The sequence below is a fragment of the Cynocephalus volans genome, chromosome 5 (genome assembly GCF_027409185.1).
Source record: "Cynocephalus volans isolate mCynVol1 chromosome 5, mCynVol1.pri, whole genome shotgun sequence".
In the NCBI taxonomy this organism is placed as follows: Eukaryota; Metazoa; Chordata; class Mammalia; order Dermoptera; family Cynocephalidae; genus Cynocephalus; species Cynocephalus volans.
The window spans coordinates 44,866,141-44,927,234 of NC_084464.1; the positions used below are offsets into that span (position 1 = coordinate 44,866,141).

General features: G+C 55.2%; 5 protein-coding genes across 11 annotated transcripts; 3 read left to right on the forward strand and 2 right to left on the reverse strand.

Annotated features, from left to right (window-relative positions):
* Nucleotides 1-937: 937 nt before the first annotated feature.
* Nucleotides 938-29,288, reverse strand: COL11A2 (collagen type XI alpha 2 chain). Of its 5 annotated transcripts, XM_063096328.1 has the most exons (66): nt 29,001-29,288; nt 26,172-26,321; nt 25,828-26,038; nt 25,223-25,385; nt 23,550-23,741; nt 22,611-22,688; nt 21,909-21,971; nt 21,057-21,236; nt 18,872-18,931; nt 18,734-18,775; nt 18,465-18,527; nt 18,106-18,180; nt 17,563-17,649; nt 17,257-17,313; nt 17,038-17,091; nt 16,887-16,940; nt 16,734-16,787; nt 16,507-16,560; nt 16,269-16,322; nt 16,145-16,189; nt 15,949-16,002; nt 15,454-15,498; nt 15,209-15,262; nt 15,007-15,051; nt 14,810-14,863; nt 14,520-14,564; nt 14,239-14,292; nt 14,065-14,109; nt 13,849-13,902; nt 13,330-13,437; nt 12,240-12,293; nt 11,926-11,979; nt 11,770-11,814; nt 11,628-11,681; nt 11,452-11,496; nt 11,275-11,328; nt 11,115-11,168; nt 10,872-10,925; nt 10,347-10,454; nt 10,127-10,216; nt 9,904-9,957; nt 9,571-9,678; nt 9,323-9,430; nt 9,130-9,183; nt 8,973-9,026; nt 8,670-8,777; nt 8,396-8,449; nt 8,111-8,164; nt 7,903-7,956; nt 7,505-7,558; nt 7,065-7,172; nt 6,619-6,672; nt 6,381-6,434; nt 6,206-6,259; nt 5,597-5,650; nt 5,232-5,339; nt 5,070-5,123; nt 4,870-4,923; nt 4,508-4,615; nt 4,308-4,361; nt 3,962-3,997; nt 3,720-3,773; nt 3,346-3,613; nt 2,654-2,766; nt 2,107-2,313; nt 938-1,697 (listed from the first exon to the last, which is right to left on the reverse strand). In XM_063096328.1, exons 1-66 carry the CDS (start codon nt 29,080-29,082, stop codon nt 1,557-1,559), a joined length of 5,211 nt encoding a protein of 1,736 aa, XP_062952398.1. In that variant the 5' UTR covers nt 29,083-29,288; the 3' UTR covers nt 938-1,556. The 5 variants fall into 5 exon arrangements, with proteins under 5 accessions (XP_062952398.1, XP_062952393.1, XP_062952395.1 ...); XM_063096323.1 differs by lacking the exon at nt 21,057-21,236; XM_063096325.1 differs by lacking the exons at nt 21,057-21,236; nt 21,909-21,971.
* A 1,185-nt stretch (nt 29,289-30,473) lies between these two features.
* On the reverse strand, nt 30,474-37,561 carry RXRB (retinoid X receptor beta). 2 transcript variants are annotated; one of them, XM_063096486.1, is made up of 10 exons: nt 37,138-37,561; nt 36,187-36,434; nt 35,523-35,679; nt 34,968-35,147; nt 33,460-33,632; nt 32,803-32,932; nt 32,467-32,599; nt 32,260-32,351; nt 31,826-31,931; nt 30,474-31,706 (listed from the first exon to the last, which is right to left on the reverse strand). In XM_063096486.1, exons 1-10 carry the CDS (start codon nt 37,364-37,366, stop codon nt 31,559-31,561), a joined length of 1,596 nt encoding a protein of 531 aa, XP_062952556.1. In that variant the 5' UTR covers nt 37,367-37,561; the 3' UTR covers nt 30,474-31,558. The 2 variants fall into 2 exon arrangements, with proteins under 2 accessions (XP_062952556.1, XP_062952555.1); XM_063096485.1 differs by having other exon boundaries at nt 32,260-32,363.
* Nucleotides 37,562-37,781: 220 nt separating this feature from the next.
* On the forward strand, nt 37,782-41,424 carry SLC39A7 (solute carrier family 39 member 7). Its single transcript, XM_063097290.1, has 8 exons — nt 37,782-37,827; nt 38,139-38,556; nt 38,647-38,815; nt 39,157-39,210; nt 39,352-39,504; nt 39,652-39,792; nt 39,997-40,193; nt 40,659-41,424. The coding sequence occupies exons 2-8, from the start codon at nt 38,143-38,145 to the stop codon at nt 40,929-40,931; spliced, it is 1,401 nt and encodes a 466-aa protein (XP_062953360.1). The 5' UTR covers nt 37,782-37,827; nt 38,139-38,142; the 3' UTR covers nt 40,932-41,424.
* Nucleotides 41,425-41,777: 353 nt separating this feature from the next.
* HSD17B8 (hydroxysteroid 17-beta dehydrogenase 8) lies at nt 41,778-43,953 on the forward strand. Of its 2 annotated transcripts, XM_063097271.1 has the most exons (9): nt 41,778-41,845; nt 42,033-42,250; nt 42,348-42,464; nt 42,573-42,665; nt 42,767-42,852; nt 42,965-43,049; nt 43,260-43,302; nt 43,505-43,579; nt 43,766-43,953. In XM_063097271.1, exons 1-9 carry the CDS (start codon nt 41,800-41,802, stop codon nt 43,780-43,782), a joined length of 780 nt encoding a protein of 259 aa, XP_062953341.1. In that variant the 5' UTR covers nt 41,778-41,799; the 3' UTR covers nt 43,783-43,953. The 2 variants fall into 2 exon arrangements, with proteins under 2 accessions (XP_062953341.1, XP_062953339.1); XM_063097269.1 differs by having other exon boundaries at nt 43,505-43,953.
* A 1,709-nt stretch (nt 43,954-45,662) lies between these two features.
* Nucleotides 45,663-49,533, forward strand: RING1 (ring finger protein 1). The gene is made up of 7 exons (XM_063097224.1): nt 45,663-45,798; nt 45,910-46,042; nt 46,769-46,929; nt 47,059-47,274; nt 47,970-48,359; nt 48,541-48,814; nt 49,111-49,533. The coding sequence occupies exons 2-7, from the start codon at nt 45,965-45,967 to the stop codon at nt 49,210-49,212; spliced, it is 1,221 nt and encodes a 406-aa protein (XP_062953294.1). The 5' UTR covers nt 45,663-45,798; nt 45,910-45,964; the 3' UTR covers nt 49,213-49,533.
* Nucleotides 49,534-61,094: the final 11,561 nt, after the last annotated feature.

The following is a 61,094-nucleotide window of genomic DNA, read 5'->3' on the forward strand; positions in this document are numbered from 1 at the left end:
GCCTGGAAGGCTGTGGAGGCAAATCCACGCGAGCATGGAGCCTGGCCGCAGCCCTAGCTTTTTACGACCAGCCATGGCAAGCCTGAGGTGGAGGGATAAGGTGACCAGCGGTACAGGTGCAGCAAACATTGCCTTGGAAGCGGGCCTCAGTCTCCCCATTTGCAAAGTGCGTGTTTGGACTGGGCCATCTAAGGCTCCTTCCAGCCCTGAAATCCCTAAAGATGGGGAGAGGGCTGTGTTTGAGGTGGAATCAGGGAGGGCAGACACACCCACGCCCAGAAACCATCTGGCAGGGTGTCAGACCCTGGGCCAGAGGGACTCTGAGCCCCCACGTGATGTCACTGGGCATCCATTTGTGATTCTGTACATGTCACCCAGGCTTTATAAAGTGAGGGACCTGACATCCCAGCTGGAAAGGCCCTCCAAGGAGTAGGATTAAGCCAACCATTTCTGGTAACAGCTTAGCTAGGAAGAAGGAGCACTGGAGGGAGACTGGGGAAGCCTGAAATAACAACACAAGCACCAACACATACACCCCAGAGGAGACAATCACATTATTTAACCATCGGTCAGAATGGACGCTGGGCATAGGGCTAGACAGGATCCTGGGAGTTCCTTCCATCCATATGCTAGACATTAACCTTTTAATTAACTCTTTCCTGAAGGATCAGGGAAGGCGAGGGGCGCCCAGGGGAAAGACTGGGGCAGCCAGGATGGCAGTGAGACACTCGGGGGCTCAGGGCCTGGCAATTTACCAGCCGCTATGGAAGAATTCAGCATTTCAACAGTCTGCTGAATACAGGTTCTGCGCACACCCCTCACTACTCCATTTCTTCCCTGGGGGAGTGGCCTGGTCCTCAAGCACAGGCAGTTCCTGCCAGACCCAGTCCAAGTGAAAGACAACAGCAGGTATGTGGGTCAGGGAGCCACCACCCAGTAGGCGGAGATGAGAGAGCCCCACCCTGGGGAGAGAGTCAGAGCCCTGAGAAAAAAGAGACCATATATTCCGAAGTTCACAGTGGGTGCTACAGGTGGGGTGTGAGGGAGGTGGGCTTCAGCCTGGAAACCCCCCCACACACAGTCACTGAGAAAAACCCTGAGGCAAGGACGGGGGTGCTGGGCCCACCCCTGCAGAGCCCCGGCTCCAACATCTGCTCATTTTTGTTGGCATTTCTCTCTTTATCTTTTATGTTACTTTGTTTTCCACTCTTTAAATAATTAATATAATTACTTTTAAATACAAAATACACAGTGTCCTTTCTCTTCTCTTCCACGTGTTTGGGGTGATTGGGAGGTGATTTTTAAATAAGGGTCTCAGCTCTCTAATGGATGACAGACTCCAGATGGGAGGGCCAAGAGCCCCAGATGCCACCCCTCCCCTGGGGTGTGCTGGCACCCACTTCACCCCTCTCCTGGACTGCCTGACTTGGTGTTCTCAGTGCCTGGTCAAGACCCCCTAGATGGTGTGGAGCCCTTTTGAGAGGTGGCACGGAGCTGACTGACGCTGAGGGATTCCAGGTTGGAATTCCAACAGAAAGGGTCAGACAGAGAAGGTCCTAACCCATGAAGCACACAGGCCCCAGCAGCACCCCACCCCGCCTCGGTGGGGTCCCCAGGTCTGAGAAGGAGGCGTCCAGCACTGGCAGCTGCTCCAGCACAGGCGTTCGCACCTCCAGCACCGTCCGGCCTTGCTGTGCCTTGAAGGGGAGACAGGTGAGAGGGAGAAGTGAGCGTGGTGGAAGCACCCCCACCATAGGTCCCCCAATCTCAGGCCAGGACCCATCCTCTGAGCACCTTGATCCCATCTGGTGACTCAGGATGCATAGACATGGGATGTCTGTGTGACTCCATGAGTGTGTGTGCCTCTGCTGGGCACCTGTGTGTCCATGAGTGTACCCAGGTGAGCCCCACCCAGACGGCTTGCATAAGTCTGGCTTCTATCTTTCCCACCCTCCTCAACCCTCTTGAGCTCCCTCAGGCACATCTGACACCAGGAAGCTGTACTCCTCCCTGCTGTCCTGGGTGCCCTGCCCACAGCTCTTCCCACCTCCTTCCTGCCGTCTGTGTCTGGGATCCGCCTCCCACCCAGTTCTTCCTGGCTCCCACCTGACAACCGTCTCTGAATTCTTTAACATAGGGGCTGGTCTCTGGGCTCAGCTCATCCTCATTGGCCCCCCGGAGTCTGAGGGGACCATCGCGGGCTGCTCCGGAGCATGGGTAGGAGACGTCCTGGTGGGCTGAGACGCTCAGCAGCCGCAGGAAAGTGAGCTGCACCACCCCGACCGGGGAGCCCTCCGAGTCCACGTAAGAGAACTGGAAGGAGAGAGAGGGTTGGGGGCAGGGGAGGCAGATGCCTGATGAGCATCTACAGGACTAGGGCAGGGTCCTGAGCAAGGAATGGGGGGGAGGAGCCAGAGTGGGAGCCAGGGGACTGGGCGTGAAGGAAGACAAGCTTTTGTCTTGGATGGTCAAGGGAAGGAGGCAAAGTGAGCAGCAGAGGATGGGTAAGAAGGAAAGGAGGAGGGAGTCAAGGAGTGGAGAAGGCTCAGTAGGCTTTGTGGTGGCAGTGGCCAGGGAACTTGTCACACAAACCCAGAAACCACAAGGCTCGGAGGGGCGACACACTATGGGGCAGTCAGAGGCCAGCTCTCACCTGTGTGACATCATCCCTGGGCGTCACACACGTTTCCCCTCCTGCTGTAAAGTTACAGAAAACCCGGAAGGCATCCCGAGCACAGCCCTGGTTGGGGTCGACCCAGTACTCTCCTGTTGGTGAGGGAGAGGGGAGGTCAGAGCCACCAAGGTACCAGGCTCCAAGGCGCTCTCTGCCCCTCTTCTCTCCCCCTGCTCCAGCCCTCCCCTCAATGCTGTCAGTCTCCCAGTCCTTCTTTCTCCAACCCAGGGCTCCATAATACATCCCACCCTACTTCGGTTTCCCTCATCACCTTATGTCCTGCCCTGCATGGGATCTCTGACACCCCTGCCCCAACAGTAACCCAGGCTCCTCCAATTGAAGGAGGTATGAGTATGCACGTCCTCACACTGGGTAGCATGTGTGGTCCAGGTGCTCATACATATTCATCTGTGTAAATGCAAGAGCGTGTGTGTTTATCTATTCCTGTAGGCACTGGGCTGATATGAATGAGCTGGTATGCACTGGTAGGACCATAACAGTTGCTGAACTATTGAAATACTTTTGACCTAGTGGGTAAATAGCCACCGTTCCAAGCCCCTCAACCCTCAACCCCAACCCAACACCTTCTCAAGACTCCCTCAACATCCACTCTGCTTGCTCAGTGCCCATGCTGTTGTTAATACTTTTCTGTCCCTGAGGCTGGCACTAACCATCGGGCAGCTCCGGGTGGCATAGCTTCAGGTCCTGGCAGGTGCGAGCAGGGCTGTCCTGCGTCCCCGTTGGCCGCCTCATCTGCTCAATCTCCTCCCGCAGGGAGTCAAGTGAGCCAAAGATCTCCTCCAGCCCCCCAGGACTCCCCGGGGCCCCCCCAGTCATCATGGCCTCATCTTCCTGCACCAGGCGACTTCCATCCACTGAGCGCCGAGTCTTCTTGGGCATCTGGATGGGCAGTGGCTGGATCACCTCGCCCGGGGGGCCCTAGGTGGAGAGACAGATGGAGAAGGCGAGAGACCAGGTCGGTATGAGGGTGAAGCAAAGACACAGAACAGAGAGGGACAGTCAGAGAAGCAGATTTGCAACTCACTGGGTGTCCTGGAGGGCCCTGAATGCCCTTCTCTCCCTTGGGTCCGGCGGGGCCCTGCCAAAGGAGTAAATGAGGTCATGGAGGAGTCAAGGAGCTGAGCATGGGATCAAGGTCACAGAAGGGTCAAATCAGTCTCCCCCTGCGAATGAGGGGCTCTGCTGGGCAGAGTATGTTTGCCCTGGGGAGTCAGTGTCAAGTCCAGCTGGTGGGGAACAAAGGTCAGAGCTGACGGAGACACTCACTGTGGCTCCTTTGGCTCCTTTGGGGCCAGCAGGTCCCTGTGAAATGAGGGAGAAGAAAGAGATGGTCACTGCAGGGGAAGAACGGGACTCGGAGGAATGGAGAGGCAAGGCCAGGGGTCCACAGGACCCTCGGGTTACTACAAGAGGGCAGGCATGAGGGAAAATGGGGACATTTGGAAGGCCTTGGAAGTATCAGGGAGCAAACACTGGGAGTGTGAGGGTACACGGTGGGCACTGAGGACTATGTTTGCTAGGCTGGGGTTGCCATGGAAGTCACTGGGAGGTCACCAGGGGATGGAACAGGGGGGTTTAGGGGATTTAGTGGAAAAACAGATGGGGTACTCACAGGGAGGCCGGGGGGCCCTCCAGGACCAATGGGGCCAGATGCTCCTGGGATACCCTAGAAAAGGGAGGGGCTGGTTCAACTGGGTCCTCCTGCCTACCCCTCCAAAGCTCTGTTCCCTCACCCCACAGATGAGACTCCAACCCCAACATGAATCACCCCCTCGGCTCCCTACACCTTGCAGGACCATGTCCTCTACTCACCATCTCTCCCTTCTGTCCAGGGGAGCCCTGAGGGCCAGGAAGTCCCCGATCACCCTTCTCTCCCTGCTCCCCAGGGGGCCCGATCAGTCCAATGAGACCTGGGTGACCCTAGAGAAGAAGACGGGTGGTCAGGAGGATGTAGGGGGGAGTCACATGGATGGGGAGAGGGCCAAGAAGAGCCAGAGAGGGACATGGGCACAGGGTCTGGAGAAGGAGCAGCAGCTGTGAACGGTCTCCCTGGGTAAAGGCCCCGGGACTGGGTGCTGGGGGCCTGGGGCAGGGTGGTGGGCACCCAGGTCCCTTCAGGCTTCAGGGTGAGGGTGAAGGGAGAAACACCTGGTGCATGTCTGCTTGTCACTTACCTTCTCTCCCTTGGCTCCAGCATCACCCCGGAGGCCAGGAAGCCCTGGGGGTCCCTATGGGGAGACAGGAAGTTACTCTCTTCTGGAAGAGGTGAGTCCAAGTTCCCCCTCCACACCTCCCACTTCCCTCAGGGCTTCAGTGAAGCCCACTGCTCCATGGCACCCCATCCTCTCCCCCCAGCCCAGTCCCAGTCACTCACCACAGGACCTGGAGGCCCAGCCTGGCCCGTAGCTCCAGGACGGCCTTGCTGACCCTGCAGATTCAAGGTACCCGCAGAGGTCAGGAGGAGGTCTCCACACCGCACCCTCTCATGACGCTTCATCCTTGTACCCCAGCCACACCCTTCCACGCCACAACTCACCACTGAGCCCGGGAGCCCCCTCAGACCATCAGGGCCAGGCTTTCCTGCTGGGCCTGCAGGACCCACGGGGCCTGTCTTCCCTGGGGCACCCACAGCACCAGGATCCCCCTGAAACACACACAAGGAATGTGTCCTAAAGGCAGAGGCGGGGGATATGGGGGTGTGGCCCACGTGGAAGGGGTGAGGCAGGGAGGAGGGGCCAAACCCTAACAGCCCCTGGAACAGAAACAAGAATAGGGAACTCCTGTCCCCAAACGGAGCTTAATATGGGAGAGGTGGACATGGGGTAGGCATCTGGAGGCAGAAATCTGTGGGGTGGAAAGATGGAGGGAATGTTCCAGCACCCAGGGTGGCCTCTCCCTCACCTTGGCTCCCTTCTCTCCCTGTCGCCCCTCCGGACCAGGCGTGCCAGCAGGACCCTGCAGATGTGGCAAGAAGGAAGAGAAGAGGCAGTGGGCAGCCAGGCTCAACTCTTCCCTCTTCCTGTCCTCGTAGACACACATACACGCACACACACGCGTGCACAGGCAAACACGCAGAGGGCCAACGCACAGACGGTAAGAATAGGCACAGCTGTACCAGTTGATAAAATACTGAGCACTTCTGCACATTTGTTGAAGAGCCACCTGCCCACACCCCACCTAGTGGCCCATCTCCTGCCCCAGCAACTAAAAGGTTAACCCCTGGCCCAGCAGGGCCCCTCCAGAAAAGCCTGCCAGCCCTCTTCTCCAGCGTCCATTCCGATTGGTCAGTAAACACCACCCCTGGCAAGAACTTACATTCCAAAACCCAGGAACAAACATACCCAAGATCCACAGCACACTTATAAACCCACGTGCTCATGCACACTCATACTCCATCCAGGGACATCCAGACACACGCATCTCCCTGCCCATCCCACCTGCCACTGCCCCAACCCCATCCACCCTGCCAAAGGACTGACACCCAAGGTCCCAGCTATCCACCTCACTTACCCGCTTTCCAAGTGGTCCAGGGGGTCCATTCTCCCCCGTGGGACCAGGGGATCCCTAGAGAGAAAGGAATTTGGGTGGGTGGGTGTTTAGTCTTCAGCCAAGGGACCCCTTAGGAGTGGGGTATAGGTCTGAAAACTTAGGCTCAGTGGGGGTGGTGGGGTCACTGGTCACTCACAGGCTGTCCTGGCTCACCATCCTCTCCACGGTCACCCTTAGCACCATCCTGGCCCTGCAGGGATGAGGCAAGGTCAGAGATGAGCCCCCAACCATCACACCCAAAACTGCCAATCCTGCCATCCCTCTTCCTGCCCTGCCATACCCCCAGCTTCCCAAGACCCAAGCCCGTCAGGCATGCAGAGGCCCTCCATAGGACCCCCACCTCCTTGCCCCTCCCCTCCCTGGGTAACACTCACCCGAGGGCCACCTTCTCCAGGGGGGCCAGGATCACCAGGAAAACCGACAGGACCCTGATCCAAAGGGAGAGCAAGGGTCAGGGTCACAGCCCCCTAAGCCACCCAGAGTCAACACAGACCCCCATGAGCTCCTGCCAAACTCTTCCTCTCTGCAGGAGCACCTACTGGCACCACCCTAGGAAAAGGGTCTCCTGCACCCCCTGTCCCGCCTCATGCACTGCATGCTGTCTAACGCCTTCAGGGTATCAACTAGAGGCATCTCTCATTTTCTCTCTGCATCCTGGGCCTCATGCAGGGAGGGCCTAGGAGACCCCATTCCCCTCCCAGGCATCCCCGGCTCAGGCTCCCCACACTCCAAGACCCTTCCACTCATACGCACCCACATTCCCAGGTCTCTCACTCACAGGACCTTCATCTTAGTCACCCCATCCCCACTGCAAACTCACAGGGTTCCCTTTGGGGCCATCGTCGCCTGTGGGGCCTTTAGGCCCTGGTGGTCCCGCCTCTCCCGGCTGCCCCGACTCTCCTTTCTCCCCACGCTCCCCACGTGGACCCTAGAGAATGAGTGGAGGGTACCATGGTCCCAAGGGGGTCTCGAAGATCAGGTATGCAGCCCCTGCTTCCAAGAAACCTTCAGCCTCCCCCAACCCTCTCTGTGATAATGGGACACAGAAAGTCAAGCTTATAGGGGGAGTCCCCTGACCCCTCTTCCCTTCAAGGAAAAGGCAGCAGGGCTCACTCAGACCTCAAAGAGGAGCAGGGGGTGGCTGGGAGCAGAGACTCCAGGGCTTCAGAGGAGTTCCAGCTCAAGGAGGTCACAGGAAAGGTGGGGTGGGGTTGAGGGAGTGAAGGGTGATGGGGATGGGGCCTCAGAGCCGTCACTCACCTTGACACCGGGCTCGCCCTGGACCCCTGGAGATCCTGACTCTCCTGGCTCCCCCTGCGAAGAGACTGGGGTCAAAAACCTTCTCCCTGGACCGGCCCGTGGCTCACTTGGGAGAGTGCGGTGCTGATAACACCAAGGCCCCGGGTTCGGATCCCATATAGGGATGGCCGGTTAGCTCACTTGGGAGAGCGTGGTGCTGACAACACCAAGTCAAGGGTTAAGATCCCCTTAACGGTCATCTTTAAAAAAAAAAAAAAAAAAAAAAACCTTCTCCCTCCCCCCAAAAATCCTGATATTCCACACATCTCATTCTCTTCTGTCCCCCCAACCAAAATTGGAAGAAGTCCAACCCTCATCTGCCACCCCCAAGACCAGTCTATTCACCCCCTTCCAGTTACCTTCTCTCCAGGGGGACCCAGATTCCCAACACCTCCTGGTGGACCTTGTGGACCCTGGAGGAGGAACAGAAATAGGGGCCATTGCTTAGTGGAGGAGGTGCCATTCCAGGGGCTTCTCTTGGCACCTGAGATGAGACTCGAGTTTATGGTCTGGGGAAAGGGAGGCAGAGGACTAGCCACATTGATCTCAAAGGCCAAGAGGACTCACATCAGCTCCATTGGGTCCAGCTGGGCCTCGAGGTCCCGGGGGGCCAGGTGGTCCCTGGGGGAAACAGATACACCCAAGATGGGGAAGGCGAGTGAGAGAGAGCACAGTGGGCAGGCGTGGACAGTGGAGGTGTGCGTGCAGAGGTCCTGGGTGGAGACGAGGAGGGGCAGCCAGGCCAGGGCACCGCGTGCAGGCAGCATGATCAGCAGTAGGGTGTCGGGGTGAGAGTTGGCTGGGCAAGGGGTGACTAGTAGGTGGGCTGGGGCCATTAGGGGTCACACTCACCATAGGACCCACGTCTCCTGTTTCTCCTTTCTCCCCAGAGGGGCCTGGCAATCCCTGTGCAAGTACACAAAGCACAGACCCAGGTGACCAGCCCTCCCAAAGCACAGCCTAGGTAGCTGGGACCCCACAGTTCCCTCCCCTCAGATTGCACGTGTCCCTAGTCCTCTACCTCACCTCTCCAGTCCTCATCAGCAGGCTGCCAGCAGAGTCTGAGGCAGACAGTATCCCCATCCTGACCCCACCTCTCAGCCCTTGTTCCCCCTGCCCAACTCACCTGTAGGCCAATGGGTCCTGGGGGGCCATTGAATCCTCTTGTTCCTTCATCACCTTTGGCTCCAAAGTGTCCCTGGGGACCCCGAGCTCCAGGCTCCCCATCTGCTCCCTGGGGGGGGGGAGGGGCAGGGACAAGGACACAGAGATGAATCATGGGTCAGGTGTTCTCCATCCACAAACCCCACACAGAGCTAAGCACCAGGCCCAGATCTCCCATTCCCACCCCGAGCCCCAAGGGCAGAAAGGAACTGAGGGCAGACTAGAGGCTGCCAGGACCTCAGGTGGGGACAGAGGGGTCACTCACCGCTGCTCCAGGCTGCCCTACAGGACCAATGGGTCCGGGGGGTCCAGGAGGGCCCTGGGGGAGAAAGAAGAATCAGAGACACCAAAACACAGAGAGAGACCAGTTGAGAATATGGTTAAAGCCCAGGAGGTCAGAAGTCAAAGTCATGGACACTTACATGTTCGCCCTTGTTCCCTTTGGTGCCCTTCTGTCCAGGGTCTCCCACCTCGCCCTGGGAGAAGGCAGACGAGATATTAAAGGAAGGATTTGGGTGGAGTGAGGAGAAAAACAAGAAAGAGGCTTAGGAGCCATGCCCAGATCAGCAATCTCATGTGGAGAGAAGACTGTTCAGCGCCTGCGGGTCCTCTCACCTTGTCTCCGTCCTCTCCAGCCACGCCTGGGGGTCCAGCAGGACCAGGAAGCCCCACAGGACCCTGCACCCCATCACGGCCAGTTGGACCAATGGGGCCCTTCTCACCCTGTGGGAAATGAAGAGAGGAGCCGTGGCCTGGAGGTGACCCTCACCCTCAAATATCCCCGTAGGAACCCTCCGTAGCCCACCACCCCTCAGCTCACAAACCCCTCGCCAGCATTCCTCCCCAGGGCCCCCCACACTCACCGGGAGGCCTTTCTCTCCTGCAGCTCCAGGGGGACCCTGTGGGCCTGGGCGCCCTGGGGGGCCAATGGGTCCCCCCGATCCTGCTGTGCCTCGCTCCCCAGGGGAGCCCTGAGAGAAGAGATGGAGTCAGATACCCAGGAAGGAGACCCGAGCCCACCTATACCAGAGGACCCTTGACCATGACTCCCAGGAGAAGAGCCCAAAATTGGATGTGTTATGGCTGACTCTCCACTCCCGCTGTCCAGCCCCACAGCCCCTGCCTACCCAGATGCGACTCCTCACCCGCCCCTTTCCCAGTTCCTTCCCACTCCACCCCAGGGACCCCAGACTCACTGCAGGGCCAGGGGGACCAGCGGGACCTTCATTCCCTTTCAATCCAGCTCCACCCTATGAACCAGAGATTTGGGGCAACAGGTGAAACGGGAAGGTGGAACTTCACAGGAATGGGGCTCAGGGAGGGGAGACAGGCTCAGAGAGATGGATGGGGAGTGACACGGAGGGGTGTCAGGATGCTTGGTGACCTGTTACAGGCAGTCGGGTTTGGGGTCACACTCACAGCAGTGCCTGGGAGGCCCCTCTCTCCTGGGAAGCCCCTCAGACCAGCTGGACCATCTTTCCCTGGGGCCCCAGTGGGACCAGGGTCACCCTAAAAGGAAAGGAGAGGTGATGAGCCACAGCCATGCTGCCATGTCCCCCTCAAGTCCCCAATTATCCATTCCCTTCAGCACCCCAACCCCTGGTCCCCCAAGTTCCCCTCTGCCCGGCCCCTCGCTGACCTTTGTTCCTTCTTTTCCAGGTGTCCCAGGCAGTCCCTGCTCTCCAGGAGGCCCTGGGGGGCCTGGGTGACCTCTCTCCCCCATGGGCCCAGTTTCTCCTGCTGCTCCCTAGGAAAAAACAGAGTCCCCACTCTCAGACCCTTCCTCCCACTGTCTGCCCAAAGAGCCCACCCTGGTGCCCCAAAATCCCTCCTAGAACCCTTTATCCCTGCCCCAAAGCTTCTGGGAAATTCCTGGGGGCTCTCCTGGGCCACCGCTGGGCTTTTTCCTCTCCAGCGTGGAGTAACTGCGCCACCTTGTGTCCATATTGGGGAACTGCCTCTTCTCCAAGACAAGAAAATGAGAACAGGCCCAGGAAACAGACTGAAGTTCAGGACCCCTGCCTCAAATCCCAGACTCCATTACTGATCCTAGTGCCAGGGGCCTGGGTCAGGCAAGCCAGGGACAGGGGTGTGTGACTTGGAGAAGAGGAGCAGATACTAACTCCAGGGTCTGGAGTCCATTCTCTCCTGGAGACAGACCTACCTGAGGTCCCACCACTCCTGGAGGGCCAGGGGGGCCGGTCTTCCCTTGGAAACCCTGAAAGAGGAAGAGAGGAGAATGCAGTCAGAGCAGGCACAGACACCATGGGGCAAATCCCCAGGCTCCCAGAGGAAGGGGAGGGTCACACAGAGCCCCGGGCCGTGGGTCTGAGCAGCACCAGGGTGCGCTCCACTCTGCCTTCCAGACAGCTCTGGGGTCTGAGGGTCTGCGTGAAGCATCACTTACCACTTCTCCTCTCTGGCCTGGGTGTCCTGGCAGCCCGTCCTTCCCAGGGGGGCCCTGGAAGGGGTTCAGATGTCAGGGGAACTCCAGGCTGGGAAGGGGGATCGGGAAGAAGGACACTGAGAACGAAGGTAGGTCAGAGGTCAGGAGTCAACTTACTTACCGGGGGTCCCTTGGGGCCAGGAAATCCATTGGGGCCCTGAGGTCCAGGGAGACCCTAGAGACAGAGCTGGGTTGAGTCAGGAGAATGGGGACAGGTGCCGGGCAGGGGTGAGGAGGGGACTGGCTCCACTCAGGCTCCCTGGGGAGCACAGGAACAGGAGACTCAAGCCACACTCACCCTCTCTCCGGGGGGCCCGTGGGGGCCATCACCACCTGATGTTCCCTGCAGGGGAGGGAGAAACAGAGTCAGAGAGTGGGAGGAGCAGCTTTCCAGCTATCCCCGAGGTAGAGGGGTGCAGAGGAGCTGGGGCTTGACGAACAGAGGACAGAGGGAGCTCTGCAGAGACCACTAACCTTTGCTCCAGACTTCCCAGTGGCACCTCGGGGTCCCCGCTGACCCCGTGGACCCTAGACAGAGAGGAGGGGAGTTGTCAGAAAAAAACAAACACACCTCTTTAGATCTTGAGCTGCCCCTTTCTCTCCCCACTGCACTCACCGTGGGGCCCCGTTCTCCCCGAGGCCCTGATTTCCCCGACAGGCCCTGGTGGGAATAAAGTAGAGAGAACATCACCCAGGGCACAAGCCCCCACAGAGCCCACTCCAAACCACCCCCCAATATCTTCCCCTACACCCTCTCCCTTCCCTAGCTTACCCGGGCTCCCTTCTCTCCACTGGCTCCAGGAAAACCAGGAAAACCCAGAGACCCCTGGAGAAGATGGAGAAGGGGGGATATTGAGAAGTCATAAAAGGGGAGAGCTTGGGAAGGGCCAGAGAGCTCAGGAGAGGCCACGGAGGCAGCAGTGTGGGAGACCTGCGCACTGCTCTCCGGGCCTCTGTTGCCTCATCTGTAGAATGGGAGTTGGCTAAACTCTCTCTAGGGCCCCCCACTGCTCTGTTAGTCTGTGCTTCCTGGAATCAAGGGTCAGGGAAGGGGAAAAGAGGGGCACAAATAGGACATCACATCACCTTGGGACCCTGGCGTCCCGGGTAGCCAGGCAGACCAGGAACACCCAGCTTGCCCTGCGGAGGGACAGAGAGCAATTAGCAGTGAGAGGAGCCACAGATACCATTCCATCCCTGGAGATCCCAACCCTCAGAGATGAGAACCAGCCCTCATCCAGCAACACTCCCCACCAACCTCCCCGCCCCTGCCCCTCATCTCCTGCCCACAGGTTGCCTGGCTTTTGTAGCCTCTCCTTCCTGAAAGTAGATTTTCCCAACTATGCTGGGTTCTTGCTTCCTCTGTGTCTGGAGACTGAAACCTGCGGCCACATCAAGTCCTTCAGGGTCACTATGACCTAGCCACTGCCTGTCTGTCCACTGCAGTTCCAGTCTCCTAGCACCTACTCCTGATCCACCAGACCAGTCCTCTCGAAGGCCTCCGCCCCTTTGCTCACGCGGTGCACCACCCGACTCCCCCGCATGCACCCCCTTCCTCCTGATACTCCAGAGCTCGTCCTGCCAGGTGGCTGTGGAGCAGCGGCTGGGAGCAGGGCTTCTGCAGCCACTCTGCCTTGGCTCAAACCCTGGCTCTGCCCCTCACTGTCCATGCTATTGACAAGCATCTAAACATCCCTGTGCCTCTGCAAAACCTCATCTGCAAAACAGGACTGCCATATGCCCACCTCACAGGACTGACAGGACGACTTAGCACAGTGCCTGGCAGTTAGCATGGGGCAGCGCTGGGAAGAGTTAGCTCTGGAGGTCGCAGGTCTCACCTCCCCTTTGACTCTCTCCCTTCTCAGAAAGCTGACTGCTCTGAGTCTGGACACAAGTTCACTCTGCCTCACACCTACAGTCAGTCTCTCTGCCTTATCTCCACCAAACTCTTCATGACAAGGACTTTTCCTTGACTTCTTATATGTCCCCTCTCAACCCATCAGTGACCAGGAGGTACGGTACACACAGACAGGAGCAGAACTAATTCATGGCCATCTTTAACTGACTAGGTGACTTCAACTGTTGTCATCCCCATGCCCACCCTGACCCCAGTACCCAAGCTGACATCCCTCCACATCCCCAGAGGACCCAGGCACAGATCCCTCATCTCTGTCACCTTCTCGCCCACGAGCCCAGGGGGTCCAGGGTCTCCAGTGGGTCCAGTGCGTCCCTTCGGTCCCTCAGGACCATCCTCTCCCCTAGAACCAGGGACTCCAATCTCGCCCTGAGTGAGAAGGTTGAAGAAGTGAGTATCTGGGACTGGAGGGGTCTGGGCCCCAGAGGAAAGGTGGACACCAGTGAGGCTAAATGGGATTGGCGAGAGTCCCAGAAGCTATTGCATGACAGGGACAGGACATGTTGTGATCGGAGGGCCCATGTGACACAGACAGTGGATCTGTCATCCTACTGGGATAAGGCTGTAAAGGGAGCACAGCACAGGAGTTGGGAAGTCTGGGAACTCAAGGTAATAGGCTGGTGATTGGGGTCTCTAAAGTGGAGGATCATGGATAGAGCGTGGTGCTGGTAACACCAAAGTCCAGGGTTCAATTCACGTATGGACCAGCTATAAAAAAAAAAAAAAGTGGAGGATCATTAGGACACGGAGTCGGGGGACCAGTGAGGGGTTTCTACTCACCCTGTCACCTTTCACGCCTATGTCACCTTTGAACCCAGGAAAGCCATCCTCGCCCTGAAAAAGAGTGAGAGGACAGCACAGATGATGGAGAACGTGGGTGCAAGTGTGGATTTCAGGAGCTGAAGGGCAGCATGGGGCAGGCTGGAGGGAAGGAGATGGACAGAAAGGCTGAAGGTGCAGGACTGAGATGCTGGGACGTTGGGACACAGTGCTCACCTTTTCACCTTTATGACCCTTCAGACCCCGAATTCCATCCACTCCCTGGAATTAGAGGAGGGATAGAGATAGGTGATCAGGGGACAGAGGCTGGGTTGGAAGGACCGAGCCCCTCAGACCGCACCTCGCTCGCCTGATGGCAATCCTTTATCTCCCAGCCTGGTGGTCGGTTACCTTGACACCTCGAGGTCCTGGGTATCCTAGAGGACCCTGAGGTCCAGATGGACCCTGGAAGAAAAGAGGCATTGAGAAAGGGGCCCCAGGCCTCACGGTGTGGGCCTCAGGAGGTAGGAGAAAAGGAAGCAAGTAACAACATTAGAGTCTGGACAGGGTTTCAGGGCATGGGAGCTGGCAATACTGTGAATGATGAGACAAGGGAATCCCAAGGACTTTGAGGCCCCAGAGTCTGGGTGGAGACTCGTTCAGGGACTGAAATGAGGCACGGAAGATCTCACCTGGTTTCCTTTGGTTCCAGAGGGACCTTCCTTCCCAGGATGACCCTGGGGGTAGAGGAGAGAGAATGTGACCACTAGCCCCTGTCACCTTCCCTGCACCCCTCCCTATTGCTTCTTCCATCCCCAATTGTCCCTGTGACCTAATGAAGCCGACTAACCATGGGCAGGCACCACCAGTGACCTTCCAGGGCAAGGGACACACTATGGATGGTCACTGAAGAAGCTTGGAGGCCATGCACTGGGGTGGACGGCCTAGGGGAATTTGGGTTAAGAGGTGGGGACCCACTCACCGGGGGTCCGTCTGAGCCAGGCATGCCAGGGAGCCCTGGTTTCCCTCGAGGACCCTGCAAGAAGAGGAGACTCAGCATCACTAGAGGTCACTAGAGGGGTTAGGTCTGAACATAGCTAAAATCCCAGGAGACACTTAGGTGCCTCCCTCTACCACCCCCTGAGAAGCCCCTGTCCCCCAAATCACTTAGTTATTTACCTTCTCTCCATGAGGGCCGATGGCACCCTGGGGCCCAGGGAGACCCTACGCACAGGGAGAGGAAGTCACAGGGGGCTCGCAGAGAGGGCCGTTCTCTCCCCCAGCCAGCCTCCCCATTCAGAACACAGGCAATAAAGGTCTGGCCCATGTGGAAGCCCAGGGGAAGTTGCTAGAATTGGGGGGGATGGACAGGACCACTCACCTGGGTCCCAGGAGTGCCCTGTTGTCCAGGAGGTCCTGGCTCTCCCTGGGGTCCCTAGAAATAGGCAATCAGGCCGGGGTCAGGAGTGGTGACAGAACAAACTTAGGGCAGAAAGCCAAGTCCCTGCAGGGACAGCCAGGAGGGCAGGAGCAGGAAGCAGGCAGGGGTCAAAACAGTGGTGAAGAGGACCCAGACAGGGACCTCATGGGCAAGGATCGGGGTGGGTCCACTTGCTCAGCACTCACCAAGCTCCCTTTGGGGCCGTGGGGACCATCCATGCCTCGGACTCCCTGAAACATGAGAGGTACATAAGCCGGCTGGGAGGAGGGGCCAGGGCCCTGCAGGGACCTGTGGTTTCTGAGAGGCCTGGCCATTCCAGCGGTGGGATGGGTGGGACGGCAGACACACATCAGTCAGACCTCCAGTTCATCCCAAACCTAAGCAAACAGCCGGCCCAGATGCACAGGGCGTGGGTCTGTGGATCAGTGGGTTTGTGGGCTTTTGTTTGTGTTTTTCTTGGAGATTTTTTCAGCTGTGTGCAGAACCCTTGATGCTCTGCACCATACGACACCCCAAGTGCAGCTGGAGGTGAGGGCTGGGTGGGGGCCAGGGAGGGTGTCACTCACGCAGAGCATGGAGACAGTGAGGAAGGGGAGAGGGAGAGGAAGGCAGCTGGGAAGGGTGGAGAGTTGGAGAGGTTAAGGGGTAAGGTCAGGGTCGGAAGTCAGGGAGCCACTTACCGGGGGTCCAGGAATGCCAGGTGGGCCTTTGGGACCAAGGAGACCTCGAGGTCCCTGCATTTGGGGTGAAAGGAAGAGATAGCATGAACGGGTGAGAGAAAAATATGTCCCTTTCGTGCCCATGTCCCTCCCCTGGCTTCCCCAGACCGCCTCCCCACCACCACCACCACCCCACCCTAACCCACTGGACACTCACCGACTCTCCAGGCAGCCCCCGAGGCCCAATCTCGCCATCATCTCCCTGGAGGAGAACATGGTGAGGCAACTTTGCCTTCTAGACCTCTCCCATACCCAGCCCCTGCCCCTGCCACAAAACTTACCCGCTCTCCATCCTCACCAGGGGGCCCAGGAAGGCCCTGGGCACCACTATCACCCTAGAAAATAGGAAAACAGGGAAGAGGGGCCTTGGAACCTCCAGCACAGGCAAACACGGGCCCTCTTCAGTTACTCAACCAGTGAGCTCCTGCTCAGCCCCCAGCTTCCTTTCCTAGCCTTGAGATCCTCACCTCCCCTCCCCTCAGCAGATCTACCCCCCATCCTACTCCCCAATATACTCACCCTATGTCCCTTCTCCCCAGGTAACCCTGGGAGTCCATCAAAACCTCGGTCACCCTAGGAGGAAGAGGGGCAGCCAGAGTGAAGGCCTCCAGCCCTCCCAGTAGCCCTCCTAAGTGGGAAGGGGCTGCATCCTGGGGGAACCTGGGGAACTACGTCATCCCAGGAAATGAATGAGCCCAGATGGGGCTGGGAGCTACAGGTGTCAGAGAGGGGCCCAAGCCTGTTACCTTCACTCCAGGTTCTCCAGGCATCCCTCGGGCTCCATCAGCACCAGCTCTGCCCTGGAGGTGCAAGGGAAGTGTCAGAGCAAGCAGGGGCGCCGTCCTCCCCACTCCACGCCCGCCTCCCACCGACACCCATCCCCTCCCTGGGGCACTCACCCTCCGTCCAGCCTTGCCAGGAGGGCCTGTGAGGCCCTGAGGTCCTCTGGGGCCCTGGTGAGGGGAGAGACAGGGGCAGGGTTAATGGACACAGACAGAGGGGGTCACTGGATTGGGATCAGGTGTGGGGGGTTGTGGGGAGGGCAGCCACCTGAGGTCCTAGGTCTCCAGATTCTCCCTTCAGGCCAGGGCTCCCAGGTTGTCCCTGGCAGAGAGATGCAAGGATGACCATGTTGAAGGACACATGCAACAGTGACCTCAAAGTCCTCCCCAAAGAAGTGAAACAACTTCAATCTGGTTCTTTTCGAGAACTCTCCATACTCTCACACACAAATAAAGGATCCTCTACTCCAATACCCCACTCACTCACCAGGGGTCCAGGGCGGCCTGTGTATCCCATGGGGCCAGGGGGTCCACGGAGTGCCAGCTGGGGAAGCGGGGAGACAGCAGAGCTGGGGGAGAGGCAGCTGGAGAACCCCCAGCCCCAGCACACCCTCCCGATTCGCCCTTCCACTCCTGACCTTCCTTCCGCCGTCCTATATTCCCCCAACCTCCCGCTCAGCTCCAAACCAACCCAGACCCTCCACTGCCTCACATTCACTCCAACCTACCCTTCCAGCCCCTCCTTTCCCACCATACCCCTCCCTCCACCACAACACTCTCCAGCCCAGCTCACCCGTGCCTGCTGCAGAATCGCCTGGGCCTGAGCCTCCTGGGCTGCCACCACAGGGCCCTTGTCACCCCCACCACTGCCAAACCGGAACTAAAGGGCAAGGAGAGAAGGCCCAAGTTCTCTTCCAGGAAACCCATGTGACTGTCCCACCCAGAGGCTTCGTCCAGCATTTCTGCCCCTTCTCAAGCAGCTCCCCTGAGTTCTGTCTGGAAAACCACTTAGAGATTTTCAGAAACTCAACTCCTGCCCTCCTCTCCCTCTCTCTAGCCTCCCAAAAGACTCTCCTTTGGTTCTAGACCCCCTGAAATATAGGAGTTTCTGCCCCATCCTAGATGGTCCAAATTTGGTTCTAGAAGACCCACGTTTGGTTCTAGGTCACCCAATGAGGCCCCGATCCCCTGTACCCCCATCCCAAAGACTAATCCTTGTTGGGCTGATGATCTTTAGAGACTCCTATAGCGTTCCTGCCCTTCTGGTTCTTGGTGACACAACACGATTCCTCTACCCTCCCCATCGGCTCGTTCCAAAGCCCAGAAAACAACTCACTGGGAGCATGAGGGATGTTCCAGGAGGGCCAGGGGCCCCATCAGATCCAGGGAGCCCAGCTCGGCCAGGGGGACCCTGGAGTGAGGAAAGCATGAGAGAGATAAGGTGACAGATAGGGGGAAGTTAGGGTCTCGGTATCATTTAAAACCCTCCTCAAAAGAATAAATGTAGACTTCCCTAGATCTTTCCTGAACACCCCCTCCACCACAGTTCTGCCCTCCTTTCTGGGTGCTGGGACACACAACACCCCCTCATTCATTAATCGGCCAGCTAACAAGAAATTGCTGAGCATGGTACTCCCCCATTGGGTACAAGCCCCCCACCCCCACCCTGTACACACACACAGGATACACCCTTACCCTCTCGCCAGGGTCTCCTACTGGGCCTGGGTTGCCCTGGATGCCAGGGGGACCAGTCAGTCCCTGAAGAACAAAAGAAGAAGGGGTCAGGTGTGGGCATTTAGACAGAAGAGGGGCATGTGGCTGAAGGGTGGGACTCTGGGAAGTTCTGACTGGAAGGAGTCTCTGGAGTTCTGAGGAGCCCTGGGCATATGTGGGGAGGGCACAGAAGAGCATGTAGGAAGGCTCTGAAGAAAGAACAGAGGCTAACAGCTCACAACTAGACTCACCGCAGGGCCTTCTGGGCCAGGGGGCCCCTCCACAAGCATACCCTGTGGAGTCAAAGGTTAAAAGTCAAGGTTCAGCACCCTCCCCCCTGTCTTTCTCTTCTTTCCACTGCCCTCAGCTCAGTGACCAGTGTAACTTACAGGTTCCAGCACCGCAGGCTCTCCCTTCTCTCCCTTTAGCCCCCGGGGTCCATGGGCAGCCTGAAGGAGACACACATGTAACCCCCAGTGGGGCCTGTGAGCAGCCAGGACACCAGGATTGCCCCATCCCAACTCAAACGTGCATTCTTGGGTCCTACAAACACCTCCTGGACCCTACCTCCAAATCCCCCAGGCCTCCCAAACCCCCTCTTCACAGGTTTCCCAAGCTAGCCAAGGAGACCTTGGCACTCCCCGTCCCTAGTTCCCAGCCCCACCTCAGCAAACACAACCTCTCCATCTTCCTGAGATCCTCTTTCAGGAAGATCTCCAGATCCTTCCTGGGATTTCAATCCCCAACCTTCCAAAACCTTCTTCTGGAGGACCCCACTCTCTCACCCAAACTTCTGACCCCAGATATCCTTAGAACCTTAAGAAACCACTCACTTCCTCACCTTTACCCCAACCCATTTTTTTATGAATCTCTCTAAGATTGTGGGTAGATTTTTAAATGGAAATGGGGGAGAGCACAGACACATATAAGAACCTGATGAAAGCTGAGTCTTTCTCCAGAAGAGAAAAAGTATATGCTTTTATGCCCAGAATTTTACTTAGAATTTCAAGGGATTCACAAGTTTTAAAACTCCCCAGAGTTTAAGCATCCATATTCTAAGTAGATTTGGAGAGTAGTCCCCACTGATATCCCAAACTCAGGCCTTACAACTGGCTTTTAGAAAAATATAGCTCTTGGCCTCAGTTACCCGAGCCCCAGAGCAGACGCCTAATCTCCCCAGCTTCTCTCCCAGCAAGGATGCTACTCCTCTCGTCCTCATCTATACTCCAAGCCCACCATTCCCTCCCTTTTACACTTCCAATCAGATGCCTATCCCCAACTCTAGGGCCAGAACCAAGATAAGGACAGGGAGAACGGGGACATTCACCACCAGCCCAGCTCTCCCAGCAAAGTTCATCAGAACGCCCTCCCTCCCTCCCTCCTAACCAAAGAGCAATGATCAGTCGCCAAACTCTCCCAAATCCCAGATCACGCCCAAATATCCAGAAAGCAGCATAAGGGAAAGGCAGCAGAGGGTCAAGGAGGGCAATATTAGAGGAGGGAGGTGCAGGATGAGGCAGGGTAGAAGAGGCAGCCATGACTGCAAGGCAGGCAAAAGATGAAGTGGAGTAGACAGGAAATACTCCTACTGACAGGGAGTGGTTAAAGACACAGGAAACAGTGAAGGGAGATGGAACAAAGGGACAAACACTTGGAAGCAAGAATGATGCCAGGGCCAAGAAAAATTAAACATGGCCAAGATAGCTAGAAAACAAACTGGACAAACGGGAAGTGGCTGGACAGACAGGAAGCCGCTAAGAAAAGAGGATCTGGGAAGTGGACCTTCCACAACAGCGTGGCTACCATGACCAAGAGAGAAAAGAAATTCACAAAACAGAAAGTGACTCCTGCAGAGGGAATTAGGACAACGAAAGGCAATTCTTCCAGAAAACACAAACATCAAGGCTCAGCACACAGGAAGTAGCCAGGGTAAATATCTAGGCCCACAAACGAAACTTTATGATTTGGATGACCTGAGACACTCAGGAAGTAGCTTATTGTCAAAGGAAACTGTCACAAGACAGCATGAAAACTTAAGTCAGAACACAAATAAATCCCTTTCAGTCCAATCTGACGGAGTCACCAAGATGGATGTCATGGCTGGAGAAGACAGGAAGGGACAGACAAGAAGTGGCTTGTAGGTTAGAAAATGTGGTACAGGAAATTAGCTCATTTGTCAGCAACGTGGACAAGAAACTGTTTGGGCTAAGAAGAAATGATGGAGACAGACTAAAAACGGACACAAGGTAAGGGCTTACTGACCAAAAGTTTTATGAAATCCAGCTTGATTTACACAGGAAGTGGCCAAGAAAGACAGGAAATGGCCATAGGATTAAAAATATCCCAATTGCCCTGTGCAGAAGTATCCTCAAGGAGTCGCAGGGTAAGACATTTGGTGAGGGAAGGCAAGAAATAATCTTTTCAAGCAACACATACATCTTATGTGAACAGAAAATGGCAAACTACCAACGGGAAGTAGCTCGCAGCCAACAAACAACGATCAAAAACAACAGGAAGCCATTTTTGTAGCTCCCACTGGCGGTCAAGAACGGAAGAGGAGCTCCTTTCACTTACGGCTCCTGAGAGGGCTGTCTCCGCAGAGAGGGCAGGGCCAAGCGCCGTCTCCTCACGATAATCGTCCCCATAGCCATAGGTGTAATCGTAGGGCCCTGGTGGGGGGTCTGTGCCACCCTCCCCATATTCCTCTGCCTGGAACCTGTTGGCTGTGGGGGGGACCTGGAGATCTGTCTGCTCCTTCCCGGGAATGGGGATGGAGAAGGGGTAGACAGGGGCATTAGGACTAAAGAGGAGGTTTTCCCTGGACCCCAGGCTGTGACAACCCCTAGCCCAAAGGATTCTGAGGGTAGTTGGGACCGGATTTTTTTCACTCCAGAAGAGCAAGGGGAGCTGTTGTATAGAAAGGGGATGGTCATCAAAGGCTGAAAATGGGAAGTGATGTCCAGAAAATGGGTCTGGTGGGAAGGAATGCTGGATAACAAGAAGGGTAGCCGGAGGGCTGGACACAGAGTGGACAGTCCATGGACATAATGACAGGCAAAGAAGTGCAGGGAACAAACTACTAAAGAGAGAGACTGGGAGAAGAGAAAAGGTCACAGCATTGGACAGAAAACAGCTCCTGGGGAAAAAAATGTGACATAGAAAGTAAGACCATTTGACACCAACATGGAGAGGAGGTTACTCTAGAATCAAAGAATAACAGAAGGAGGCCTGGACACGGAAGAAAAATGGCTGTATTTAGCAGACCAATAGGTCTGGAGGAACCAGAAGACAGAAGACTATAAACGGATACGACAAAGAGCCCTCCGGCCAGTGGAGGGCTGGCTCATCAAGATGACATGGGGCAAGGGGGGTGCATCACAGATTCCCATTGTCCCCAGCTGGGGCAAGGGTGGGTGGTGGAGTTACCTCCTCAGGGGGTGGCAAGGGGCTGGACTCCAGGATTCCTTCCTCTTCACCTGGGGTGGGGTACTGACCCCAAGGGGGAGGAGAGAAGGGTAGCATGGGGTGGGGAGGAAGGAGAGTGGAGGTTAGCAGAGGGGAGGCAAAGCAGCACCTGTCCCCCTGGAGAGCAGTGTCTGTCTGTGCTGGGGGATGGGGGAAATCTCAGATCTTGCAGCCCCTTTGGAGGGGGGACAGTTTGGGGAGAGTGAATCTCCAAGATCATAGAGGTTTGGGGGCAGAGATCTGGATGCCCCAGCTCTACCTGCCGGTAACCGCTGCCTCTGGTCCGTGGGGAGCCCTGGGCAGTAGGGGGAGCTGCCTGCCGAGCTGGGCGTCGGGAGGTAGGAGGCTGGCCCCGTGCTGGGCCAGAGCCTCCAGTTCGAGAGGGCCTCCGGCCTGGTGAGGGGGGCGCCTGCCAGGCCGCTGACCTCTTGGCAGGTGTGGTAGACTTTCTGGGAGGGGTCCAACGCCCCCTAGGGGAGGGGAGAGCCCTGTGGCTGGGGCTCCGAGGCTGCTGCAGCAGAGAGACATGGGAGGGGGCAGTGAGTAAGTAAACTCCTGTAATCTAAATATACGGTGTCTCTCCCTACAGACTGGGGAGGGGAGGAAGGGGTCATAGGAGATGTTTGCAAGGGGTGCTGGGAAAATGGGGTCCCTCAAGTTTACCTGATAATCAGGGGTCGTCCCCGCAGTCATCACATCGTAATAGGGGGGCTCGTAGTCATAGTAGAGAGACTCAATGGGCTGGGATTAGGGAAGCAGGGGTGGAAATAGGTAGGAAGGGGATGGGGCAGTTGGAGGAGGGGAGGGGTGGGGAGTGGGAAATAAGGAGATGGTGTGAGATTTGGGAAATAGAGAGTTGAGGATCAGGAGAGAGACGGAGAGAAGTGGGAAAGCGGGAATGGGTCCCACATGTGGGACAGAAACAGACATGATTAAGAGATTGACCCTCCAATCTCCAGACCGCTGACCCAGATTATATCTGTCACCCTAAGCATCCAGACTGCCCAACCCAGTCTCTCGCCTTCCCCCCACCACAACCCCTAATCTTGCACCTCCATGTGCAGAGGGGGCCGGAAACTGGGCTCCCCACCCGCACACTTTCACAGACCCACCACTCCCTTGGGATTCCCTCTAACACTAGTCCTTCCCCATTTCTCCTCCGTGGTGAGACCATCTCAACTTCTTTCTCCCTGTTTTGGTCTCCTGTACTCTGCTCTCCCACCTACCTCCCCAAGTCTCACCCCCCCCCCCACTCTCTCCCAATCTCTTAATTCAAGGAAGGGATGGGAAACCCAAGGATGAAGTTTCAGGAAGACTGGCAGAGGAGGAGACACAAGCAGGGACACAGCTCCCAGCCGCAAATTCTTCATAACGACTCTTTTTATTTTTAAATGAAAATAAAAAGGTTGATGAATGGGTACTGGGAGGAGGGGGGTAATGGGAATAGGGAGGTAGGGTTGGGGAGGACAACTAGGGAGGGCAGAATAGGGGCCCAAAATGGGATGTAGAGCTCTGGAACATTGCAAGAATTCCCTGGGGAGATGTCTGGGTGTCTTCCCTCCTGGAGTGTGCTGTGGCTGGGGGTTCACCCAGCTCCCTCACCTGTCGCTGGGGTTCCTGGTTTTGTGGCCTGTGAAGTCTTGATGGTTGCTGCTTTGGAGATCTCTGGACTCTGTGAGACTGTTGGTTCTGAGGTCTCTCCTTCTGGCCCCCTTCACATTCCAGCTCCTTCTGTTCACAGGATTCATAGGCAGCTTGGACCCCCGGAACAATGACAAGCTCCTGCACATCACCCTGCAAAGACATGAGGAAGGAAGACCAATGGAGAGAGGCACAGAGAGATTCAGAGAGAACAGAGGGAGTAGTCTGAGATGAAAGGTAGGAAGCCAATCCTAGGTAAAACTGTATAATGGGAGCAGGTCATTGTCAGCATCCTTTGTGCACAGCCCTTTTCAGCTTTCAAAAGATTTCATGGGACATTCATCATAACTGGGAAAGTCAGTACAGCAAGGATCTTTATGCCTATTTTTCAGATACATTCCATACAGAAAAATTCAAAGGGGAAATGACTGGCCTAAGGTCATTCAGAGTGGCAGAATCAGGACTAGAATCCACACCTTCCAACTTCAAGTTCCACACACTCTGCCTCCCCCCACCCCTTGTGGTAATGCGCAAGCCTTTTCACAGTGGCTTCTGGAGACAGTGGTCCAGTCTTAGTTGCCTTGGCCTTCCAATGGCACTGATAATGAAAATTCTCAGGACCTCTAGAAATGGGAGAGGAGGAACCCACTTCTGAATTCCAATGACATTTATTTGTGCCCACACATAGTGCTCAGCACACCCTGCCTTGTGCTGAAGTTTGGGGATATTGTCTCATCTACAGAGCCAAACTGGGAGCTCTTGGAATGAGCTCTCCTTGGTCAGCAGGTATCCAAAAAATGTTGATTGGCTGGGTTGGTGGATGGACGGATGGATGAGTGGATAGATGGGTAGATGAGTGAATGGGGGCTCAAATGCATTACTGATTGGCAGCGTCAATTGGGAGTAGGCGAGTGGGAGGTACAGAGTAGATGGAAGCAGATTGGTGGGTAGGTAGATGAATGGAATTGTATATGTGGGTGAATAAATGGTTGCATGAGGAGTGGGTGGGTGAGGAGACAGGTGGGTGAACATATTGAAGGAAGGAGTGGTTGAGTTGGTGGAAGGATCACTGGGTTGATGGGGTTGGGGAGTGGGTGGATAAGCAAACAGATGCACAAATGGGTTGAAGAGGATGGATGGATGGAAGGATATACGGATAGATGGGTGGTTCGAAGAGGGGAGTGGTTGAGCAGGGGAAGGATAGGCAGGTGGGTGGAAACAAACCTAAATGCATGAGTAGGTGGGTAAGTGTGTGAAGGACAGGTGGGTGGGTGAATGGGTGAGTGGGTGGTGGAAACATGTATGTGTGCATGGGTGGGTGGGTTGGTGAGTAGGTGAATAGGTGAGCAAGTGAATGGATGGGTGGGTGAATAGAGCGGTTAAAGGGACCACTGGGTGGGTGGACTGATGAAGACTGAATGACAGAATAAGTGGCTGTGGACAGTCTGCTATATAAGCAGGCATCTAGTTCTCTAACGGAGAAAATTAGCCCTAACGATAGAAAATGAGAATAAAAATTCATGAGAAGAAAAATTAATGCCTAGGGAATAAAAAGATGGAGTGCTGGGGCCAGAAGGGAGTGGGCACAAGATCTGGTACCAGAAATCACCCCTTTTTCTGCTTGCTCAGATTACCTCAAAGACTTCTTCATCCAGGATACGGGCACCGAAGATTATCACTCCACGGGTGTCCAACACTGGACGAGCACTTCGGGGGAGGGGCCGGGTGACTCGCTTCTTGCAGTCAACAATGAGAGTGACAGATTGGCCCTTTACAGCCACAGCCACATGGTGCCACCTGGTCATGAGGGGAGAGGTTCAAGTAACTGACTGACTGAAGGGGGGGAAGTCAACAGGGTTGGGGGCAGATGATGGAAGAGTTGAAGCCAATGAGCATAATAGCAATAATCACAGCAACTACCACTTACTGAGTGCTTGCAATGCACCAGGCAATCATTTTCTCATTTGCCTGTCATGATTCTATTGTCTCTATTTTACAGACATAGAAATCAAAGCTTAAAAAACAAGTAACTTACACAAGGTACGGGCTAGTGCTACATGCAGAGCAAGGACACAAACACAAAGCCCAAACTCTGGCTAGGAGTGAGTGAAGTTTGGGCAGTGGTGGATTTAGTGTGACCAAAAAGGTCAGCAGGGTTTCCTAGTTTAAGGGAATGGGGGTTTGGGCACTTTTTCCTAGAAGTGTGGGCTGGGCAGAGCAGAGGAGCAAAGTGACTCACTTGCCATCTGCTAGGCTGAGGCCTCGGAAGACCGGCTGAGCCGGGGGTCGAGGCCGTCCAGTCTGGTCCTCATACAGGAAACTGACAGGCTGGCCAAGCTCCAGGCCCAGCTGTCGGACACCCTGGGCACTGTAGAGAGTCAGGAGGGGAGCTTGGAGACCAGGGCGGGTCCGCACAACAGTCAGCAGAGAGAAATCTTTGGGAAAGCCTCCTGGTACCCGAGAGAGATACACAGATGGAGTGAGAGGAAGAGAGAGTCATGACCCCTTCCCTCTTGGTGTCTGATTCCAGACCCCACCCTATCACCTCCCCCAGCCCTCCCTAACCCACCATGTTACCCATACCTGGGAAGAGCTGGCGGGTGGGTGCGCTGAGCTGGGCAGGTCGTGATACTCGGAAGGCCACATCAGCTGGACAGATGCCTCTTGCCCTCCGGACACCATCAGGGAGGGAGTAGAACCTCAGGGCCCGGAGCACATCCACAGGGGGTGCACCTGGGAGAGTACATGAGGATCAGGGGAAGGGACATTCCCTCAGGAGGGACTAAATAGGGGACATTTGGGATCTAGAACTCAGCTTCCTAGGGCTCAAACTTTCTGGAAGGCAGGGAGTTTGCTCCTGAACAGGGCCTGAATGGATGGGAAACGCAAGGTCACCTGGCAGGGAAGGGCAGCAGTGGCCCCGTGCTCCCCTCCATATCCACTCCCGCCACTCCATCCCAGCACCTGTCTCTCTCACTCTATCCCTATCTGTGCCTTTCAGCCTATAAATCTGACTCCCTCTATTCTCTCTTAATATGTCTCTTCTTTCTCCATCTGTCTCCCCTTCTCTATCTCACTCTGTCTCTCTTACTCTCTTTGTCTCTGCATCTGTTGGTCTTTCTGTCTCCTTATCTTTTCTGTCTTTCTCCATTTCCCTCACATTCTATCCAACTTTTTCTTCCCCTGCCTTTCTCCCTCTCTCACTCCCTTTCCATATCTCTCAGTCTCTGGGTCTCTGGCATCTGTCCCATCCCCAGCACAAACAACATCTGGGCAATCAATCATCCTGGGCACAGGAGGTGCAGGGGGGCCACCAGGGAGAGAGCAGAGAAGCAGCTCCATAGGAGGGGGCTTTGAGCTGCTACAGATCCCAGGTTGGGGGTTGGAAGGGGGCAACTCCAACCATGCTGACGAAGGAGATACAAGAAAGAGCTGTCCCATGAACCTGTGCCCCCTGGCTTGGGAGATGGGCTGGTGGGGGGGTGTGAGGGGGGAGCAAGAAAGGGAGCCTGAAGCTGCCACGCAGAGCCGGAGCAGGTCCAGGGCCCCAAGCCACACATCTGTGGATCCCATCAGAGTCCTTGCCCAAAACCCGGGCAAACTCTCCACACCTGGAACCTTGATCCTGCCCCAGCACCCCCACCATCCGGGATCCAAAGATTCAAAAGCCAGGCCGCCAGCCCTGCCTACCTAGGACTTAGCTTCCTAGGGCCCAAACTTCCTGGAAAACAAAGGTCACCTCTCTTGTGCTTGTTCCCCAATACACACACTCCTCAAACCATCAGCTCCAGATTGGAAAGATCCAGCAAAACTTTCATAGAAGTGTGAGGCAGCACAGAGGCCAGAGCAACCAGGAGAGCAGAGCTGGGTGGGGTGAGTGAGGTGGGGCAGGCAGGCAGAGAAAAGGCCCTTTGAGTCCAGGAGCCGGGAAACCACGGTCTTGCCCCCCCCAACCCCTGCCCAAGACTGGCCTGAGTGTGGCAGCTCCACAAACACCAACACACAAGGGCCGCTTTGAGAGATGAAGGGTGAGTGAGACAGAGACACAGAGACTCACAGAGACCCCAGGCCAACGAGACCCCAGAGGCCTCCATCCTCCACCAAACCCCAGGAGAGTACAATTCGATCCTGTAGACACCTACCCGCAGGTCTGCCCACCATCTTCCCACTTCAAGCCACTTACCTGCCCCCACTGTCTCCTGGCCTCATTTGCCCCACAGGCTCCCCACTGGCAGCCCCATCACCCTTTATCACTCTACCTGTGCCCCCCCCAAATGCCCTACTCTCTAATCTTAGGAATCCCACAGTAACCCATTTTCTTCTACTCACTCACCCCCAAATAAGAGACAGACATCTTGGCCATCCCCCTGCCTCTATGTCGGTGGATACCTTTTCCCCCTTAGAAAGACTCCTAGAGTCTACAGACCCTATACACTTCAGTTTCCTGTCCCTGCACCTCATACTCCTCACATCTTGGAAGTTCTTCCTTCTGTAATCTAATCTAAACCTTTCACGCTGCCATTCTGACCATTTTCTCTCCAGGACACAGAAGATAAATCAGCCACCAGTGCTCCCAGGAGTTGGGGGCTTGCTCCAGCCTGTCCATGACTCAGTGCTTCCAGCCCTCTCCTCCCTGACATCAAATCCCCTTTTCTAGGAGCCAGGACTTGTGGGTCCTGGGAAAAATTAGGAAAAGATTTGGGTTGTGGACACCAGGATACCCGGGGAGCCCGGCTGGCCGGAGGGGGAGGGGCCAGGCAGGAATGCAAAGAGTTGGCTCGGGTCTCAGACACCTGATCCCAGCCTGTCCGGCGGCCGTCCGTTGGCAGCTGGCCCTAGTGCTCCCCAGAGCCAGCCGCGTGGCAGCATCAAGGGTACAGAGAGGGGGAGGGGGACCCTGTTGGGGAGGCCAATGGGATAGATAGTCAAGGCACCCCTTCTTTCTTTGTTTACTAGGCTCTGCTCTGCATCACAGATGCTCAACCCTCATCCCAGAGATATACATAGAAAGCCCAGAAGAGGGACAGAACACCCTTCGTCCATCAACACTGGCATCTATAACCCCCACACCAGCAACACCTGGACCAAGCTGGCCCTGACCATCTTTAGCTCTTCCTAAGGACCCAAGACAAGCATCCAGCCCCAGTCACTGTCTGGAAAGTAGTCCTTCACCTTTCACCCTTACCTGTCCGTCTTCCCTCCCCTTCTCCCCTCCCCCCACCTCAAGGAGGGAGAGATCCCTAACCTAGCTCCAAGAAACCAGGTGTCTTGCCCTCCAGCCTGGACCTTGATGCCCCAAATCCCCTTCTTAGAGTCGGCAGCTCCTGCCCCAAGCATCAGCTTTTCCCCTCCCCGAGGATATTCAGAGCTCCAAGCAGACACCGACGACCCAGTCGTCAGCACTTCTCTTACCTGCCCAGCCTGGGGCCGCACTCAGCCCCAGCACCAGAGGTACGAGCAGGAGAAGGCGATGGCAGCGACTGCATCCTTCCATAGCTGGGCCACTAGCGCCGGGTCCCAAGGACCCAGGGTCAGCCGGAGGCGCTAGACGCCCGGAGGCTGACAGGAGACAGCGAGCAGGCTATAAGCCTCGGACCCCGGGGTTCCGGGGAGGGCAGAGGCTGTCGGGCAGCAACAGCTTTCAGCGGCCCAGGTCCATGCAGAGAGGCGCCGTCGGGGCTCCGGAGCTGCTCCCTCCTCGGTGGCTGCCGCTCCTGTGTGTCCCCGGCCACCCCAGAGGACTAGAGCCCCCACCCCGCCCCCGCCCCCTGCCCGGTCCACGCCTCCAGTTGCCCGCCCACAGCCACCGAGGGGAAACCCCACCCTCGATCTCCACCTGGTGGGGGGGCGGGGACCCCTTCTCCCCCCGTCTTCCTTCCTCCCTCGCTGACCCTCTAACTGCTCTCCCCTGCTCCTTACTCAGTGACCTATACCCTAAGATTCTCTTTTCGGGAACGCCAATATATCTTCCCTAGCCCGTTCCTTTTCCAGGACCTAAATGTTCGGTCACAGCCCCCCGTCCCCTCCCCCTTGGGGTCCCAGAGCCCCCTTTCAGCAGAGTCCTGGGCGGGACTTAGGGTACAGTGGGAGGGGGTGGGCGGGCCTGGGGGTCGCCATCCCCATCCCCACCTGTAATCAGGTCTCCATAATTACTTCCCTAGCCCCGCCCCATGTAATTACAGAGCCGGCCTGGGGGGTATTTATAGCGAAGGCTATAGATAGCGACCGGCTGGTTGGGGTGGGGTGGGGACAGCGAGGGGATTCTCCAGCGAGCGGGGGGAGCCGGCTTGGTGGTTGAGAGAGACCAGAGGCTGGGACAGACCGACAAGCACGTGCTAAACCGGTCTAAGGAGACGAAAATGGGGGACGAGGAGGGAGTCCGAGAGCCCAGGTGTCAAGGGACCCAGTGGTGAGATGAGGGACTGTCGACGTTGGTTGGAAGGGTCCGGGGAAATGGGGTCACTCAGGGACGTGGGCCGCCTGAGGAGGCCGCGGCGCTCGGCGCCCCGCGCGCCCCCACGAGCAGGCACGGCGCCGGGTCTGCCCGGAGCCCGCGGCGCGGCCGGAGCGAAGGCCGGAGCGAGCCGAGGCGCCGCCGCCCGCTGGCGCTGGGAGGGCACACGCGAACAAGGCGCCTTTGAGAACCAGCCGCCCCCCTTCCTCCTCCTCCTCCGGCCCCGCCCCCAGCCTGGCACACCCTCTTCCCCCCGCCCCGACAAAGCGCGCCTTGTGTCCCCCGCCCTGCGCCCGCCTCTCCGGCCCCAGGGAACCTCGGCGGCGGCGTCGAGGGAGCGTGGCCGGAGCTCCCAACCGGATACCCCCCCCATCCAGCACGATGAGGCGCTGCCCACCCCCATACAATCACCTCAGTCCAGAAAACAGCGATTTTAATTTGAAAGCGATTTTATGTGTGAGTGAGAGAGGGGAAGGAACTACAAAGAGAAGAGATGCAGGGCAAAAATCATGCAGCCCAACATCCCATCTCTGCGGGCTGGTCATCTCCCCTCAATTCTTGGGCCAGGATCCTGTGTCCTCAGCCTATGCTATGTGCCCAGGGCTGGAGGAGAGCTGTGAAGGGAAGGGTCCGGGGACTACACTCACCAAATCATCCCCTGCGGGCCCTGTCATCACCGCCCAGGCCCCTTCCCCAAGTTAAGACAGGAAGAGAAGGGGAGGAGGGAGAGTTGGGAAGGCCAGTGTTTGGAGAGCCCCAGGGACAGACCATCTCAGGGCCCTGCCTTTCCCAAACACCCACTCCACCACTGGCATTTCTTAGTCAACCTGGGAAAGTACAGTACTTCTTTGAGTCTAACTGCAAGTCTCTCTCCTCAGAGGAAATTAAAAATAGAAGGTCAGTTCCTACATCTGCACCAGCCCCTTCACCACCACCACCTTTTTTATTTTTCAGTCCGACTGCAGAAGGTGAAGTGTAAAAGAGGTCTCAGGACAGGAGACAGTGACAGGGACCCTCCCTCTTCCAGAGAGGCCCCCATCTGCCAGGTTGGGGAAGAGAAAGGCCTGTCAGAGCCTTACTCCCATGTCCTCAGTTTGGGGGGCCTGCCCCCCTATATCCATCTCTGGGGCAGTTCCTCATTTCCACTCTTCAGGTGGGAGCAAAGTGAGGCAAGATGAGAAGGAAGCAAGATGCCAGGAGCACAGCCAGTACTTTGTGCTGGGGGAAGGACAGAGGGTGAGCAATCACCCCAAATCATGGGAGACCCCAACAAATTCAGAGACTCAAGGCCACTGAAGAGAGACGTCCAGTCCTCACAGGGATCTAGGGTCCCCTCTGACTTGGGATATCAAGCAAACCCCCAGGAGGGCTTATGGATCCCCCTGGAGTTCTGCCCTGTACTCCTCACCCTACCAAGGTTCTGGGAACATGGTCCTTCCCACCCTGCCCCAGGGCTTGGAGTCCCTCATGAATGCATGCTCCTCAAGTGTGAGGCGCACTCCATTTGGATCTGGGCTCAGGCCAGCTGGTGGGGAGCCTCAAGCATCTCCATGAGGAAGGTGTCGATGGGGGTGTCGCCAATGAGCTTGAAGAAAAACAGATGCTCTAGACACTTAAGGCCAATGGACCGGAGGGCAGGAAGACGTAGCAGCAGTTTGGCAAACCTGAGGTGGAGGTGGGAGAGGGGGGGTGAGAGCTGGAAGAACACAGGCCCTGAATACACCCTCAATGCATTTCCCACCGCCACCCCACAGGAGTCTCACTCCCCATAGGTCCATCTCACCGTCCCTGCTGCTCAGGGTACTTCTGTTTGCAGTAGGTCTCCAGTGATGCATACACCTTCTCCCGCAGGATCTCCACCTCACTGGGGTTGGAGAGGCCCTTGGCATCTGGGATGGCAGGGAAGAGAGGAGGAAGAAGAGAGAAGACAAATCAAATCAGGACAGACATGTAGATATGGCACACAGAATGCCCCATTGGGGCCCCACCTACTTGCCCTCTACCAGGTGCCTGGCAAGGGAAGCAAGGCCTGTTGGGTTTGTGGGATGGGGTCAGAAGGGAATGTATCAGTGGATGTAGGTTTTTCCTCAGTTACTTAGGAGATTTCCAGATTGAGGGTCTTACTGGGGGGATAGCTGGGTAATTTAGGAGTCTCTGGAGAACAGGAGGCTCCAAGGTTGCCTTGGTCTTGACAGACAGGAGTAATCCTCCTCTTACCTGGATTAAACAGAATGATTGCCCTCAGGCAGCCAAGCTCTGTCTTGTCCATCCTCATGTCACGCATTTTGGACACTAGCTCTGTCAGCACCCTGGAGAGGGACCTGCAGGTCACTCAAAGGTCACAGCTCAGCCAGCCTTGGACACGGACCAGCCTATAACCCTACCCCCTCTACCTACAGGCCAGCCCAGCTAAGGGCCACTGACCGATCAAAGATGGCTCCCACGCCTGCAGAATGGGCTGAGTTGCGGTGCACGTGAAGACCTGTGGCAAGGAGAATGCCGTCTCGGACATCAATGGATCGGTGGGAGAAGGAGGCAATAAGGAGCTCGTTCCAGCCTGGGTTGGGGCAGCAAGGGTCAGGAGCCAGAGATCAGGCCATGAGATTCAAAGCACATGAGGTGAAGAGAAGAAAAAAAGAGGTGGCAAGGTCAGCAAGCTTGGCTCCCTGAGTATGCAAGGAAGGCCACTGGGGTCACTAAAGGCAGGAGGTCAGAGAGGAGTCAAATGTCAAGAGGTCAAAGAGATCCAAGGTCACTGACCTGCCCGTAGTAATATGACCTGGTCATCCAGAGGCAAGGAGGAAAAGTGTGGGATCCTCTTCGCCCACTCAACAAGCGTGAATAGCTGTTTGTCAGCTGCCTGACAGATGTTAGTCACAGGGTCATTTGGCTGCAGGGGATGAGGAAGTAAGAGACATGGAAGGTCTGAAGGTACAATGGGAGCCCCTTGTAAAAGGCTTCTGACATCTCTTCCTTTAATATATAGTCTTTCTTCAAGCCCCATATAAACCAATCTCTATAAATCAGGCTTCTCTTCTGTCATTCTTATTTGGGGCTTCTCTTCTGAAATTATTTTTTGGGGGGTAGGGGCAGTTGGCCAGTACAGGGATCTGAACCCATGACCTTGGTGTTATAAGGCTGTGCTCTAACCAGCTGAGCTAACCAGCCAGCCCTCTTCTGTGATTATTTATCTGGGACTTGCCTGTGGTTCTGCCCATGGGTTGTTTTGGGAGTGGGGACAGAAGGAGCTATCACACCCACATCAGATGTTTGAGAGACCTTGTATGGCAGCACTTCCAGTACCAGGCAGTGTTAGAAGGGTTGTGAGGGGAAGGTAGGGGAAAGGGAGATAGAACAGTCCTAGATTCTCTCCCCCATGCCCATCACAAAGGAGAGTGGATTGACCCCATCACTTACACTGCTGCCACTACCCCCAGTTCCCCCAGGACCCTCAACGCCCTGGTCACTCTTCTGCTCCACAGCAAGCTCTGCCTCCAGGATCCTGTCCACAGGCATCTCCTCGGGGGCTCCCCCAGCCCCATCCCCATCCCCGTCCTTGTCCTTCCCTCGCTGACGCTCCTCCTGTACCGCTGCAGAGGGGAGGGGGGGAAGGCAGAGAAAGAATGCAAAGTCAGCAGCCAACCATGAGGGTGTTCCAAAATATCCTTCGGGCCTTATCAGGGTTTCATGGTCCTTGGGAGATATTTCGTTTGTTTTTTTTTTTTAAAGATGACCAGTAAGGGGATCTTAACCCTTGACTTGGTGTTGTCAGCACCACGCTCTCTCAAGTGAGCCACGGGCAGGCCCTAAGGGGATCTTAACCCTTGATTTGGTGTTATCAGCACCACTCTCTCCCAAGTGAGCCATAGGCCAGCCCTAATATTTCTAGGAATTGGGAAAGTCACTAGAAATGGTAGACTGGGGCAGTCTAGAAGCAGGGGTTATAAAAGGATAGATAAGTCAAGAAAAGGAAAGTAGAGGGTAAAGGAATTAGGCAAGAACTAACTAGCATTTAAACAGAGGGCCTACTCTTACTAAGAGACATGCCGAGCACGTTTTAACATTCACTCCATTATCATGACCCTGTGAGTTCTTGTTCCCATTGTTAAAGATGAAAACCTCGGAGCTTGAAGAAGTTAAATAGCTTACCTAAGTTCACACAATACGTGGCAGGTCATACACTTGAATCCAAGTGTACCTGACCATAAATCTTGTGCTTTCTAACTCAACAAACAGGCAGTAAAAGGCATGCTGTCCTGGGTCTTTGAAGATGTGGGTTCTGATCCCAGCCCTGCCACTATTTTGTTGTATGATCTTGAGAAAGCCAGACTTCAGGCTCATCTTCTCTAAAATTAGGGATTTGGCCAAGATACTCTGTAAAGTGTCTCTCTCAGAATTCCAGGAATCAGACTTAAAAAGACAAGATGGAGATATAGAAGAGGGAAGGCAAGCCCTGAGATCCTCAGAGAAGTCTGTGACTTAAGAGGGTAGAGTCCCAGGGGTCAGAGGAAATAACACACATAACAGGGAGATGGAGACCACAGAAGGAGCATGGGATCAAAGAGAGGAGGGACTACTCAGGTTAGAGAAGGGAAGGCAGAAGCCCATCATGGGTAAGGAAAAGTTATCCTACCCTAGGACCAAATTAGGGAGGGGTCATAGGTGCAGGCCACAGAGGCAGAACTATTAGAAAGAAACTCCAGGAACAGAGCAGGCAACCATGGAGAAGAGCTGATGAGGAGGGGAGAGAGAAACCAAACATCGCCCTCTGGAGGAGAGAGAGAGAACAATCCAGCCTTTCTGAAAGGTACATAGTCTGTGGTTTCCTTCAGTCTTTCCTCTTATCTCCTCCCTCCTCTCCCATCTAGTGGGGTGGGAGAGGCAGGGCCTATGTATAGGAAAGTCTGGGCAGAGCAGGTCCTTACCCTCCCTCTTCATGCCTGTGGCCAGGCACTTCTGATAGCGGCAGTACTGACAGCGGTTCCGCTGGCGCTTGTCCACAGTGCAGTCTTTGTTGTCCCGGCAAGAGTAGGTCAGGTCCTTACGGATAGTGCGTTTGAAGAAGCCCTTGCAGCCCTCACAGCTGTAAACCCCGTAGTGTTTGCCTATGGAGGAGAGGAAGAGCAATAAGAAGGCTGCATGGAGACCCCCTCACAATTAAATCTCTCTCCAATCTCCCACCAGCAAAACTTAGTTTAAGTCCTCCCTGTGTACACCACATACAGAGATGCAGAACCAAGAACTGAGGAATGATCCAGTCTCACTCTCCTCACTGTTCAGACACCTTACTAGCCCCCTTTTCCCTCTGACCACCCACTCATCTCATTCCACATCTAAGCTTCAGGTTCCTTAGCTCTCATCAGGCCTCCCCCAGCTAACTTGCCCTGAGCCAACCCTTTGAGCCCCTGGGAATCCCACGAGATGGTACATGGCCCACACTCTTTCTTTCTTCTTTTCTGCAGATACTCTGAGCCCCATACCTGAGCTTCTGTCCCCGCAGATTGCACATAGCCGTTTGCCAGCCCCAGGGCCACCTGGAGGGGGTGGACAGTGCAGGCCCCGAACCCCTAAGACTGGTGGCTTCACATCTTCAGGGGGGCCAGACCCACCCCCAGGGATCGACACTGTTGAGTTAATCTGGGATGGGGGAAATAGGGAAGTCACAGGGAGACTCGTTGGGAAGGAGGATCTCTCAGAGGTGATAGAAATCATTCCCTACCACTAGGCAGGGCTCTGCATTGCTCATTCCAGACGGCGTTATTTACACCACAGTCTGTGTGAAAGGCCATCCCAGGAGCATGACCCAAAAGAGAATAAGCAGTCCCCACCCTGAAATTGTGCAACGCAGTGGCCCTGAAAGGCATGTGTCTTGGAAGGGCAAGATGGGACGAAAATGGTAGATAATAACTGATAGATGAAAAGGACATCAAGAAATTGGATTCTTTTACAGAGCTGGGGAGGACACATGCACTGAAAGATCAGTCACCTCAGGAAGGGCAAAGGGTCTCACAAGGACCACAGACCTGCCAGGATTAGAGGACTGGAAGGTCAGTGGGCCATGGGGAAGTTCACACAAGGATCTGGGTTTACAAAGAAAACAAGAAAATGAAAGTGGAGAGGCAGTAAGTGGGTCACACCTCTCACCTGGGGGCTGCTGACAGGACCGGAGAATCCTGGGGGTGCAGGAGGGGGCAGACCAGGGGACCCCATGGAGGAACTGATGACCGGGAATGGGGAGCCCAGTGGGGGTGGTGGCATCGGGGGTGGGGGTGGGGCCCCAGAGCCTCCAAGGGATGGGGCTGCTGAAGGGGGTAGGGGTGGTCCAGGAGGAGAAGGGGGAGGGACCCCGTGGGGAAGGGGATTTGGGGAGGAGCTGTCTGGGCTTCGGGAGTCTGAGGAGGGGTACATTCAGGCACAGACACACACAAAGACAGGAGAGACAAAAAGAGAAAATGAGTCTTCGAACATCCAAATGGAGACTTTAATTCTCTAATCCCATACCGCGCCCCTACCCACCCCACCCCACCCCAGCCCACCCATCCCCAAGTCTAGCGACACCCTATTGTCAAACGACAGTTTAACTCCTGTGCTACGATGAGGGGGTTAACAAAAGAAAGGACAGTTTAGAAGAATATTCCAAGCAATGTATTTGCATGAATACCAGGTCACCCAAAGCCAGACCTGTCTCGTGGGGGGTGGGGGGGGCACGTGGGGTAGACCAGCCAACCCCTCCATTCCCAGCTTATGGCGGGTAGCCGGAACGTTCAGAGGAAGGAGATAGGAAGAGACCCCTCCTAGGGCGCAGAATCTGCCTTCAAACGTCCAGCATCCTCAAGCTCAAAGGGAACTGCGTCCTTCCCACGCCCCGGACCTCCGGTGTGCAGGGCCTCGGGCATCCAAGACTAGGAGGGCGGAAGCTCCCCCGCCCCGCCCCGCCCCGGGGGGGAGGGCGCTAAGGCCCTCGGGAGGGAGGGGACGCGTGTTTACAAACAAGGGGGCGGGAACGCTAGAGAAGAACGCCGGGGGAGGATGTGGGGGGAGGGGTTGCAGATAACGCGGTCACTGGTTCGCCTGTCCGTCCGCTAGGACACTCACCCCGCCCGCTGTCGCCCATCCCGTCCCGTCCAGCCTCCCCCGGCTCCGGCTCCAGGGTTTGTTGTTCTCCGGCTGCCGCCGCCGCCGCCGCTACGGGATCCAGCCAGGGCCGTCGCCGCCGCCACCGGGACGCGACCCCACAATGCATTTCTTTTCGCACCCCCACTGGCCCACACTGCCCTGCGGCATGCCGCTGGGGGAGGAAGGGCGGGCGAGCGGCCCAAGACATGATCCCGGACTAAGTGTAGGGATACCAAAAAGGTACCAGGGATTCCCGAGGATTGATCGGAGGACTAGCTGAGCAGGAGGAAGCACCAAAGAAAAAGACTCTGTCCTGGATCGGGTCGAATTAAGCCCTTCGCTCTGCTCTGAACCCAAATGACAGCGCCGATGTGGCAGCCATCTTTGTACAGACGGGAAGTCTCGGCGCTAGTTCCCGCCCCCTCGTCTATTTGGAAACGGAGGAGGCGGTCTCTTCCAGCCTGTTAGTCGGCCTCGCCCACCCTCCCCTCAAATAACCTCCACTCTCGCGCAGGCGCCCCAGGGCAGGCTGGCTTCTCCGCGACCGGAGTGCCGCCATATTGGTAAGGGTATGGGGCGGAGATAAAACGACACTTCCTGTTCTCGCGGGAGCTAGAGGTGGGACTGCCACGTCCGAGCAAACCGGGAAAGAAAAGGATCCCGGAGCAGGTGAGAATTCCCTGCGTTTTCCTACAGTCTCTTTCCAGGCCTATTCCCCACCTAATTGGTCATAGAGACGAAGGTCCAGAGAGCCCGTAAAGTGGAGGATCAAAGCCTAGATCGGTGTCCCGGGGGCCCTACATCCGGGAGAGTTTTGGGGGTAAAGAGAACGAGTCTCGGGAACAGTGTGGGTGGGGACAGAATGGAATGGAGGAGCAGCCCACAGAGGTGGACTGAGGTCGCAAGCTAAGTAAAGTGGACCCTCCGTAGATATAGAGTTGAGGGTCAAGTGGAGTCACTATCTCTGTCCCTCTGGTCAGTGTGATGGCCAGAGGCCTGGGGGCCCCCCACTGGGTGGCCGTGGGACTGCTGACCTGGGCGGCTTTGGGGCTGCTGGTGGCCGGACACGGGGGTCATGGCGACACGCACGAGGACCAGCAAGAGGAGGACTTCCGTGGCCACAGTAACAGGCACTCACATGAGGATTTACACCACGGACACAGCCATGCCCATGGGCATGGTCACACTCACGAGAGCATCTGGCATGGGCATACCCACGGTCACGACCATGGACATTCACATGAGGATTTGCACCATGGCCATAGCCATGGCCACTCTCATGAGAGCCTCTACCACAGAGGACACGGACATGACCATGAGCATAGCCATCAAGGCTATGGGGAGTCTGGGGCTCGAGGCATCACGCAGGACCTGGATACTGTCACTCTCTGGGCCTATGTGAGTCCCTCAGGGGATGAGGGAGAGAGGGACTGGTTCTGGATTGTTGGGAAACCCCACACCACTTGACCCCTGACTCTCCATCACTAGGCACTGGGGGCCACAGTGCTGATCTCTGCCGCTCCATTTTTCATCCTCTTCCTTATCCCCGTGGAGTCAAACTCCCCCCGGCATCGCTCTCTGCTCCAGATCTTGCTAAGTTTTGCTTCAGGTGGGCTCCTGGGAGATGCCTTCCTGCACCTCATTCCTCATGCCCTGGGTAAGTAACTTCCGACTTCTACCTCAAGTCTTTTTTTTTTTTTTTTTAATGACCGGTAAGGGGATCTTAACCCTTGACTTGGTGTTGTTAGCACCACACTCTCCCAAGTGAGCCAACCGGCCATCTCTATATAGGGATCCGAACCCGTGGCCTTGGTGTTATCAGCACCACACCAAGTGAGCCATGGGCCAGCCCTTCAACCTCAAATCTTAACCTATTTTATTCTTTGGGGAAAAAGATTCTTTTTCCTTTGTGATCCCTGACCTTCAAATATTCCCCCAAATGCACACTCCTTGGGTCATGTATTCCCTCATCTGGATTTTTTTCCCTCCTTTCTTCAGAACCTCATTCTCACCATACTCTAGAGCAGCCCGGACATGGACACTCCCACAGTGGTGAGGAAAAAAACGAATGGGGAGAGGGGTTGGGGTACTGGGGAAGGTCTGTCTCTCTGAATTCTTCACCTCCTGCACTTGAGGAGGAGGAGCAGTCTGGAATCCACATCTCCCTTAATGTCTCAATGCCTCCATTCCCAGGCCAGGGCCCCATTCTGTCTGTGGGACTGTGGGTTCTCAGTGGAATTGTTGCCTTTCTTGTGGTGGAGAAATTTGTGAGACATGTGAAAGGAGGACATGGACATGGACATGCTCATGGTCACACACATGGAAGTCATGGACCTGGAAAACAGGGTGAGCCCAGGAACAACTCACCTGAAAGCTACTTTGCCTGCCTCAGAATCCCCTCATCTTATGGCTCTCAGGGGGTTGGGGGACACTTCCATTTGAGGACATGTCGGAAGATTTCCGTTTTCCACTCTAACTCCTTTCTTCCCTCAGAGCATCCTTCAAAGGAGAAACAGAGCTCAGAGAAAGAAGAAAAGGAAGCAGGGGGGTTGCGGAAGAGAAAAGAAGGGAGCATAGGACCCAAAGATGGGCCAGTGAGACCTCAGAACGATGAAGAAGAAAAAACAGGTTCAGGTAAGGGCCAGGGTTGGTGATAAGCCTAGGGCAAGGGACATCATCTTGAATGATATGGAATATGTGCTGGGGGTAATGGCAGGTGTCTGGGAAACACTAAGAGGCTGGGTGTGAAGTGGTCTCTGAGGGGAGATGTGAGAGTGTCTGATTGGGGCTGGGGGTAATGGATGCCTCTGATCATTTTGTCTTTTTCTCTCGTACAAGACCTGCGTGTGTCCGGGTACCTGAATCTGGCTGCTGACTTGGCACACAACTTCACAGATGGTTTGGCCATTGGTGCTTCCTTTCGAGGGGGCCGGGGGCTTGGGATCCTAACCACAATGACTGTCCTGCTACATGAAGTGCCCCATGAGGTTGGGGACTTTGCCATCTTGGTACAGTCTGGCTACAGCAAAAAGCAGGTTGGTTATGATGTCCACCAGACATGGTTTCCTCAAACCCTTTTTCCTTGCTTATTTACCCCAAACCCAAGATAGCCTCTCATTAGTTCCAAACAAGTCATGCTATCATTAACAAGTCCTGTAGAAATGAGGGGGAAGAAGTTCTGTTTGGGGGGTGGGTTGTCCTGTATTGTACCTTAGTATGTCTTGAACTGTAGTCTGTAAACCATCTGAATAGCTTATGGGGATCTTTTTTACACACACACCTGACCTACTGAATTAGAAGTTCCACGGAAAAGACCTCTTTGATCTCTAAGATTTTTCAAAAAATGTCTCTTCTACTCCCCCCCAACCTTCCTTTTTAGTTTCCAGAGACATGCACCCTATATCTATGTACCTATACACCCTGTACTCCACCAGCCATGTCTAAGCCACTGGTAAACTTTAGCTGTTGATGAGTGCTTCTCTCTCTTTTCTGCCCACCAGGCAATGCGTCTACAACTGCTGACAGCGGTAGGGGCACTGGCAGGCACAGCCTGTGCCCTTCTAACTGAAGGAGGGGCAGTGGGAAGTGAAGTTGCAAGTGGTGCAGGTCCTGGTTGGGTTCTGCCATTCACTGCAGGTGGTTTTATCTATGTAGCAACAGTGTCCGTGTTGCCTGAGCTGTTGAGGGAGGCATCACCATTGCAGTCACTTCTGGAGGTCCTGGGGCTGCTGGGGGGAGTTGCCATGATGGTGCTGATTGCCCACTTCGAGTGAGAGGTGGGATAAATTGCCCCAACCTCTGCCCCAAACCTCTACCCCTAGCTCCAGATCAGGGGTCTGTAGAGGTTGGGGGCCCTAGCCAAGGACATCTGCCAAAGGAAGGAGTTGTAGCCTAGGAGAATGGTGACTTTGGCATTAGGGCCTTCAAGTGTGGCAGTCTTACAGGGGTTGTAGAGGTGAGAATGAGAGGCCAGAGGTACCATAGTGTTGGGCACCACCTGACCATGTTGTTGGGTTTGGAGGACTAAATGGGTGAGGCCATGAAGAAAGCTGGAAGGGAGAGGGGTGATAGCCTACCTAGTGTTCCCTACTCCACCTGTTCTCAGAGGACCAAGCTGTCACACACAGGTTCTCCAAAGTACACCTCCCTCTCCCACGGGTTGGTGGAGGCTTCAGGGAAGACCAGAGCTCTGGACAGAGGAGGTAACAGGAGGAGCCGGGATAAACATCACTTAAACATCAATCGTGTGTCCTGATTTGGGAGTGATTGGGGGATGGGAGGGTGGGAGAGGGTTAGCTGGTGATCTCATGGCCTGATTTTTTTTGTTTCTATTCTTTTTATATCACTGTGTTTAAATTGAGGGGGAGGGGTGGTGACCGGAAATAAAGCCCTCGGATCTTCCGCCCCACATGCAGTCTTTGTCTTTTTGGGGGGCAATGGGGCTCCTTGTCTACCCCAATCCCCAGGCCCCCAAACTGTGGTGTCTGGCCACGTCCCCTCTGTGGGAGGTCGGCCGGTCCTGGTGGCCGCAGATGGCCTAAAGCTGGCGGGGCTTCGATTGGCCCCGTCTTATCCCTCGCCACGCCCCCTCTGCGCTCGGATTGGCTCGGTGCTGAGGTGCCCGCCCTCCCGCAACCCGCCATGGCGTCTCAACTCAGGCTCCGCTCCGCGCTGGCCCTGGTCACAGGTTGGGGGGCTGCTCTCCCAGGGTGGGTGAGGGTGCCAGAGCGATGTCAGGGGGCATGCGCGCCTTCGGACTCCGCGGCCGCTGTGGCCCCCTGGTCCCTTGGCCGGATTTTACTAACTTTGCGTCCTATGACCTCTGACTCCCGCCCACACTCCCCCCCCACCTCCGGTGTTCTCTCCCACCTCAGGTGCGGGTAGCGGCATCGGCCGGGCGGTCAGTGTGCGCCTAGCCAAAGAGGGGGCCGCTGTGGCCGCCTGTGACCTGGACGGGGCAGCGGCACGGGAGACGGTGCGGCTGCTGGGCGGGCCGGGGAGCGAGGAGGGGGCGCCCCGCGGGAGCCACGCTGCCTTCCAGGCTGACGTGTCTGAGGCCAGGGCCACCAGACGCCTGCTGGAACAAGTGCAGGTGAATGCCGGGCGACCTCGCCCCTTTAAAGCTCCAACATTGCCCCAGTGTCCCCGGCTCTTTGTTTTTTTGCTGTGTAACCTTCCCCTCCCCATAGGCCTGCTTTTCTCGCCCACCATCTGTCGTTGTGTCCTGTGCGGGCATCACCCGAGATGAGTTTCTGCTCCACATGTCTGAGGATGACTGGGACAAAGTCATAGCTGTCAACCTCAAGGTGGTGACATCTGAACCTTTGACTTCTGGACCCCCTAGCCTGGGGAGGGAATTGGAGGAGAGCTGTCACACAGCTGATCTTTTCTGCCTTGTTACCATCTTCTGCCAGGGCATCTTCCTAGTCACTCAAGCTGCAGCCCAAGCCCTGGTCTCCACTGGTTGTCATGGCTCCATCATCAACATCAGTAGCATCATAGGAAAGGTCAGGATGAGTTGGGACGAGATCAGCTAGCCAAGTGGGCACAGAGAGGAGATCCCCTCCTTGGGATTTGACCCATCACAGATCTCTGACCTCACCTATAGGTGGGGAACACTGGGCAGACAAACTATGCTGCATCCAAGGCTGGAGTGATTGGGCTGACCCAGACTGTCGCCCGGGAGCTTGGACGGTTAGTCAGATACCTGGGAGTGCTGGGGGGCTTTGCTGAGGCATGTGGGGGTCTGAGGGAGGGGTCAGTGTTTAGTCCTCTCCAGAATCAACAGCCTCTCTCCCTTCCACAGACATGGGATCCGCTGTAACTCTGTCCTGCCAGGGTTCATTGCAACACCCATGACACAGAAAATGCCACAGAAAGTGATAGACAAGGTAGGGGGCTGTGGGAGGAGGGCAGAATCATTGAGTCCCAACCTCTCTGGGCTTCAGAGAGAGAGAGAATGCTGGGCACAGAACCTGGCAATCAGCAGGGATTCAATAAACGTATGAGGGATGAAGACAAAGAAAAAAAGGGTCACAGACTCAGTCTTTTAAAAAAAACATAAAAGAAACTTTCACCCACAAATAAGTGTTTCCTTACAGGTGACCAGCATGATCCCGATGGGACACTGGGGGGACCCTGAGGGTGAGCACTAACCAGGGAAGGTCCTGGAGAGGGGGCTTGAAAGAAGAGATCTCAAGATGTGTGGTATTTTTGAGAGGGTCTCACCATGATTGGTGGTTGGTGTGTGTGTTCGGGGGGAGGGAATGTTTTTGGTGGGTGATGATAGCTACTTCAGGTCTATGGGAGTGAGTGGGATTCTGCCCTCTCCCCACCATTCCTGTAGATGTGGCAGATGTGGTTGCATTCTTGGCATCTGAAGACAGCAGATACATCACAGGGGCCTCGGTGGAAGTCACTGGTATGAAGCCAGCATGGGGAGGGAAAGGGCAGAGAAGTGGAACCCAGACTACATGAGAAAGTGAGGGGAGCCTGGAGCCACTGTGGGAAGGGCAGAGATTCCTGAGGCCAGGAACAGAAGTGGGCACCCTCCAGCCCATTTGTCTCTCCACCCATACATCTGTCCAAATGTTTCTGCCCCTCCCAGGAGGTCTTTTCATGTAACTGCCTCAAGGACCCTGGACTCTGCTTACTCCCCCACCACTCTGCCTGGCCTCCTGCTGATGAGGACTCTAAGTTCCCAGGCTACAAAAGGGGTGGCAGTGTATGGCTCAGGAATGCTGAATATGGGAGGCAGGGGTGTTGTGACCCTAATAAATTCCAAATCCTCTTCTCTGCCACCTCCGGTTCTTCTTGTGTCCAAGCCCTCAGACCCTTCCCCATCACCCCCTCCTTTCCCTTTCCCTAAGGATTGTTCCCTTTCACTGCCTGGTCTCCCAGGGCAACCCCCGCCTCCGGGTGTGAGAGGAAAGAGTGTCTGTCACTGTGTATGCGTGACACTCTGGATCTTTTTGGAGGGAGGGGTTTCTGCCCCACCCCCTTCCACTGGTTCTTCACTGCCAGCCCCCTCCCCCCAATTCCCTGGGTCCTCATGGTCCCCAAGGGTGATCTGTTCATGGCCCTATCGTGGTGTCCAGTCTGGCTTTGGGAGGGGGTCTTGGAACAGGTGGCCCTCCCCCACCCCTCTCCTTTCTCTTAGTCCCCCCTCCCCTTTCTCTCCACCTTACAATAGCTGCAGCCGGCCTGGGGTCGGATGGGGGGATTAGGGGAGGGGGCCAGGATTAGGGGAATGGGCCAGTCGATGAAAGGGGCTGGAGGAGAGCATAAGGGAGGGGGCTGGGAGGAGGAGGAGAAAGGGGAGGGGGTCCGCGCTAATCGACTCTGGCGCCCACATAAGGACTGGCCACGGACTGAAGGAGAGGACAGGGAAGTAGGGGGGAACTGGGATGGGGGGCGAAGGGACCCACTGCTGCCTTATCCCAGAGACAGGCCACCCCCTAGCAGCCGTAGCCCAAGTCCGGGAGCCCCAGCCCAGGCTGGAGGGGACAGAACGCCCATCACGGTCTCTTTTCACCCCGCATCCCTCTCATTCCCTGCCCTCAGTGGGGATCGCTCTGTCCCTTCCCCTTTTTCCTCCCCGTCCCCTTCCTTTACTCAGGAGTCCTGGAAGAGGCTTCTGCCTACTTCCCACTCCAGACATTCCGCCCCTTGTGTCTCCCACCCACACGCACATACCCGCTCCCCAACGGGAGCCCCATCTTGTGTGTGTGTGTCCCTGCTTCCGCGTGGTGTCTCCATTCCCCCGTTCCTCCCGTGCGCCTCCCTCCCCCGCCCCGGGCCGCGGCTCCTGATTGTCCAAACGCAATTCTCGAGTCTATGGCTCCGGCCGAGAGTTGAGTCTGGACGTCCCGAGCCGCCGCCCCCAAACCTCGACGGGGAGAGCGGGTCGGAGAGTCTAGGGAGAGCCAAAGGGGTCGGAGAGTCTAGGGTGGAGCAAGTCTCCAGGGTGCTAAGGGGTATCCCGGGCACGTCGGGACCTAGTTGCGTTCACAGGACTGGAGGGCTAAAGCAGCAGAGGATCTTTTAAAAAATTTTTTTCCCAGGATCCCGGGCTGAGAGGTTACGGAGAAGTTGTGTGTGTGGCGGCGCGGGGGGAAAGGGGGTGGTCCCCAGGGCGGCAAGGGGATGCGGAGGGGGGGAGGTGGCCCCTTTCCCGAGCCCTCCGTCCTCAACTGGAGTCCGAGCGATCCCAGGCCCCTCCCTCCAGAGCTGAGGCCCTGGGTGGGGGCATCGGAAAGGGAACGGTGGCCAAGGTTGTTTGCCTCGCGGCGGTGCTGGGCGGGGGCGCGGACCGTGGTCTCCAGGTGGCGCGAGACTCCCGGGACTCCGGCTCCTTTGCGGGGCAGGCGCATCTCGTGGGCGGGGGAACCCCGGCGTCCACTTCAGGTCCCACCCGCGCCGCGAGTGGCGGGTGACGTCCCCGCCGGCGGCCGGGGAGGGGGTGGAGTGGAGGGACAGGCGGAAGTGACGTAGGGCCCCAGCGCCCGGGCCATGGCGGCGGCGGCGGCGGCGGCGGGAGCTGCTGTTTGAGCAGCGGCTGCAGAGCGAGTGAACTCGGCCTAAGAGCCCGGGCCTAGGGAGAGGCGCGGCGGCAGCGGGAGCGCGGACCGCCGGAGCCAGGTGAGGGCCGCGCCGGCGCGGAGCGGGGGCGGCGAGGGGAGCCTCTGGAGGGGCGGGGTCTGCGGAAGGGGCGGCCCCCCTAACACCCTCCTCCCGTTCCCCCCTCCCCAGCCTTCCTCTCCTCCTCGGCTGCGGAGTCCTGGTGGGGGGTCTGTGCCCGATCACTATGACGACGCCGGCTAATGCCCAGAATGCCAGCAAAACGTGGGAACTGAGTCTGTATGAGCTGCACCGGACCCCGCAGGTGACAGGGATTCTCCCTTCCCAGTTTACCCTCAATCCAGAGACCCCGTCACACAGCCTCCTTTCCATTCTTTGCCCTATTCTGCCGACCCTGCCCGATTTCAGACTCCGTGGCCCTACCTTTCAATCACCTTAATATTTTCAAAGCACGTTCACATTTATCTCGTTTAATCCTCAAAACAGCCCTGGCAGAGAGAGAGAGAGAGAGCACTATGTTCATTTGAAAGGTAGTAAACAGACACAGAAATTACCTTCCCTGTCCCTCTGTTCATAAGATTCACCTTGGGAGTTAATTAAAACGGAGCTTCACGGACCCACTCACCCCTCCACCCCCCAACATTCTGTTTCAGTAGTGGGATGGAGCCCTAGAATCTGCATTTTTAACAGGCACCCTAAGGGATTCTGATTAGGTAGTACCAGGACCACACTTTTAAGGAATTCTTCTGAATAAGTCTTCTCCAAACCACAGATTTGTGCCATCCTCTGCCCTAGGCCTCTATCAAACCTCAGATCCTCCTATTCCAAACCTCCTACTCTTAGTTAATGGACTCCAATCCTTTGTGTTCTCCATTCTCTCTAAGTCAGTGGCTCCTCTATCACAGAATTCCCATCTTCCTCAAGTGGCCAACATGGGTACCCAAATTCTGCCGTGTCACTCTATTTCTCAAAACTGTTATTTCATGACCACTTATTTCTAAAACCCCTTTCCACTCACTGATGCCTCCAGGAAGCCATTATGGATGGCACAGAGATTGCAGTTTCCCCTCGTTCGCTGCACTCAGAACTCATGTGCCCCATCTGTCTGGACATGCTGAAGAATACGATGACCACCAAGGAGTGCCTCCACAGATTCTGCTCTGACTGCATTGTCACAGCCCTGCGGAGCGGGTAACAGGAGGGACATGTTTGAGATGGGATGAAGGGGTACAGAGTTGGGGCCCTTTCACTGGTCTTGGTTTAGCCTTGGCTTCAGTGCCCTGGAACTGACCACTCAGGGCTTCCTTTCTCTTACACCAGGAACAAGGAGTGCCCTACCTGCCGCAAGAAGCTGGTATCCAAGCGGTCCTTACGGCCAGACCCCAACTTTGATGCCCTGATCTCTAAGATATATCCCAGCCGGGAAGAATATGAGGCCCATCAAGATCGAGTACTCATCCGTCTCAGCCGCCTGCACAACCAGCAGGCACTGAGCTCCAGCATTGAGGAGGGGTTGCGTATGCAGGCCATGCACAGGTGCGGGGATCAGGAGCGAGGCTGCAGCATTGCTGGTGGGACAGGTCCATGGGTCAGATGCCTGGTACTGTCTTTGCTGCTTGCCACCTTCTAAGACTCAGCATCATAGGAGCTAATCACAGCCTCATTGTTAGTCCTGGAAATCATGGATGTAAATTGCAGCTTCTCAGTAAGCAATTGATGCTGCTATTCTTAAGAAGAAAACTCATCCTCTGACTTTCTAGAAGTTAAAATAATAGAGTGGTTTTGAGCATAAGCTCCGTATTCATACTTCTGGGGATTAAATCACCTCCTCTGCCACCATCTTTCAGTCTTGTTAAAAATCCATACTCTGATCCAGTAGGTCTAGAGTTGGGCCTGAGAGTCTGCATTTTATAAGCTCCCATGTGATTCCTGTGCTACTGGTTCTTGGACCACATTTAAGAGGTGAAGCCTTGTTATCTCAAACAAGTCACTTAATCTCTCTAAGCCTGAGTTTCCTCAGTCATAAAATAGAGATAATTATAATTACCTGCATGATAGGATTTGTTGTTTGGTGAGGGATCAGTGCAAAACACTTAGGGTGCTTAGCACATAGTGTTTAATAAATATTAGGTATCATCATTAAGATTTCCCTGATCTCTTAATTCTCTGAAGTTTAAAGTCTAAGCCCCTTATCTTTAGTGTCTTCTAACCTTAACCACTTGCTCCTACAGGGCCCAGCGTGTGCGGCGGCCGATGCCCGGGTCAGATCAGACCACAACGATGAGTGGGGGGGAAGGAGAGCCTGGGGAGGGAGAGGGGGATGGAGAGGATGTGAGCTCAGACTCTGCCCCTGACTCTGCCCCAGGCCCTGCTCCCAAGCGACCCCGTGGAGGGGGTGCCGGGGGAAGCAGTGTAGGGACAGGGGGAGGTGGCACTGGTGGGGTGGGTGGGGGAGCCGGTTCTGAAGACTCTGGTGACCGGGGAGGGACCCTGGGAGGGGGAACCCTGGGCCCCCCAAGCCCTCCTGGGGCCCCCAGTCCCCCAGAGCCAGGTGGAGAAATTGAGCTCGTGTTCCGGCCCCACCCCCTGCTTGTGGAGAAGGGAGAATACTGCCAGACTAGGTGAGGAGCCCTGTCTTTCCCCAGACCACTGAGAAACCAAAGATCATATGTATTTCCATTTGGAGTGGGCTTTGCCCAAACCCAAAGAGAAACCCTAACCCAGAGGCCCTTTTGGGAAGTCCCCTGTCTCCCTTCCCCATTTCAGGCTTCCCGTACCCTAAACCTCTCTTTCCCACTCCAGGTATGTGAAGACAACTGGGAATGCCACAGTGGACCATCTCTCCAAGTACTTGGCCCTGCGCATTGCCCTTGAGCGGAGGCAGCAGCAAGAGGCAGGGGAACCAGGAGGGCCTGGAGGGGGCGCCTCTGATACTGGGGGACCTGATGGGGGTGGTGGAGAGGGTGGAGGTGCAGGAGGAGTTGAGGGTCCTGAGGAGCCTGCCTTGCCCAGCCTGGAGGGTGTCAGTGAAAAGCAGTACACCATCTACATTGCACCAGGAGGCGGAGCGTTCACGGTGAGAGCCTCTGGGGGCAGTGGTATAAGAGGGGAGAGGAGGGAAGGGTGGCCTGGACCCACACAAAACCATGAGCCTGACCTAACTCACCAGCTCTCTTCTCCCTCTGCATCCTCCATCTCCTGTCTCTGTCCTCTCTCCTCTCCCATCACTCCATGTGCTCCTGCTTTGTGCCATCTCTTTTATTATCATTTTTCTTTCCTTCTCCCTCGGTCACCTTTTGCCTCTGATTTCCTTTTCTGTCTTCTCCAATTTTGTCTCTCTTCCCCCTTCTTCTCCCTTTCACCCCCTTCTAGACACTGAATGGTTCGCTGACCCTGGAGTTGGTAAATGAGAAGTTCTGGAAGGTGTCCCGCCCACTGGAGCTGTGCTATGCCCCAACCAAGGATCCAAAGTGACCCCACAAGGGGGCAGCCAGAGGATGGGGGACAAAGAGTTGTCCCTGTGTCCTGGCCCACCACCCCAGCTTTTTTGTCTCCCAATGCCCCTCAGCCCAGCCAGCCAGCCAGCAAGAGGACACAAATGAGGACAAGTGGCTTTTATACAAAGTATCTATATCAGATTCTTCTATATTGTACAGAGTGGGGCGTGTGGCCTCATCTACTGCCTTTTCTATTGCTCCCCAACTTCCCATCTATACAGGGTGTTGGGGAAGGTGAAGAACCCTGCCATTCACACTCTACTACCAACAACAAATTTGCTTTTGTTCCCCTTTGAAACCTGCAGTTCTGTGTCTCTGTTTATCAGGGGTGTACGAGAAAAATGATTGGGAAGGGCGGCCTAGAAATTGTGTAGAATCAGCCTTGGAGGAGACTGTCAGAGGTTATTCATAGTGTGTAATTCCCATATTTCTGAACCTCCAAATTAGCAAACATGTACGAAAATAGGGAGAAACAGTCTGTGAAGCTGGAAAAAAGAGGATGAATAGCAGGAGTGAAGTCAGATCCCAAATTTGCTCCCTAAAACCTGAATTGCTCAGGCTGAAATCCAGGGTTTAAATATTAAAGGGAAAGTGCACAAGAGAGGAAAGCACGTTTGTAGACGCGGCAGGATCGTGGTGTTTGGCAGGAAGATTATTCCTGGTCGCCGCGAGAAGCTGGTTTCTACAGCTGAAAAGAGAAGAGCGGGAGATGGGGGACGGTGCGAGAACCTCCCTGCTCTGCTCGACATCTCAGTTACCCGGGCCGAATCCCGAAGAAGGGCGGGCAGGGCTGGGGACTACAGTTCCCAGGAGTGCGCAGCTTGTCGCCGGCGGCGGGGCTGAGTGGAGGGAAGGCCGCCCGGTAATGGGTGTGCTCGTCCAGGCAGCGACTGAGAGTATAGGGGTGGGAGCGTCAAGGAAAGCCACGCCTGCCTCCTGGCCTCCAATTCTGCGGGAGGGGCCTCAAGCCCGGCTCTGGGGGGCCGGGGGCGCACGACTGGACGGGGTGTCCAGGGCAGCGTTGAGCTCCGGGGAGAACGTATGGCCTCTGCAGAGGGACCGAGTCCCTCCACCATCACCCCAGTCTCTGCCTCTCACTTACTGTTTCCGCTGCCCTTGACGCCCCTACCCCGACCCGCCCCCAATTCCTCCCCCTCGCTCTGTTCTCGGTGTCGCTGGCAGAGGAACTACCCGTGCAGGTAAAGTCTGCTAGGCCCTCCCGCTTCCGCACACTAGACGGCCCGCATGCTGACCCCAAAGCACCCGACTTCACCCTCGGGATTTCTCGTTTGTTCCCTTCGTCCCTGGTACCCTCAATGCCGCAGAGGCAGGCGGGCAATCCTCCAGCCCAGGCAAGTACCGCAGACCCGGTGACCTGGCGCTCACCCCCGGTGGCCTCCTTGCCTGCAGAAGTAGACAACGCCCACTTCATCCTCGTAGGAACCCTCCCACACCCGTGATCCTGAATCCCCTGCTCTCGGATGCCAAGTACGGGGGGAGGGGGCAGATGGGCGCTGCTCTTGGAGCCTCAAGGTGGACAAGCAGAAGGGCAGCAGATACCGAGGTGGAATCAGCCCGGCTTCTCTTGTTCCACGGGCTGTGGCAGCGTCAGCCCTCACTGCTCTTCTCCCCAGCCCTAACCGACCGGCAGCCGCTTCTGCCTCTGCTGCCCGCTCCCTTGCTTCTCTCTGGAACAGCCCGCCGCACCCCTGCTCCCTGTTTCAGCTCCCCAGACGCCCCGTCGCCCCGCCCTCCCCTCCACTTTTCACTTTCCCCTCCCGCCGCCTCTCTGCTGCGAGTGCTCTCTCGCCCTCATCTGTCCCCCCGACTGTGGACTTTGCAGACATGACTGTTTGTTAACGTGACACCATGTGGGGGACATCCGGGAACCCGTTGCCCTGGGTAAGTCTCCCCTATCCACTCCCCAAGAAAAAATAACTACACCTGCCTGACCAGCAATTCTCCTTCCCCAGTGCTGGGAAAAGAAGGTATTTGAGTCGGGGGATGGGGGGCCTCCAGCCTTTCCACTCCTGTTCCCCAAATCCTCAGTTCCTCTCAATCCAGCCTGCATTACTGGGTTAGGCAAGATGAGAGATACAAAGTATACAAAAGATCGGATCCCCTACCACCCCCATGGGCCAGCCACCAAAAAATAAAAAAGTGTACAGAAGGGAACTTTACTATTTTGTTGAGGAAGAAGATATATATAGGAGAATAAATAGCTAATGAGGCAAAGGAGCAGCGTAGAGAAAGGAAGGTTGATACCAGAGTCAGATGGACCTGTGTTCAAATCTTAACTCTGCCATTTACAACAAGCTCCTGGATCTCGCCTCAATTTCCTTGCCTGCAGTATGGGGAGAATAACAGGTTGCTATGAGGATTAGTGAATTTTAAGTAAAGTCACATGCCCAACAGACCAGTGGTTCTCCTAGGGTGGATCCCAGACTAGTAGCATCAGCATCAAATGCAAATTCCTGGGCCCCATCCCAGATCTGTTGTATGAGGAAACTCTGTAGGTTGAGCCAGCAATTGTGTTTTAACAAGCCCTCCGTGTGATTCTGATGTGCACACAGGCTGGGGACCACTGCTGTAGACGCTCAGTGAAATGTTAGCTCCTTTCCTCATAATAGTGTGAATGGCCAGGTGTCCCATGCAGGAGGGGCTTTCCCTCCAGAGTCTCCAGAGCAGGGGCATGACTGGGCTGGGAGGGCAAGAAAGAAGGTTTTCTGTGGAGGTGGTGAGGGATGTAGGAAGGAGCCTTTCTCTCCCTTACCCTACCCCACACTTTGTCATTTCACCCCTCTCAGGTGTCTCAGTTCCCAAACCAGGGCAAATCATGTGTATGAACGCAAAAGCTGAGAGCCCTGGAGGCCAGGGCCTCAGGAGCCTGAGAGAAAGCCCTTCAGGAGACCCCTGCCCAGGTGAGGCCAAATTCCGAGGACCCTGTCTTTACCCAGCAGCCCTCAAAACCCTGGTCAACTGCTCACGGAAAGTTGTGTTTGGGTTCCTCCACCAACCAACCCCACACTACACCTCTGGGAAAAGACACCCCTGGGAGAAGGGAGGAGTCACTGAAGTCCCCAACCACTTCTTCAGTTGGGGGGGGCTTGGCCTCTGCTCTCCCACCTCTATCTCTTCTGCTCCCCTCTCTCCCCCATGCTGCTTTCAACTTAGTCTCCCTTCCCCATACAGGCTGGGAGCAAAGGAAGAGGAGTAGGAGAAGGCAGGACAGACCGCCAGCTCCTCCCTACTAGGCACCCTTGACCCCTCAGCTGTCAGAACTGACCCTTCCCCACCTCCTCTACCAGGGTCCCCATTCCCATCCCCGCCCACAAAGCCCATTTCCTGCCTGGGATGTGGAGCGTCTTCCTGCCACTCCCACCTCTCCCAACACAGCCTGGATGAGGGTCCCTTTCCCTGCCCCAAATGTGGGAAGTACTCAGCCAAGGGGCCCACTTGACCCTGTACTTCCACTCTCACACAGGTAACAGGCCCTACTGCTGCAGCGAGTGTGGCCATAACTAACACCTGGCCCAGCACCACCACAAACACCTGCCTGAGCCCCCTGTCACTGTAGCCAGTCTGGCAGGGGCTTCTCCAAGAGCTCCAGCCTGCTATAGCATGCCACTGTACACACAGGCAAGTGGCCCTATGTCTGTGCCACCTGTAGATGGAATTTTAGGTGCCACCCCAGTCTCATCCACTACAAGGAGGCTGACTTAATGAGCACCCTTCTACCCTGCCAAGCACTTCACCCAGAATGCCTACTTGGCCCAGCACCTACAAATGTACTTAAGGGAAGCACCCTACTGTGCAGTGAGTATATGGCTGTGGCTTCAGCCAGCACTTCAAGCTCATAGTCCACCAGCAGGTCCACCACTCAGTTCCCCTGCTGTCCCCACCAGTCCACACCTGCTAAGACTCTGGTCTACTCTTCTTACAGGTACTGGCAGTGGCCCACTACTGCACAGCCCAGGCCACAGTAGGAAGCCTTTCCAGTGCCCAGTGTGGCAACGTCTCCAGCCATCACTGCAACCTGCAACCCCAGTGGAGCAGCCGCACCACTGCAGCCAGTGAAGCAAAAGCTTGGGCAGAGCTCAAGGCTGGTGCAGCACCTGTAAGTCCTGCAGGCCAGACTGAGGCTCACCTTGTGGTCCAGCTGCATCACCACCAGGGCCACCCCTGGGAACAGGCCCTACTGCTCTGGCTTCCTTGGTTGTGGCTTCACTCAGAGAACCTATGTGTCATGACACTAGGTCATACACAACAGGAAGGACAGGGACAGACACAGGAGGAAGAGGAGTCAGGGCCTCTGTGGCAGTGCCACCCCCAACCCCCTCCACCACCACCGACTGTGCAGCACTCCAGGAGAATAGAAGGGCAGCCTTGGTGACAGAATCCTTCTACCTGTGGAAGACATCACAGAACACAGCTCCCCCCGACCCCCAGCCAGAATGACTTTTTTTTTTTTTTTTTTTTTTGGCAGCTGGTCAGTACGGGAATCTGAACCTGGCCTTTGTGTTATAACACTGCACTCAAACCAACTGAGCCAGCCAGCCAGCCCCTCAGAGTGACTTTCAGAGCAGCCGTATGGGGTGGCCAGTGTCTCACCTGGACCTATTTGAAGCTGGAATGGCCAGGTCCATCTCATTCTAGACCTGACTGGCCGGTTGGCTCAGTTGGTTAGAGCATGACCTTGTAACACCAAGGTCAAGGGTTCAGTTCCCCAAGCTGGCCAGCTGCAAAAAAAGTAAAGAAAACTCTAGATCAAAGTGCTGATCTCTGAGGGAACTCCCAAGCCTAGAGAAGAATTTTGCCTGTTTCTTAGAAAGACATCTGTACTTCTCAGTTAAAAAAAGAAAAAAAATTTTTTTAAATAACAAATAAAATGTTCCTGGGCAATTTCCCATATTCTGTCCTCATCTGAGAAATTTAACTAGGCTGTCTTGGACCTGCTATTGTCGTGAATGGATCAGATTCCCTGGGATTTTCCTGAAGGGGTCCTTTTAAAGAAATAACTAAATCCCCAGATGTCTCTATGACAACCCCCACCATCATATCCTAGTCACCATACTAATTCCTCCCAATCCCATCGCTTCCTCTAGAGACTGCTGGGTCCTTCTTACCTCAGGTCCTAAAGCTACACCCAGTGCTCCTATCTGATGATGCCATCACCCTGTACCCACTCCTGGCTTCACCAGGCCCTGTTCCCAGGACCCCAGGACTTTAAAGCCCTTGTTGCATTTAACTCTAAAAATAATGCCCGGCTGCTCTTTCCAACTACACAGAGAGCCTCTTATTGAAAGATGAAAACAGGCAGAGACCTGTGGCCAAGGAAAAGGCAGGGAGATGGAAGAGATGCAGACCAGAGGAAGAAGCCAAGGGAGGCTGGAGGACAAGTAAAGAAAGGAGAACAGGACTGTGTGAGACAAGATACAGAAAAAAAACATCTCAAAAACCTAGAAGGGAACATCTGGTACAAATATCTTTCCCCCAGTGCTGCCAAGATACTGAGTTGCCACCACAAGCAGTACATGTCCTGCCATTTGTACTTCTGCAAAAATTGCTTGTTTAATGTCCTCTTCATATACAGGAAAACTGGTTTTGGACAGTCAGCCAGGAGTCCCACATGAGTGTCCCCTCAGAATGGCACCCCTCAACCCAGCCTGACACTGAAGAGGCAGCTGTCATCATTCACGTTTGCAGAAGGTTCCTTGAGGGAGATACTCCCTTGGGGTAACACTTGCAGCAAGTTATTGTTACTGTTCATTTTGTAGGATAAGTGAGACCTCAGTTCTTGTATTAACTTGCCCCAAAGAATACTCTTTGGAACTTGGCAACATTTCTCCCTATGATGTATCAAAGAGGCTGATTATTGACACATGCAAGAATGAATTAAAGACAATTTGAGGTAAAAGGATCACTTGAGAGACCATTAACCAGTTTCACTCTTTCAGGAAATGTGTATTGAGTCTACCATGTGTCAGGGACTGTTCTGGAACCTGGGTACTGCAAACAGTCATGTGACGTGGCCCCTGCCTTCAAAGGGTTCAGTCTAGGGGCACTTAGTGTGAGCATATCTGTATTGAATCCAGCATCTATTCGTATCAATTTAATCTGCTATAATACTCATATATCTCAAGTCTGTCCACTCCCCACCATCCCTCCACCTCTCTGGTCCAGCCACCATTTGGACCATTTGGCTTTCCTCTGAAATTGCAATAGCTGAAGAGGCTAGGAATGGCCTTCAATATATGCTACACACCTAAGTAGGAGGGACCTTTTTAAAATGCAAATCTGATTGTTTCAGTCACCGTGCTTAAATCTACTCAATGGTTTTCCATTGACCTTAAGTTTTTTTTTGTTTTGTTTTGTTTTGTCTTTTTCGTGACCGGTACTCAGCCAGTGAGTGCACCGGCACTTCCTATATAGGATCCGAACCCGCGGCGGGAGCGCTGCTCCCGAGTGCACCACGGGCTCGGCCCCTGACCTTAAGTTAAAGACTCAAGTCCTAACCTGTCCCCTATGGCCCTGCCAGGCGTGGCCCCACCTCTCCCAGCCTCATCTCCCACTACTCACTCTCCCCTTCACATCACCAGCTCCAGTTCCTGTCCACCACGTACTTACTCCTGCAGAGATCCTTCAGGTAGTCTAGAACCTCTGCCTGAAGGGCTCCTTCCTCTGTTCCTTCCCCAGCTAGCTCCTATTAGGTTGTATGAGAACGCTTTCGGCCGTGCCCCATCATGGCGCTGGCTACCCTTCTCTTCTGCCTTCTCCTTCCCGCCAGTGCCACAATACCTTCCCGCCAGCACGTATCGCATGCCATTCAGCACAGGCTCCCTGCTCCTGGCCCCTTAGCAACGCAATCCATCCAATCCCCGAACGCCCCGAGTCCTCAGCAAACCTATCAGCTCTCTTCTAACCCTATAAAAGCAGATGTGCCAGCTGAATAAAAAACCTTCTCTGGCGAGCTGCCTTGCATTTGTGTCCCATCCTTTACCTGGTGCTGAATTTTATTCCTTTCATTGGTGCCGAAACCTGGGAGGCGGGATTGTCCACGGTGGGCCCCGTCTCCGTCTCAACCAAGGCGGCTCGCCCTCGTCCACCTTTTCGGGCACTGGCTCTTCGCACTCACCACCGCTTCCACCCTTGGGTAAGTCTCCCTTATAGGGCTGCCACCCTCTTCTGAGCTTACAGCGGGGCAGTTATCAACCAACAAGGCTCTGACGCCCTTAAGAGATGTAAAGTTACACCCCATTAAGACCTTTACGGTTGTGGCGGATCCTCCGGCTATCCACTCCCTTCTCTCCAAAAGCCTTTGAGCGTGAGGGTTCAGGGTGGAGGCTCCTTTCTGCTTCTCTCTCTCTCTCTCTCTGGACGCTAAAACGGGTTCCAAAAATCCTAGTACTAGGTTCCTCGTGGCCTCCGGCACTGTGCCTCCTTGGGAGCTTGAAGTGTGGGTGACGACCCTCACTCTCCTCCTAATCCAGTTCCTATAGAACCTCCATGGCTCACAAACTCCTCGGGGGACGACTCCTGGATTTTGCTGACCCACTTCCGGCCTGGGGATTCATTTCCTCATTTTCTCTTTTTCTCTTCCTCTTGATTTCCTTATCTCTGTCCACTTCACAATGGGAGCCTCCTCATCCCTTCCGGAAACCTCACCCCTCAAATGCTTACTTGGAAACCTTACTGTACTCTCCCTTACACCAGATATTAAGCCAAAGCTCTTGATCAGATTTTGCATTCAAGATTGGCCCCAGTACCCCCTGGAAAACCAAAACCATTGGCCTTTTGAGGGATCCCTAGACCCAGACCTCCTTTGCGACCTTTTTAACTACTACTGCCAGCGCCTCAAAGGGTGGAAGGAGATCCCCTATGTTGAGGCCTTTCGCCTCCTCAGACAAAATCCCCATCTTTGTTCTTCATGCTCTCCCTCCCAAGTCCTCCTGGCCTGTAAGTCTCCACCCCTTCTTGACCCTCCTACTTTCGATCCTGTGGACCACCCACCTCCCTCCGCTCCCACTTCCCCCTCAGCCTCAGTTTCCTCTCCACCATCTTCCATTTTAGCTTCCCCTTCCACTCCAATTCCACAGCTGCCCCCCATTTCCCCTCCTCCCGCAAAACCTTTTAGTCCTCCATGGACTAGATCACAGGGGCTCCCTCCGGTCCCTCCTACTATTGCACCGCTTCAAGAGGTGGCTGGCCCAGAAGGGGTAATCAGAGTTCATGCACCTTTTTCCATCTCTGATCTCACACAATTAGAGAAGAAACTGGGCTCCTTTACCACTGACCCCACCACCTATGTTAGGGAGTTTCAGTGGATCCTGCAGGCTTACAGTCTCACACACCATGACATATACATGTTGATAGCTAACACTCTCCTTCCTGAGGAGCAAAGGCGTGTATGGGAATTGGCCCAAGCCCATGCAGACGAAACACACAGGACTAATCCTAACTACCCTACAGGTCCCAATGCAGTTCCAGAAGAGGATCCCCAATGGGATTATAACACCCCTATTGGCATAAATTCCCATGATGTTTTTGCTTCCTGCCTTGTAGCCAGCCTCAAACGGGCTGCTCAAAAAGTTGTAAATTTCCAAAAGGTGCAGGAAGTAATACAGAAAAAGGAAGAAACCCCTTCCGAATTTTTAGACAGGTTAACCAAAGCCCTTCAACAATATACCAATCTAAACCCAGAAACCCCAGATGGTTGTCATGTTTTAATGACCTATTTCCTAGCCCAGAGCTACCCCAACATTAGGGCTAAATTATAAAAGCTAGAGCAGGGGCCCGCTACTCCTCAGACTGAAATTCTTACGGTGGCTTTTAAGGTTTTTCATAATAGAGAGGAGGAAAAGGAATGCCGCAAGCAGAGAGCTGATCAGGCAAATTTTCAGATGCTTGCACAAATAATCCAAGGACAGCCACAACCCAGGTGCCCACAAATCCATAAGCCGCTCCCTGGAACCTGCTTTAAATGTGGAAGAGGGACATTGGGCAAAAGCCTGCCCCTCTCCTCGGCCTCCAACCACTCCCTGCCACAAAAAGGGGCCATTGGGGATCTGATTGCCCTGCCACCCGAAGGGGAGAGGGGCCAATCACCCCACAATCTAAGCCTGACCTGTTGGGACTAGCAGGAGAAGATTGATGGGGCCCTGGGTCTCTGTTCCTGACCATGACCATCACAACACACGAACCCAGGGTGCAGCTTGTGATGGATGGGCACCCCCTTTCCTTCCTCTTAGACACCGGAGCCACTTTTTCAGTCCTGAGGGAGTTCTGGGGCCCAACTACACCTTCCACCTCTCCTATTGTCGGGGTAGGAGGTAAACAGATTTTCCCTCGTAAAACCCCCCTATTAACATGCACCATGCAAGATGTTTCCACACCCTTCTCACACTCCTTCCTCGTCATGCCCCAATGTCCCATCCCTCTACTGGGAAGAGATATTCTCTCCCTTCTCAGGGTTATGACCAGCATCACCTCCCATGCCTCGCCTACTACACAGTTTTTTATAGCACTCCTGGCCGACGACTCGGACTCACGGCCTCCTTTTCCAACATTAACTGAGCCTGTCAACACAGTTGTCTGGGACACGTCAAGCCCCTCCACTGCAAAGTGTTCTCCAATACACATTAGGCTTAAGGACCCCACTAAGTTTCTATGCCAGGCCCACTATCCCCTGACCACCACAGCCCTTCTTGGCCTTTGCCCCATCATTCAGGATTTACAAAAAAAGGGCCATCTCCGGCCCACTCACTCGCATTTCAACACCCCTATACTAGCTGTAAAAAACCTAACGGGACCTATCGCGTGGTGCAGGATTTGCGCCTCATTAACTCCTCAGTCATCTCTATCCATTCCTTAGTGCCCAATGTCTATACCCTCCTTTCTAACATCCCAGCCACCACAACCCATTTTTCGGCTTTGGATTTAAAGGATGCTTTCTTCTCTATACTTCTAGCGCCAAGCTCTCAAGACATTTTTGCTTTCACTTGGACTGATCCTCACACCCGACACTCCAGACAATTTACCTGGACTGTTCTCCCACAGGGATTTCGGGACAGTCCTCACATCTTTGGCCAGGTTTTAGCCCAGGATCTCCCTGATTCTTATGCCAACCACCCCAACTCCATGCTTCTTCAGTATGTAGATGACCTTCTCTTGTGCAGCCCCTCGTGGGAGCAATCTCAAACAGATGCCGCTCACCTGTTAAATCACTTAGCTAATAAAGGATATCGGGTCTCCCCACATAAAGCCCAAATTTCCCAGTTGATGGTAACCTACCTCGGCTTTCTCCTTTCCCCAGGGAAAAAGTCAGTTACGCTTAACAGAAAACAACTTCTCATGGACCTTCCCATTCCCCAAACAAAGGCTGAAATATTGTCATTTTGGGGATTAGCTGGATACTTCAGAGCCTGGGTCCCAAATTATTCTCTCCTGGCCAGACCTCTGTATAACCTAACTAAGGGTCCCCCTGATGAACCCCTACTCTCCTCCCCCCACCATCCCTTTTTCAAATTGCGACAGACCCTTGTACAGGTGCCAGCACTTCCTCTCCCTGATCTCTCTAAACCTTTCTTCTTGCACATCCATGAGAAGGGCGGACAGGCACTCGGGGTGTTGGGACAAAATTATGGACCCACCTTTGCTCCCATAGCATACCTTTCTAAGCAGTTAGATCCCACCGTCCGTGGATGGGCACCGTGCATAAGGGCCCTGGCTGCCGGACAGCTCTTACAAAAGGAGGCATACAAATTAACTTTCAGGGCACCATTAACTATCCTTTCCCCCCACCACTTAAAGGATCTCCTGACATACAAGGGACTTCAATCCCTCCCTCCGTCCAGGGTTTTGTCCTTTCTCACCTCCTTCCTCGAAAACCCAGACATCACCTTTCTTCCATGCCCCCCCTTAAATCCTGCCACTTTACTTCCCATACCTTGTCCTTCAGGTATAGGCACCCCTTCCCATGATTGCCTGGAGGCCCTAGAAAACTTCCTGCCCTGTCACTCCTCTATTTCAGAAGGACCTCTCTCTTATCCCGATTACATTTGGTTTATGGATGGTAGTTCTTTCAGACAGGACTCTGCCCATTATGCAGGATATGCCGTAACCTCTCTCACTGAAATCATAGAAGCCAAACCCCTACCTCCAGGCACTACCAACCAACAGGCTGAGCTTATAGCAGTTACAAGAGCCTATATTTTAGCCCAAGTTAAATCCCTCAAGCTTTACACTGACTCCAAATATGTTTTCCACATCCTGTTGTCCCATGCTGCTGTGTGGAGGGAACGGGGCCTACTCATCACAAAAGGAAACTCAATCACTATTCATCCCTATCACCAAACTTATAGAGGCCTCTCATCCACCCATCCGGCTAGGGGTAGTTCACTGCAAGTCTCATCAGAAAGACAACTCCCCTGGGCCGAGCCCGTGGCGCACTCGGGAGAGTGCAGCGCTGGGAGCACAGCGACGCTACCGCCGCGGGTTATCCTATATAGGAATGGCCGGTGCACTCACTGGCTGAGTGCCGGTCACGGAAAAGACAAAAAAAAAAAGAAAGACAACTCCCCTATCACACAGGGCAATTCCAGGGCCGACGCGGCTGGACGAACAGCGGCCATGAATCCCAAACATAAACCTGCTCACCTTTTAGCTGCCCTCACTGACATACCCCCCGCGGACAATACAGCCCTGTTCCAGCTTCTACATGCTCTCTTCCACACTAGCCCCCAAACTTTAACAATCTTTTTACAAACTTTCTTTACGCTCACCCCTTTAGATAAATCCCTCCTACAGGAAATTTCCCTTACTTGTAAAGTCTGCCAGCGCTCTAACCCCAACACTCCTTTA

Bases quoted from the DNA above. Each gene is read 5' to 3' on its own strand.
- SLC39A7 (XM_063097290.1), top strand. From the start codon at position 38,143: ATGGCCAGAGGCCTGGGGGCCCCCCACTGGGTGGCCGTGGGACTGCTG. The intron at 39,211-39,351 runs GTGAGGAAAAAA...CTCCATTCCCAG, and splicing joins ACATGGACACTCCCACAGTG to GCCAGGGCCCCATTCTGTCT. The intron at 40,194-40,658 runs GTTGGTTATGAT...TCTGCCCACCAG, and splicing joins CTGGCTACAGCAAAAAGCAG to GCAATGCGTCTACAACTGCT.
- COL11A2 (XM_063096328.1), bottom strand. From the start codon at position 29,082: ATGGAAGGATGCAGTCGCTGCCATCGCCTTCTCCTGCTCGTACCTCTG. The intron at 11,329-11,451 runs GTGAGTGTGGCT...CTCTGTCTCTAG, and splicing joins ACGGGCCCCCCGGAGAGAGG to GGTCTCCCTGGACCTCAGGG. The intron at 8,778-8,972 runs GTGAGTGACCCC...CCCCCCCCCCAG, and splicing joins TAGGGCAGCCTGGAGCAGCG to GGAGCAGATGGGGAGCCTGG.
- RING1 (XM_063097224.1), top strand. From the start codon at position 45,965: ATGACGACGCCGGCTAATGCCCAGAATGCCAGCAAAACGTGGGAACTG. The intron at 46,043-46,768 runs GTGACAGGGATT...TGATGCCTCCAG, and splicing joins AGCTGCACCGGACCCCGCAG to GAAGCCATTATGGATGGCAC. The intron at 46,930-47,058 runs GTAACAGGAGGG...CTCTTACACCAG, and splicing joins GTCACAGCCCTGCGGAGCGG to GAACAAGGAGTGCCCTACCT.
- HSD17B8 (XM_063097269.1), top strand. From the start codon at position 41,800: ATGGCGTCTCAACTCAGGCTCCGCTCCGCGCTGGCCCTGGTCACAG. The intron at 42,251-42,347 runs GTGAATGCCGGG...CCCTCCCCATAG, and splicing joins GCCTGCTGGAACAAGTGCAG to GCCTGCTTTTCTCGCCCACC. The intron at 43,050-43,259 runs GTAGGGGGCTGT...GTTTCCTTACAG, and splicing joins CACAGAAAGTGATAGACAAG to GTGACCAGCATGATCCCGAT.
- RXRB (XM_063096485.1), bottom strand. From the start codon at position 37,366: ATGTCTTGGGCCGCTCGCCCGCCCTTCCTCCCCCAGCGGCATGCCGCA. The intron at 35,680-36,186 runs GTGAGAGGTGTG...CCCCCATCCCAG, and splicing joins GTCCTGTCAGCAGCCCCCAG to ATTAACTCAACAGTGTCGAT. The intron at 32,600-32,802 runs GTCAGTGACCTT...GCCCCAACCCAG, and splicing joins GGTCATATTACTACGGGCAG to GCTGGAACGAGCTCCTTATT.